This window comes from Cryptomeria japonica, chromosome 3 (genome assembly GCF_030272615.1).
Source record: "Cryptomeria japonica chromosome 3, Sugi_1.0, whole genome shotgun sequence".
Lineage (NCBI taxonomy): Eukaryota > Viridiplantae > Streptophyta > Pinopsida > Cupressales > Cupressaceae > Cryptomeria > Cryptomeria japonica.
In genome coordinates, this window is record NC_081407.1 from 22,144,816 (window position 1) to 22,216,904 (window position 72,089).

The following is a 72,089-nucleotide window of genomic DNA, read 5'->3' on the forward strand; positions in this document are numbered from 1 at the left end:
AAGGATCAAGTTTTGAACATGAATGGAAAATGAACAACTCCCTTTACCTGTCTGAGAAAGTTTTAACTTGAAATGATGAAGGACTTTGTTGAAAACCTAAAATTCACTCCTGACCCTTGCTGAGGGTCCAGGGAGAAAATTCCTATTAGAGTCATTTTTGGCCTTGTTTAGTCTAATTGAGATGTCAAAGGCATGATGAATGGTGAAGTGAGCATAATGAAGCCCCCAAACTTGTTTGAAGATGAAGAGATGAAGGAGTTTTGCCCAGGAAAGGCAATTTCGCTCCTGACCCTTGCTGAGGGTCTAGAGCGAAATTCTTTATAAGCATATTTTTTTACCTTTCTTAGGCATGAAAACCTATTCATAGCACAAAACAAGATGAAATCTTCCTTAGCAAAGAAGTTTCAAGGTGAAAAGTGAAGCATTTTGGTCTAGATGGCAAAGTTCGCTCCTAACCCTCTCTGAAGGCCCAGGGCGAAATTCTCAAAAACACATTTTTCTTGCAAGATCAAAGCAATTTTTATGGTTGGAATGGATGTGAAGAGGTATGTTTTACCCATTGAAGATAATTTGGATGGCCAATAATGAAGCAATCAAGCTAAATAGGGAAAATCGCTCCTGACCCTTGCTGAGGGTCCAGGGCGAAAATTCTAAAAGCCGACTTTTTCCTCCAAGTTTGAATGAAACTAAACCCAGGCATGAGTTTGAAATGATGTTTGAATTGCCTTGAAGTGAAGAAGGATTGTTGAGAATGAAAGTTTTGAAGGCAATTATCAAAATCGCTCCTGACCCTTGGAGAGGGTCCAGAGCGAATTTCCAAGGTTCTCTCCTTTTTTTGTAGAGTTAAGACAAAATCTTGCTATATCTTCTTTGGATAGGAGAAGGACGTGATGTGTTATGCCTTAGAGGTGATTTGAAGTCTAAAGATTGAAGGAATATTCTTAGAATTCAAAAGTCGCTCTTGACCCTTGCTGAGGGTCCAGGGCGAAATTCATAAAACCAACATGTTCCCTTCAAGATTGTGCTAAGGCAAGATTATACTAAGGTAGAAAAGGCCTTCAAAGACATGATGAATAAAGATTTGCTTCCAAAACTTGATGATCCTGGGCTAGGAAAGAAAAATCGCTCCTGACCCTTGGAGAGGGTCCAGGGCGAAAATATGAAAACCTCTTATTCTACCTTGCAGAAACAAGACAAATTTGGATGGAGTGGATAAGGAAAGACATTACCTAGTGATGAATAAAGTTTCAACGAAAAATGATGATGGATTGAGTCTACATTTGCAAGATCGCTCCTGACCCTTGCTGAGGGTCCAGGGCGAAAATTTGGAAAGAGGATTTTCTTGCTTAGTTTGGAGGCATGAACATGATCTTGCTTGGTGAAGAAGTTTTTAGATGAGGAAGTGAGGATTTTTAGTCAAAGTTGCAAAAATCGCTCCTGGCCCTTGGAGAGGGTCCAGGGCGAAAAACACCAAAATCACACTTTTTCTCCTAAGTTGGATAGAGCTAAGTCTAGAATTCAGTAAGAAGACCTATTTGAGATGCCTTCAAGAAATTTTGAGCTTTGAAAAATGTCAATCTTGAGCCAAATTATGAAAATCGCTCCTGACCCTTGGAGAGGGTCCAGGGCGAAATTCCTCTAAAAGCATTATTTCCTCCAAGATTTTTGATGAAGTAACCTGGTGGTGCAAGGAAATGGATCTTGGAAATTGCGTAGAGAGTTCAACTATTAAGTTAAGGTGGATTATAAGCCTAAAATGAGAAAATCGCTCCTAACCATTGGAGAGGGTCCAGGGCAAAATCCACATTTCCACCTAAATTCCTCGTGCAGAATACCAAAATTTGAAATGCAAGACCTTAACTGGATATGAATTTACCCTCCAAGAGATTCCAGAGTCAAGGTACGAAATATTCAAGGCTAAATTTGGAAAATCACTCCTGACCCTTGGAGAGGGTCCAGGGCGAAATCATTAGCAAAACTTCATTAAGACCTTGATCAAAAAAATTGATATTCTCCAGTTTGCACTAAATCACCAAAATTGCTAAATTTGAGGCATGTGGAAAATTAAATTTAAATTCGCATTAATTTAAAAGCATTTTTCATTTAATGAATTAATTTTAAGCCTTGAAATAATCAAAATTTTACCTTGGAGGATTAAAATTAATTTTTTTAAATTAAATGAGCGCTCAAGGGAATTATTTTGCCTTTATAGGCAAGTCGACCACCCTTTTTTTTAGAGATTTTATTTATTTTTTACCTCTTTTTGGCCAAGTCGACCTTCAAGGGAGTAGGGTAAGCGCTCTATATAATGGAGGAGTGTTGCTTCACATTTCAAATAATTCATTTATCCCTTCTTGAATGCGAAGTTGAAGTGCAAATTGGAGGAGCGAAATATAGCATGTTTGGAGCAAATTTCTACTAAGTGTGGATACTAAGGAGGGTGGAAATTATTCTTTTTGAAGCTAGAGGAGGCGCAATCCATCCAAAGGAGGACTATGATCTAGGCCTTGTCCATCAAAGTATAGTTTTCTTTCATCATTGTCAAGTCTTTTTGAGTACTCAAGAGGAGGTATGGCGAAATTATCTTAATATCCTTGGTCAAGACTTGATTTTTTAGGCTTTTTTTAGAAAAGTCCAAGTGTGATTAGTTAATTAGGAAATGATAACTCTAGATTTATCATGAAGTTTCCTAATTAATATCTTAAATCTTCCTTTTGAGTCTTATTTTCTACCCTTTAATCCTCAAGGACTAATTTTGAAATGTTGTGTAGGTATCAAGATGGCGACTCCTAAGGTTGGAGTATCTACTAGTCGTCCGGCTCTCATCAAAGAAGATCAGAAGAATGATGAATTGGAGACCAGGATCGTGTCCAAATGCAGTAATATCGGAGACACCAACTTAGGAAACTTCAATGTGAAGAAGTTTCGAGAGGTCCCCTACATTGGCAAGCCATCACCTGTTGCGAAGAAGATAATTGAAAGTGGCATCATCAAGGCGGCAGGTTTCCCTCCAGCAGTCAAGTGTCATGAGCTGATGATCGAATGTGCCCGCCACTATGATTCACAATCAAGAATGATCATATCCAAGGAAAGGAATACCTTAGCTTACCTTTTAGAGGAAGCTATAAGTGAAGCTCTTCATCTTCCAGAACATAAAGATATGATTTACAAAAGCTTAGAAGGAGCCAGGTCAATCTATGAAGATGATCCTGATACTTGCCTGAATCTCATCAATAAGAATTGGTTACTCAAAAGTTGGCCTCACCTGAACAAGATTCCCAATACTCCACATAGGATTGACTTCCAGAAGGAGTATAGAGATTTGATAACTTTTCTCAATCAAGTTACAGGGGCCCCTCAAGCCTTCTACTTCGAAAAGTGGATGTTTTTCTTCATTCAAGTGATAGTCCAAGGAAAAGGAATGCTTCATTGGGCCAGAATTATTAGCAATTGTCTGGATGTGTAGTTGAGAAGGCTAAGACCAACCAAATCGTTCCACATGAGCTCATATGTTATGTATGCCTTAATCAAGAATTTCGAGTATGTAGGGCTACCTCACAGAGGAGTGATCGGAAGAGGACCTGGAGAAATGAGAGTTTGTGACTCTTATGTTCATCTACATCATCTGCCTAGAAGTGACTATAAGTTAGTCAATGATACCTTCACGATGAACATTACTAGGATATTGCAAGGTGGGATTCATAATCGACTATCTCTGGATGCACAAGAACTTGTGAAGAAGTATGGTGCATGGTTCATCCAGTTTCCAAAATTTACATACATCAAAGTTCATGGGTGTCCTTCACCTCCCTACATGTTGCCGAGGTATTCAATAGATAGGATAGTGCTACTTGAGGTGAATAGACAGTTGGCAGCTTATGCAAAGGCATCCAGACACAAGCATGGAAATGGAATTCCCATGCCCATCATACTAGGGAATTCACTTGAAGTATGTCCTAACACTCAAGCCTCGGAAGATGTAGAGAAGGAATTATCTTTATATTCATTAACATCCTTTGCCTTGCGGGAGAATTTTGATCCTCACGGTTATATGGAGGAGACAATCGGTAAAAAGTACAAACATGAGTTTCAAGTGGAGGACTTTTGGATGAATCTCCCAAGTGATTTAGAGGTTAAAAGAAAGATGCATTCCAGGCTACCCCTAGATTTCATCAGGAAATGCAAAGTTTATAGAGTAGCTGATCAAGCCCAAGATAATGGTAGATGCCTCCAGTCGTCCTATGAGAAAGAAGACAAAGGAGTGAAGATAGATTGCAATGAGCCCGAGGTTTTAGACTTGAGAGCTTTGATGGCTCCTATTTTATCATGCACTCGCAGATGGGTAGATGTACAACATCAGAAGTTGAAGGAGCAGAATGTATCAATGACTTTTACTTTGGAGGCAAGATCAGAAGAAGGAGAAGCAAGCGTAAGTGAGAACACTTCTCATCCTAGAGGTGCAAAGAGGAAAGAAAGACCTGAGAAAAGAGAACCTTCCAAGAAGAAGCAAGAAGCCAAACATGGTCACCCATCAAGCACATCTTCTCGACATGAAAAGAGGGCAAGCCAAGGGGAAGGTCAGGGGAAGATGGTACCTAAAGTTGATGAATCTATGGAATCCATGGTGCAAAATGATAAGCCAGAGAAGGGACAGACACCTCAACATTCATCAAGTCAATCTCCCCAAGATGATGCTAGTGAGCTACATGAAGAGAAGAATGATGATGAAGTGACATCTCCCTTCTGAGAGGATGGGCCACCACTTAAAGAAATACAAGTAAGAGAAACGAGATCCGCCATTCAGGATTGGTTAAAGGAGAGACTGACAAGGGTAGTTGTGGTTGAAGAGGAAGAAGATGTATTTGATTTAGAAAGCCTTATAGGGAGTTCTCAAGAGGTAATGGAAAATAAGAAGGCCACAAAGATGTCCAAGGTAATTAGGGATGAGACAGGATCCAGGAAATTGCAAATAGCTACACCAGTAGTGGACAAGTATGAGGGTGAGATTATTGCAGATGAGTATGACTTGGAAACATTTGAGCTTGGTCCACTTACCACTGAACAAGCAATGAAAGAGGCAACCGATTCATTTGAAGCACTTAAAGACAAGCTTAAAGAATAAATGGAACAAAATAAGAAGCTTGAGAGAGAGGTCAGTGCTTGGAGAGGCTATTTTAGTCATCTCAATCAGCCCTTGAGAAGTCAGGATCCAGCAGTATCTCCTTTACAGGCACTTCCTCTTGAATCAATTGGCGAAGTAGAAAGGGTCAAGAGCTTGGTTCAGCTTATGAGCTCTTGGATTGATAAATCCCACACAGTAGCCGTTGAATTTGCAACAAGAATGATGAAGACAGTTCATCGAGCTATCCAGGTCCTTGAGGTTATCCATAATCTAATGATAACTGTAGCTGCTTTCACTCACACTAGAAATGTTATCATTCTTGTTCTACAAGTGATAAGGCAAACATCAAGATGGATCCTAGCACAAGAAAAGATAATGGATGGAGGAACTCATAACCTCCTACAGTGGTCAGCTCTGCTCCAGATGAAAGAGGTCCTTTTTGAAGACATCAACACCAAATGCAGTCAAGTTGAAGGTGTTATCCATCCAATTCAAGATAAGGTGTTTGAAGTATTGTGTACCATTCTTGGCAAGCAGATCAAGATTGAAACAGATGTGGACATCCAAGAGTTGGAGGAGAGAGTCAAGGTCATTTTCTACAAACAGGAGAACGTCATCATAGATGAGCAACGAGATCTAATGTTCACTACCATGTTCCTGATTAAGAAGATCAAAGAACTTGAACCTACATGGGAGACAGCTCTTCTCACTACTTTTGATCAAGTCCTTCACTTGGAAGAACGAATGAAGAATTTTCTTGAGATTCCCATTGCTGAGATTGAGGGAATTGTGTCTAGATTCGTTGGATATGCTAAAAAAGAGCATAGGAAAGGGAACAAAATTCTAGATGAAAAGTTGTTATAAGATGATGTGGCAGCTTAATTCCTATTGGTCTATGTTTCCTCGATTTTTGTGCCAATTAAATATTTGGCTATGCATTTAATAATGTTCATCTAAATGGGGACCTTTTCGTAACAAACCCTAATTAGGGTTTAGGTGTCAAAATCTTAGCCATTGATCTTCTTTCGATCTGGGCCATTCATTGTATTTGAGGATGCTATATATACCCACACTCATTTTTATTTTGATAATAGTTAGAAGTTAGAGAAGAGAGAGAGCTTAGAGAGAAGAAAGTTATTGTGTAGCAAGATTGAGTAGTGAAGAAAGAATTTTGAACAATTGTTGTCCATTTGGCTTTGAGATCAATAAAATATTGAAGTTATGGTGTTTTATTGCAATACTCGTGGCTATCTTCATGGTTGTTTATTTTCTTGAAACACTCTCAGATGAAGTAGTATTTAAGTTTAGGTTTGAAGGACTAAGTGTTGTGCCTGATCTTTGGTGAGATTCACGTTCCAAACCACTAGCTTCTTACTGATTGTAAGGACGCCTTGTGTGGTCAACTGGAGATATTGAGATTGCTTAAACATTCAATCATTGTTGAAATATTGATATGTGTCTTTATGATAGTATCTATATCCTTGATGATTTGAAAATCACTGAATCACCTTAGAAGATCGCATCAATTCCAGTAGAGTTGTAATTTCTTGGCAATACTGAAATTGGTAGAATCTTACCAAGTCTAGCCTACAGTGAGTCATTCTTAGGATTAGATTAGAATTCATCTCTTGAAACCCTTGTCTTTTGCTAGTTTTTGAGAATCTGTTAGCATTAGGAAAATCCTGTTCCTACAGTTAAAAGAGAGTGACACGGACAAGCTTTCTCAGAAAGTGCGTAAGACCCCTTGAAGAAACAGCATTTACAACGACCATTGGTGCTTATCCACACGTAGAGATCCTACAACGAAGAACCTTGAAGTCACCCTGATTGATCCTTTTCACGATATCTTCAGCATTCAGAGGCTTTAATCAAGAGAGGATAAGGTACCATTTGGGTATTTTATTCTGTGTTTGGCTGTGTACAAAATACACGTCAACAGACACCACGTGGCGTCTTTGTCGACATGCACCTCAGTTCAGTCACTGTGTCGGTTTAGACTTTGTCACTGACCACAACACACAACTGGTGTTTACCTACCGGTTCTCTAGCCCTGCCGGTTATACCCTAACAAGTCAACCTTCAAGCCTGCACTTTTCTTTTCCGTCGATGGAACACTTTAACCAATCACCAAACATACCAATCCACCACATGCTCATCTTCATCAGATAGGAGGCTTTCACTTCTGTGCTTTGTCAGCTTACTAGTTGACATACTTACTGGTAACCACTTTGATGACACCATGTCATCAATCTTCAACAAACTCCATCTGTCTGCATCTGCATTCTGGTTGCACTCTCTGTTTGCAGTTGCACAACCTTACCTTCTTCATCAGCCCGGACATCATCTCAACTGGTTTGTCAAAATGACAAACCCATCACTTCTTTACTCTTCCTTCTCTGTCTCGGTAACTCAAATTGCTAACTCTAGCTGATCATATGCATATTTCCGGTTTCACACACCTGAGACATCCTTGAGTTTCACCAGTTCATCTGGTGTGAGCCTTCAATCACCTGCCTTCTACTTTTTTGGCTTATCTCAGAAGGTTATGATGCATTCCATGCATATTGGGAGATAAGCTTAGTATGATCACTTACTGGTGGGAGTAGATCCTTGTCACTTGTTTTGCTTTCGGTATTGCACTAATATGACATTGTTGTCATAGGGTAGATATATCTTCAATCTAGCACATAACCTGGTAGACATCCCCTTTGTCTACCTTACTAACTTGCAGCAGTCCAAAACCTGTCGGTCATATTAGCATCCTGTGATAACCTCTTCATCTGGTGGGAAACCTGCTGATTGACATCCAATTGCATATCAGTTTTGCACTTCCTCATTAGCTCACCCTTCTTGCTCACTTCCTGGTCATATGCTTGTCGGTTGGCAACAACTCACTGCCAACATATCACTTACCGATTGTCATACCATACCGGTTTCCAATACTTATGTCTCCAACACAAGCCAACACTAACTTGTGTACCGGTGACTCCAATGACCACAATGTTGGTTGACATCCTCTTCTTACTGGTGACAAGCTATACTAGTTGACATCAATGACACCATTACTGGTTGACATCAATGACAGTTATACCAACAATCTCTCATACCGATTGCCATGCTATACTGGTTGACATCAATGACAACACAATGCCAACAATCATCAAAGAGCATCTGATAGTTAACCGATTACATGCAAGCTTCAAGCTAGATACAATCCAACCGGGACTCAAAGAATCAACCAAATCACAACACGAGAATCTCAATCCTTATTCTAAGTTCTACTTTCTCTGCCTCCACCAATGAATACATAATAACACATTTATACCCACCGAAACATATTCGGGTCGGCCTTGTAAGATTACATTCACCAATGTAGGAAAATGAAATGTGTAATTAGGTCGGCCCTAAGAATTAGATAAATCTTTCCGGAAAATAACAACCAAGTGATGTGGTTCAACAGGAAGGTCGGCCACATGCCAAAGAACATAGGACAAGACCCAAGATAGATCCACGCGCCAAGGATCACATCGATAATGAAGGAAAACCAACTGGTAAGAACAAGAACTGTCTGGGAACCTAGAAACAGTCAACCAGAAGCGATAATTGACCGGTAAAGAACCCAAACTGGAAACTTGGAATCAAGCACATGAAACCCTCTAGAAATCTAAAATAAGATCTACCATGAAGAACAAGCAACTACCGATAAGAATACAAAAAACTGCACAAAGAACTAAACAAGAACAAAACTGAAAGGAAATATTTTTGGTTGATGCAAGATTGCTCATCGACCGGGGATGCTCCATCACCAACCTAGATGAACGTCAGATGATGGCATGATGGGCGACGGAAGTGGCCCAATGCCAACTGAAGTACTGGCATGATAATCATCACCGACAGCCAAACTTTCATCCAGGACGGTTCTCAAATATAACGGCCGCAACGAACTTTGTCCTAGGAAGTTTAGAGTTCGTTGGCTAGGACCCTATAAGATCAGGGAAGTGGGGAAGAATGGAATAGTGAAGTTATCTACCCTAGATGATAACCCAATTCGTGACCCTGTCAATGACTCGAAGTTGAAATTGTATCGAGAGTGTGATAAACCAGTCCTATCAATCAACATGTTGGGATATGCCACAAAATGAGACTGGACTATTTGAAGAAGCAAGAAAATTGAGGACCTCGTGGTTGCTGCAAAACCTTATAGACACGACAAAGATTGGGCTAAGCCGCTTACATTCGTAGAAGAGCGATTGGTACCAAAGCAAGTTGAAGGCATCGCGGTTCCTAGAATTCACACGCACCTGACAAACACCTATTTTGGTGATCCGATAACATGACTAAGGATCACAGGACATTGGAGGAATAGGGCTCCCTACGAAGGTCTCCACGAAGGCTACATTGCGTACGACATTGACAAGGAGGCAAAGGCAAAACGGAAGGTGGAACTTGCTGGGAAGGAAGAGGAGTCAATCGACCTAGAGGAGTAGACTTGGAAGAGTACAGTGCAACCTTGGGACCATGCTTGAAGATGGTACTAAAAGCCGAAGATTTGTTCATGATAGCGCTGCAACCGGGCGAGCAGGAAGCCACCCATAATACACTCTACCGAGTGATCCACAACCCCGTAGGCCCATCGTAGGTGGATGGCGAAAAAGTAACATGGTACCAGCAGTATGGAGGTTGGTACATAGATGGAAGATATAAAGGGGTGGGACTGACACCATTGGTAGATAAAATATGGGACTTGGAATATGTGTGCACGTGTTGTCCCGAAGAATGTTACAGGAGACTTACTATCGCACGTATGTGCATGACTCCACAACTTGGAGATTAAAGTCCAACCTTAGGAGGATCCGACGGGGGTAAAGAGGAAAATGGAGGATTCTATTGAGAAAACTGATACTAAGGATCCAACAAAAAGATGAAGTAGACAATTGAGTAAAACCAAGTAGAAGAGCCAAACATTCAACAAGAAAAGCCAAATTGCGCAAGCTAAGGAAGACAATAAAGGCATTGGAAAAAGAGGTGGGACCCGCAAGGGTTCAGAAAAGCAAAAAAGCAAGCAGACGGGGGATCCGGTACCATGGCCACCTAAAGGTACGAGGATTAAAATTTAAAAATAGTTGCCAAGATAAAAAATTAAAAAGGTATTTTCATTATTCCACAGCCGTTGGGGACGGGGGGACGCGGGGATGAGCTTTGGGGACGGGGGGGACAAAGGGAAAAGGTTTTGGGGATGAGTTTTCGGGACTGGGGGACTTGGGCCTGGGGGGGGGGGCAGGGGAGGAACGCGTTTCTATGGAACACTGGACCGTATTTTAAAGGGGGAATGCTAAAAATAGAAAAAGTAAGGCATGACTTGGAAATTAAAAAGAAGGGGTTAGGAAAAATTAAAAAATTAAAACAAAGGACAATTATTGTAAAGTTACAAAAAGAAAAGGTGTATGAAGTGGAAAAAAGATTATTTTATAAAAAATTGACAAAATATGCGCCAACCCTAAAAATCATAAAGTTGTATAAGAATTTTACCTAGCCATTCCAAGCACATTGAGCAAGAAAGAAGCAGGAGGAGTTGGGAGGCAAGATGATTTTGGATAGACATCTTTGTACGGATCCATACAACTTGAATCCGTACGAGAGGAGCAATAGTACAGATTCCGTACGGAAGAAACAACGGCGGAAGAATACCTGTACGACAATTTCCGTACAGAATTTGGCACACGGGGACATTCGTACTGTTTCTGTATGGACTGCGTTGCAGAGGGAGAAAATCAGGACTCATACGATGATCGTACGGGGAGGACAGAAGAGGACAATTGCACGTGGAAAGAAATAAACACTTCCGTATAGCCACTGCCAAGGACGAAAGTCCGTACGATAGTGCAAGAGACAAAGATTGAGGGAATGCGTACATTTTCCGTACGGAAATTGCAGAGGAAGGATATAACTTGAACTTAAGAAATCCATACAGGTTCAGTACGGAGATAGCTGAAGTTTGTACGACCATCCAGATCAAACGTGAGTAGGCAAGGAGACATGTTGAAAAGCTTCGTACCGAACTGGGTGAAATCCGTACGTGGTTGGCCACTGGAAATCCGTACTCGCAACATCCGTATGGTTGGAGACAAGAAAAAGTTCCATATGCCAAAAACAGCTGGCAGAATTCAATTGGAAACAGTTGGACTAACGACTTTGACAGCGACAAGGTAGATTCGGCGGGAGAATTGAACAGGGAATTGCAACTTATACAAATTGATCCAAGTATGCTACGGATGAGTTTTGGAAACCTCAGCGACAAAAGCACAATCATTTTTGTAGGGAACATGGCCACGCCAGGAAGCAACAAAGGGAAGAAGGTGCAGGCGTGTGTTCAAAGGGATGAGCATGTGACTATGCAGTCTTTGACATGGGAGGGGTTGAATGGCAGTGACTGCAGGACATGGTGGGAGGATACGGATGACACCAATATTATTAAAATGAATTTGAAGAGGGCAGGGGTTGACCACATTCTGACAATGCCAGTTTTCAACATTAAGGAATTTGAGCCTGTGTTGAAGGGAATGCTAGCAGGATATGATTGACATACACACAGATCTATGGTACAGTATGGGGATGTCATCTCACCATTTCCTATTCTGCCCGTGAGTTTGCCAGAATTTTTGGGATTCCCAACCAGGGCAACCCTGTCATTAAAAGGAAGATGACATTAGAATAGAAGTAGCAATTGGTTCAACTAGTTTGCCAAGGGGACCTGACACAAGGCGAACAGGACAATATATGGAAATCTAGCAGTAGTCGTGTTGTGAAGCAGACATTTCTAGCGAATGAAGAGTGGTGATGTATCACGGACATTATCAAAAGTAGACTGGAATGGCACGATCTTCAATTGGGCGTCATTCCTTTCCAAGGGCATCCGCAAATGCTTAGGGCTGCAACACAAGGTTTTTTACATGTCGCATCTGATGAATGCTAAGAGGGGGGGTGAATTAGTATACCCAAAAACCTTACCAAACACTTAAGCAATTTTACTGCAGATCGATATAGCCCTTTCAACAACAAACTGATTAATATGCAAGCAAGCCAAATAGCAAATAAAGCATTCACCCACAATAACACAATCACCATAACACAAGATATTTTGACGTGGAAACCCAAATGGGAAAAACCACAGTGAGTAAAACTCACAAGTCTACTATCTGCAGAATAGCAACCAGACCGATTAAGGTCAGACTGGTTAAGGCCTTACAATGTTCTTCACCAGAACAGATCTTGTTAGGAATACTGATCTCTGTTAGGAGATAAGTCCTGTTAAAGATTACCCTATTAAAGGATTTCAGATCCACAACTATGAACCACCTTGTTAGAGGATTTAGAACAGGCTTAACTGAGCCTACCCGATTAAGGGTTTCTGACTTGTCGAAGAGATTAGTAATCAACAAGTGATCTATAAAGTAGCACAAAATGCTTAGTTAGATCCTTGATTGCTCTCTGTTAATGCATTGCAGCATTACTTCAGTCTTCTGTCCTTCGCACATTCAACCTCTGTCGCAAGATACTTTTTGCAAAGACCTAATCTTCTTACACAACACACTCAAAACCCTAGACATGATGTCCTCATATAGGAATCTGATTTCATGTCAGTCCAATGAGATTAGATTACAATTTCCTAGGTACAGTGCATCTTGACACAATTGCAACACGACACAGAATCACCGCATCGGTGTCGGTGGATGACAACTCATCACACTTTACAAGTTTGCCAGTTAACAAAACAAAGTATATTGATTACCTATTTACAAACAAAGACTGGTAAACTGGAACATAGTGTTCAGATCTTAAAAAGATTGGCTGTCGCTTGGGGTCCTCATACTGCTTGGCATATAATACCGGTTTGAACAATACATCACATACTACCGGTTGAGAATAACTCATACATCAAATAAGTGTGTGTCCATCAATGACAATCACAACTAAGTACAAAAATCATCAAAATGCCAACAACATCATGCCATTGTCATGTTTCTGGATGATGTTTGTACCGGAGTGCCACCTGAGAGGAGGGGTGACTTGCAACTGTTATCCAGACTAGAGCCATACAAACCCCCCATCTTTTACTGGACGCATTTGGACATCATGGCAGCCAACGGAGAACCACAGAAGAAGAGGTGACGACAAGATGTGGGGCAATCTCCCAGTGCAGGCAATGGGGATAGTGAGGAAGATGTTGTGGAGGCATCCTCGTCAGATGATGAGAGTGGAGATGATGACACCTTTCGCTCGGCTCCAACCCTTGGCTGACTACCAGGTGAGGTTGGAACAGGGGGTGGTGATAATCCAGTGGCCGAGGAGGTAATAGAAGGGGTAGGAGACAGTAGCATGGCCGTGGAAGTGATGGAGGCCGAGAACCCTCTGGATAGACCACATGTGGTTGAGCAGACGATGGATATACCAACCCAGATGATTGATGTAGTGGACGTGGAGGCATCACCGCCACCACCACCTAGGGTGACCTCTGGTCAAGAGGAGGTCGTTCCATAGTTGAGCTCCACTCGTGCTGATGACCACCAGGAGCAGATCATTGACTCTTGGTTGTTGGAGACCCTTGGGGTACGGGTGGAAAAATTGCCATAACTATCGCTGTCACCTGGTGGGGATGGAGGACTTGCTACCAGCAATATGCAGATGGGCGGTGTGGAATCTGACAAAGGGAGGGATCTCCAGACTCATAGGACTATTGGAGAGCTTACATTGCACAGGGAAGTTCGGGAAGGGAGGGGGGAATCTTCCTCTCCTCACACAGAAGAATTGATACTTCGGCTGGAAAAGTCCAACCCTGCAGACCCATTTGGCACCTTGCAGTGATGTGCGTTCCAGTTGTAGGGAATGGTGAAGTTCCTGAGTGACGTCGGCCATGTTGTGAAGGGTGTGGAAGTTGGACAAGATCCAAGGATAGCTCAGGTGGCTGAGCACCTTTTGTCCTTTGTCAAGGAGGACTACGAGGGGGAATTCTTCTGATGCTTCACAACCAAAGGATGGCCGAAGTCAAAGACCTCGGAGATGACGGATGCCTGGATGAGGAACATGATTGTTACAGAAGAGATTGGGATTTATGGTTCCATGCATGGAATGGAGACGGTCTTCCGAGACCTAGTCTTGAAGTATCGAAGGACGACAGTGGTAAGGATGGAAGCCATGAAGGCCCAACGGGATCAGGCAATGCGAGAAGCAAAGGGTGTCAGGAAAACATTGGCCCACCAAATTCAGCAAAGCCAGTCACAGTTGGCTCAGAAGCACTCCTGTATTACCGCGTTGGAGGAGACAATTGCCAAGCATGTGGAGGAGTTGGAAACGAGTGGCAAGGCCAGGGACAAGCTGACAGTGAAGGTGGCAAGTTTGGAGGTTAGATTGGACGAGAAGGAGCGGTAGCTGTAGGAGCAGGGACAAGAGCTGCAGAAAGCCTGCAACAAAATTGTTGAGGCTGCTCATATGGTGAAGTTGGCACGAGAGGGAGAATTGGCAGTTGCACAACGACTCCAGTGAGCGGGCACATCTCAATCATCTGTACTTCCAGGGACGCCCTCTTATCCCTCTCCACATTAGTTTTAGTTGCTTCCATCAGCGTCCATTTGTTTGTCGTCTAGAAGATGACTCTTTTTTGGGGGGGATTGATGTTAGGCCGTAATTAGGAATAAAACTTTTAAGCTAGTGTTATGTCATTTTGTTATGTTTTAGAGTCGGTCGTGCTTGTTCCTATGTCAGTTACGATGGTTGGAACCTCAGCCAACTGCTAGATAGTATATATTGCCATGTAAGGGAACCCCGACAATAATGTTGATGTACCGAACAATTTGGAATGCAATAGAAGAAAATATTTTTGCCATATTGTTTTGATCGCTACCTTTAATTAATGTTCTAAGCACAATCGTAGTGGCTGGTTATATGTTCTGTGCTTATTTCTGTTCATTCAAGAAGCTTAAATAACTCTCGGTAGGGAGCAAACATAGCGTTGGACACCTAGTATGTCAATTTTGGCTCTGAATTCTAAAAATTGTTCGTTCTTTGAATTCATTCTTTGCTGCAAATTAAATAAGAATTCAAAGTTTTGGTTTCAGTCAATTATTAGTTTGTACTCATTTCTATATCATTTTGCATCATCCATTGACTAGCAAAACCTCGAAAACTCAAAAAAAACATCAAAATTCACCAAAAACCCAAAAAACAAATTCACTGGTTAAAGATTTGAAATCAAACCAAGATCGTCAGTTTGGACAAGATTCCTAGTTGGCATCTTACAACCATCATCTCTGCACGACCATGCTCTGCCTATCTCCTTCCACCATACGACACACCATTGCACCTGCCTGCATCACAGCCTCGTCAACATCATTGGGGATATTAACACCTCCATCGTTGGTCCAGGAGCCACATCGCCAAGTCAAACACCCAAGCCTGCAGAAACAACAACCGCGTTCCTCATCAAGCGGGTCCGAATATTCGAAACCATAACCTCCATATAAACACGGAGTTGCAACTGTCGTTGCACTGCGGGGTCATCCCCAAATATAGGTATGCTAGTTTTAATCAACTATATAATTGTTGGATTCAAAAGAGCTTGGAATACAGTAGTGATAATATTGTTGGATTCTTCTCTTTTTTCAAACCTGTAGCTCAACACCCACTTAGTTTACTTGTCAATGTCTCTTATTTTAACCAATCTTTGTGATTTTCATTGCATGATCTATTGATTTTTAGTAAAGTTCTTTTATTACACTTTATCTTTGTAATTCTCTTTTGATGATTTATTGAAACGTGGTTAATACAGGTAGAATTAGGTCAGATCTTTTATCTTTTGATTATCTATTTGTCAATTCATCCATAACCCTTATGGATATAATACAAATTTTAAGTCTCATGTAGAATGTCATATGGTACAGGTTTTGTTATCTATATGTTGGAATTTCTAATCATTTTCTTTTCTTGCTGTCCTTTTTCATCTTTTGAAATGTAGTTATTATTAGGGATTGTACCTTTGGGTATACACTATTTCACAGAAAAAACATTACAGGGGAAGGATAGGTAAGAATTGTTTTTGATAGGTAAGGATTGTTAAATCTGTGATTGTTTTATGGTTTTGATGCTGATTTCTTTTACTACTATTTCCTAAGGTAAAGTGTGTGTACTTATAACTGCTTTTGTGTTTCTTATCACATTTTCATGTCACAACTGTTTAATCATGATGCCTATTGTCGACTAGAATGATATTTAATAATATGATTATTATTAAATAGCTGGGTAAACAATTAGAAGTTGCAGTTGCCTTTTATAAGTTTAACTTTCATAGACTTTCTCAGTAGTGACCACAGCCTTCATTAAACGTTCAGGGCCTTTGGCAAGGGTTACATATTCCGTGTATTTTTTGAAGACTTAAAGCTTCTGCATTCATTTTTCTGACTGACTGTTCTGTTCTAATTATGATGAAGTCATTGTGCGGTAAGCAGTCTGGTGTACTAATTGAAGCTTTATTATGGTAATTCCATGGTCAAATAGCAGATTTCCATCACTGTGTTTTTTTTGGATAAAATACACTTTTGTCTATCATGATAATATTTAATATGCCCAATAAAGGATATTTAGGTGGATCTATTATTATTGTAAATGTTTGTAATCCACACTAACATTTGGGATCACTTCATTACAAAAGGGCCCATTAAGTTTCCATTTGAGATCTTCTTAGTTGAATACCTCATTATTGTAGTAATTGTACTTTATTTTTGATAAATGTTAATTGATTGATTGCACATTTATGATAAACCATGCTAACCTCTTATATTTAATCTAATCAAGCCAAGCATCTAATGAAATGAAATCTTTGGCCATTTTACAACTAATCTCTGATTTTTCAGACCAGATATTTCAAAAAAACTAGATTGGAATTGGCTTCTGTTCATTTCCTTGCTCAATGCTATTGCATTTATTTGGAGGCACATTTTAAGAAGTACAAGAGTGACTAGTCAAATGGACACTAGTCTTGGTGTTTTATTTTTAGATACTAATACAAAAAGCAAGTATATAATACCAAAGTAACATTGGTTCAGAATCCGATTCGCACAAAATAAATAGTCTGATTAAAATTCAAATAACTAAATTAAGATGGAGGCAGCAAAGGGCTCCCTTCCTTGATAAGCACAAAAACACTGCTTCCATCTGCTCTAGAGATTCTTATGTCTTCATCCAAGTAGGTTGTCAACAGCCAAGATTGAGCCCTGTCAGTGCGAATGGGAAACTTGATGGGAGGTCGTTCAGATATGGTTTTAACTACTGAAGATGCAGCATCTTGTACTGAACTTAGCACCCCTTTAAAAGGAGTAAGATCAATCTTTTGTCCCAGGAAATGCACATCTTCTGGTATCTCTATAGAATCTATAAGCTGTGGGGTGCTAATTATTCCTTCTTCAAACTTTATCTGTATATAATCCACAGAAAACAAATACTTTAGTGAACTAGTTGTTGAGACTGCTGTCAATGATAATTCAGGGCCAATGAAAACTCAGAATACATAAAAGTTAAAATCGGTGAAAGAAGCAATATCAAATTTTTTTAAGTTTGGAAGCAGCCTTGAAAAATAGATATTTCTTTAAATCTTATATCCTCATTATGCAAGATTTGTGCAAGAGAAGAACTAGTTCTGCTAAGACAATAGAAAAAGCTCCTGTACTCATTTGGAATTCATACCTGTACTCTCTTGGGACTCCGAACCTCAAAAGTTGCATTTGTACTGAAGGATGTGGTGGCCAGAGGCCCTGCAAATAGGACAGAGTTCTCCACTGTCAAAGTCTCTGAGTCAAATTTTTGGGAGATCTCCTGAACCTTCACCAAAGGCAGGGTTCCTGCTGCAAGGAGTGGGTACAGCTCAGAAAAGGATGTATACCTGAAAATCAAATGAGATATCATAAGTCTATAATTCTGGACAGCCTGAAAAGGCACCAACTTAGAGAAAAGAAGTGAAGAGGGACCAACAACAAACAAGAAGATATTGCCTTCTATGCTTTGAGTTTAAATCTAGAGACCGGTAGCTGAAATCCTTTAGGGTTGTGGGGTGTATAGGTTCCAAGATGACCCTTGTGTTGAATAATCCTTTCACCTTTTCTGGCTTATTGTTCTTTTCTCCCACTACCCAACCACTTATTAGGATGCTGCACTTTTGGGGATGGTTGTAGAAAACACCCACACATTTTCATTGACCTGTGCTTATTAGATTGCCGGAAGTTCGGTTTTGAAGAATTTCTCTGGCATGGGTAGTATGGATTGGTTAAATAAGGCCGGACAATATTGTTGCTTTGGAATTATATCTAATTGCAGAGGAATCAACCTAGCTCTACAAAGAGACAAACTCTTGCTCCCCCCTGCATACCAAGCAATAAGGTTTGACCTACCCTGCTGAGAAATGACTTGAATATCAACCTCAATCCTATGAATTTCTGGCCTGGCCTATGTAAGATTTGTCATTTGTGTATTCCAACAAATAATTGTACTCTGCTGGCTTCAGGTCTCTCCCGTTCTCCCCCTTGTAAATCTAATTCACAAATTTAAATAGAATTTTAAAGATTTTGTTTTTTGGTTAAAGCTTTTGCAAGATAGACAAAGGTTAGGTATGAGTCCTAGATAGAGTAGGCAGAAAGCTAGGCCTGATACCATGTGTCAAAGTGCTGAAGTCGGATAAGTACCAAATCTTTGCTCAAAGCTTGGTTTTGAAAAATTTCTCTGCCATGGGCAGTAGGAACTGGTTAAACAAGGTCAGACAATCTTGTGACTTTGGGGTTATATCTAAATTGCCGAGGAATCAACCTAGCCCTACAAAGAGCAAGAGACCAATTCTCCTCCACTGCATACTGAGCAATAAGGTTTGCCATACGCTGTTGAGAAATGGCTCAAACCTTAACCTCAATTCTATGAATTTTTGGCCTGACGTACATGGGATGTGTTATTTGTGAACTCCAGCAAATAATTGTATACTACTGGCTTATACTAATACCTCTCTCCTCCTTGGAAGGTCCAATTCACATTTTAAGCAGAATTTTGAAGATTTTGTTTGCTGGTAAAGGCTTTTCCGAAATGGGCAAGGTCGGGAATGAGTCCTAGATATAGTTGGTGGAAAGCTAGACCCGATATCATGTGTAAAACGGATGAAGTTAGGTAGGTACCAAATCTTGGTTGAATGCTAGGCCTGACATCATGTGTAGAAATGATGAGGCTGAATGCAAGTCCTTGGTGGAATTGTAGACACAAGATGTTAAAGAAGGATAAGGTTAATGCATGTCTTGAGTGGATTTTGGCAAAATGATAGCTACCCCTCAGACCTTGGCATCTAAAGTCCGAAGGGGCTTGTTTCTGTAACAGTTTAACAACATTTTATTTTGAGAATAGATGCATGGAACAGGACGCTCCGAAAAATTGCTCAAATACAAATTGTTGAAAAAGGCGAGAACACTTATTATATTGGAATCTGTTGACGAATTCTAGCTCTCCAACTATTTTTTAAAAAAAGAAAACAAACACGGATTAATAAAAGAGTCTACTGAAATGCAAGGAAATGAATGAGATTTGGATTGAGGAATCACGCCAAGATCCATTTTCCATTGAGAAGACTGAGAGCTTCTGTGGGTGCAGGAGTAGGATTTTTGGCCTCCAATTGGGTGATCAATTCCACAATTTCAGCTCTTGTTTCACTGCTAGCCCTCAATCCTCTGTCTGTACCATAGAATGAATCCACCAGAGCACGCTTTAAATTTTTTATCTCACTCGGTTCTTCTTTCTCGAGAGTTGCAGTAGCAGTAGCAGTGACAGTTGCATTTATACTCACCCCCTCATCACTCTTTTCCTCACCATATTCATCACCTATATCGCCTGCAGATACTGTGAGATTTTTTAACCTCCTTGGACTCCTGGCAATGAAGGTGGTTAAAGATTGAGAGTGACGCGAAAATGAGTGAGGGAATCTGGTGGCAGAGGCTGAAGAAGCTAAAGGCTTCGCAAGGGAATGTGATTGAACTTTAATGGCAGGTATGTTACAGTGAAGTGCAGAAATGGCCGCCATGAGTGTGGAGCTTATCCTCAAAGACTCGTGATGTTTAATCTACCCTGCAAAATGAAATACAAAACTTGTTATTTATGAAAAAATATACAAATTGTAAATCATATCCAAGACTGTCCAAATTTGCAAATTTGCATGAGATTTTATTTTCGACATTTGCAACAAACTAAATTATATATTAGCGATTCTTACTAAATTCCCATTTCCATAATATTCTCAAATTTCTTCTAGTTGATTTAAACTTATTGCGCGTTGATTTGATTTCAACTTTTAATTGTACTAATCAAGTTTTATCAACGATTAACTATCTTAAATTGGACCTGCTTTTGACATAATTGATTCAAAATCAGATAAAATTTCACCTCAACAAAATCAAGTTTGCATTTAATGGCATTTACTCAAAATCTCTTCTCATTTCTCCATATTTTATACAAAAATCTAAAGTAAAATCTATAAGAAAACATTTGATGTATAATATCACTAAGCTTAGTTAGAGCCATGATAGCTCAAACTAAAGTGTAAAGTCCGAAAACCCTGAATAAGTATGGGGTAAATCTAGAACACGTGCAAATTGACACAATTCCTCCAACCTCTGACATTCCTAGAGGAAAAACCAAAAAAAATGTTTAAGCAAGCTTTCAGGCTTCGAGTTTGCCCTACATTAACTTAACAAGCAACCTATATCAACTCAGACTAAACGCATAGTAGTACAAAATTTCCGATAATATTTATCTTAAATGAAGAACAAAGTTTAAACAGACAAAAAGTAATATCACTTCATCTTTAAAAAGGGGGACAAATTAAATGAATATTTGAGCTCTTGTTTGTATTCATAGCTCTTATTTCAAGACAACGAACAGCAAGTTTTATAAACTAAAAGGTGCTTAGAATTTAGAACTACAAATCTCACACATTTTTTTAAAATAAGTCAATTAGATTTATATACACAAAATATGTGCAACAGATTTTTGAGTTTATATTCAAAGAAATATGTGCAACAGATTTTTTAGTTTATATTTAAAGTGGAGCATGATTAACCATATTTCTAGTTCAAGGGGTTGAGCTTAACTGGTTAAAACATTGGGTTCTTATTGTGGAAACCCAAGTTCAATCTTTCATAGGGGCATCCTAAAGTGAAATTCTAAGTTGTGATTCTTAGTCTTTCATAGGAAGTAGTTTGTAAGTAGTGTCTTTGGATCTTTCATAAGTGATTTCCAATGAGTTGTGTTTGCATATAAAGAAGCTTGTATTGGTGTTAATGCTCTCAATATTCAATTAAAAAAAACTATGCTTCTGGATAAAGCTTATTCATACTTAGAGTACTGAGATTTCCACAGTTGAACATTTGTTTATGAATATATCTGAATGTAACATAGTTTTTTGCATGTTTATACTATTTGCTTTTCCAGTGCTTCGAATCTCCTTCAGGAACCCTCTTCAGGAAAACAATGGACTAAATTTTCAGACAGCGATATTTCTAAACAACACTATTGAACTCAAAAGATGATAGGTCGGTTTAAAAAATCTTTGTTTTCACCACACCTTTACTCACAGTCCGCTAAAAGGCTATAGATATAACTTAAGTTTTTTTTTTGGCTCTTAAAAGACAAAGCATTAAATCTTCATTACTTAACATTTTTTTGAATAACCTGATCTAATTTCCTTGCTTGAACTCATTTATAGAGCTAAAGAGCAAGATCTCGAAGGAATCAATACATTTAAGCTTCACACTTACAACTTCTTCACTCAGCATAGTCCAAGCTAAAGCTTTGATTAACTATCCTAAGCTTAAATAGATTTCTGCAAAAATTGTGTAGAAATAAATCAAAGGTTTTCGCACATCTTTAAAAACTAAAGAAGAGAATAATAAAACTATTCCATACGATAGAAAATAGCAGGCCGACCATTGGTTTTCCACACTTTAATACTTAAATTAATGAAATGAAAAAGGTCAATTTCTCTTTTCCGCAGCATTCAAAAGCAAAAAGTTCTAGAAAATAAAATCTTCTGTGCACTAAATCAGGAGCTTGAATTTACTTACCTTGAAGCGTAAAAAGTTAACGGCTGAATCGACTGTTCTCAATTTATTCCTGTCTTAGAGCGGAGGATGAGAGCTTATTACCAAGGGTTTCAGAAGTGCCTAAAGTTTTGTTTGGACAAATTCTCCATTGACTGTTAAACTATACATTGAATGTAGTGCTCACAGAAATCTTTGTCATTATTAGCTGTTTCCTTTTTCTATTGGCCATTGACAGAATATTACGGTGCACGTGGCAAAACAGTCTCTCCGATAAGGATTATCCTAGCAAATCGATTACTTAAGGAGTAAGCATTGTTAGATATTTGTTACGTTTCAATTTTTATACCAGTTTTTTAAAATATATTTGTAGTTTATAAAAACATGACGTATTTTTTTTTAATTGATTAAAATTTGATCTGTAAATGTAGGAGCATCAGTGGAACAACGAAAGTTTAACTAACATATAAAATTTAGGTAAAAGAGAAAGATATATGGAACCAGTTATTTTATTTGTCTATTATTTGACTTAAAAAAATATTTTATTATTATATTACAATTAGTATTAAATCATTATTGTTAGATCATTATATTATTATATTTAATGTAGTTTTTTTATATTTTTATCTTTCAACTAAATTTTTTACAAAAGAAAAGAAAAGAAAATATTAAGACTAAATTATTATTTTATTAATATATCAATATATTTTTATTTTGTTTTATATTCATTCTTATCTTTATCCTTGAGAAAAAGGTAGATTTTATGTAGGAACATTTTACTCATGTTACAATAAGAGAAATAATGTTAACAAAATAATAAAGCTTATAATAAGAAATTTTATTTTGGAGATGTTTTATTTTATTTTCTTTATAAATATGGTAAAAATGATACTCGTTTTATTGAATTTAATGGTTGATTATAAAACAAGATGTTTTAGCATTTATTAGTATTAAAAATTATTAAATGATATCGAAATAAGTGCTTTAAGTATGCATATATTTTTTGAGTGATTTTCAATATAAATGTATCTTATTGTGGCATACATATTTTTCCAAGATCTACATATAGGAGAGATGTTTTGATGTTTATTTTTTCTACTTCAAAATCAAAAGCAAGGAACAACAAACATGAAAAGAAAACAAGAACAAGTGAAGTTCCATTGGGTTGTGAGAAATATGAATGCCACTTTGATTATCACACTAATTAGCTTGGTAGGACTATTAGCAAGAAATCCAAACTCAATGATCAACAATTAAAGCCAAACACCTTTAGGTTGGCTAAAGCTACACCTTGATACCCTACCTCTTTAGATAATGCAATAGAATATTGTTTCTTGGAAGACCATACAATTGGGCTACAACCAAGGAAAAAGACAAAATCACTTTTCCATGTATTTTTTTTTCTTTTGGAGGGGTTTTTTCTTTCAATTTTTTCTCCTTTATTCCGTTTGTGAGAATTTTGTTTGTATATGAATATTTTGCATGACATTTTTGGCAAGGCCCATCATTACAAGTTTGCAAGTTTAATCATTCTCCCTAAGTTTCACTTTAGGACCTATTCACATCTAGTTATTTAAGCTTATTTAGGTCATTACTTTGGGACTTACTCACACCTAGTTAATTAAGCAAGCTTAGATAATTTATTTTTGTGTCTTATATCATTGGATAAACACACTTTTCATATTCTTAGTTTGTCATAAATTTTTATCCTTGTTTATATAGCAAGACCATCTTATTATTTTATTATCGTTTCGTATTCATTATTTTTTAGCAATATAACAATTCTTTAATTTCTTGTTGGTTAAATTCCTAGTATGAGTTTTTTCATTTTTCCAACACTTAAAGACAACTTACAATACAACACACAAGGCACCATTACTTGGCCAAAATGTCAACTCAAATTCCCACACCCCATTTTCATTAAGACTAATTAAATACAATATAATATAATAATATATGGAAAAAATGCTAAACATTTAATAAATAAAAGAAAGAATTTTTTAAGGTTGAGACACCTTAATTCTCGATAGATCTTTGTTTTCTTGCCCTCTAAAATTGTTAAGACTTCATTTGAACCTATTGTACTTATAATTTGTAGCTTACTATATATCTCAAATTACATGAATCAATAAAAAGATGTAAAATTTATTATTTGATTATGTATTTATATAAAAATGCTTGATTCGATAATCCTCAATTAGATTCTTAAACTTTGCCTTGCTTTAAGAGATTTAGAACTTAGCAAGACTTAATTAATTTCTAACTTGAGGAAAAGATCCCTATCATCAATGCTTCTAGATCATTATTCTCCTCCATAATAGGTTTATTAGTTTTTGCCTTATCTATGGCCCAAATAATGCTTTAGAATATCAACCTTGGACTAAAGCTAGGGTGAAACTCTTTATACATGGAGTGGTCAAGCTCACTATTATAATCTTATTTTCATAATGGGTTGGCTATCCATGATCCTCTTTATTGTATATACAACAATGTGGGGAAAAAATGGTTTGTTTGGTATAATTAATTTCTAACTTCAAGAAAAGATCCCTTTCATTGATGCATCTAGATCATCATTCTCCTCCATAATAGGCTTATTAGTTTTTGCCTTATCCATGCCCCAAATAATGCTTTAGAATATTGCCCTTTGGACTAAAGCTAGGGGTGAAAACTATTTATAAATGGTGTGGTCAACCTCACTATTATAATCTTATTGTCATAATGGGTTGGATATCCATGACCATCTATCTTGTGTCCTATATAATTTCTATTAACATGGGCAAGCCTAAATTTCAACTTTGTCAAAAAATGATCTCCAATAGTCGGCCTCAAAAGCCAAATGGTAGGTTTCAATGCCTATGGCCATATATATGTACAACAATGGGGGCAAAAAAAGGTTTGTTTGGTATAATTATAGAGCAAGACTACAATGAAAGTAAAGAAAAATTGGTGTGCTCTTGAAAGAGAGGTCACAAGTTCAAATCCCATAAGGGGTAAGGTATGTATGCCTCATTTGTAGCATAGTTAGGTGCCTCCAAGGAGTACGTGGTAGTCCCATATTTCTATAAGTCATCTATACACCCATATACAGATTGCTTGACATCGTGGACTAACAAAGAATCTCTCTTTATTTCTTTATTTTCATCAATAAAGAGCTTCCCATCATTCAAATTACACAGGGCATGATAGTTGTCAAGTACTTGACTACTACTCTCTTGAAATGATCACTTCCTGTTGCTATTTAAATCTATTTAGTCACTAAAAAAAAGACATGTCTAAACTTCCATATAAACTTAACCTTTTCTATCTTATCACGACCATAGGCACAATCAAACTACACAAATACTTTTTGATCTATATGACTCTCTAAACAACTAAATAAATTGTGGGAGGTAATTGGATTGATTAGTGGGCGAGGTCTCTCTCTAGATGCAATTCCATTTTAAAAGTTTATAATAGAATGATATCAAATGTAAGGCATGAGAAGGAAATTCTCTTTTAAGGCATATAACTCAAAGATGTCACAAAAGTTATTACAAAAAATCCCTTCAAACAAACTTCTTCACAAAGTAGTGGTTGTAACTAAACAAAAGCCAAACAATTTTCAAAGTCTACAAAGGAAAGGGGCTCAAACTGCATTGTCACTTTTTCATATGAGATTTAATGATAAATAATAACAAAAATAAAAATATATTATAACTAAAATTTAATTAAGTTTGATGAATGATTAAAAGATATGAAATGAAAAGTTGTGACTCCTTCAAACATGAGATATAAAAAAGAGATTATTTCATTTGAGGACATCCATGGATCACCAACATTGAATCAATCGACAATTATAAATAAAGGAAGGAATCAATCAATTTGAAAATAAATGATTATTCTCAAAAAACAATGATGAAGGGCCTCATTACTTGTGAAGGGTTGTGACTTCTTCAAGAAATGGATATTTAAAGGGAAAATCATTTCATTGAGAGAATCATTCAATAAATAATCAATTTATAAAAGAAGTGCAAAAAATCAATCAATTGGAAATAGAATATTATGTGGCCTTGCAAGTAAATAAAATTATGTTTTCAAGAGTAGTTATGGTGCAAGAAAGGGTGTCTCCTTCATAAAGAAGAGAGATATATGGTGATCATTCAAGCATCAACTCATTAAAACATTATATCATTCAAGCATCAAATCATTGAAACTTCATTTAAGCAATTGTTAATCATCAATCCATCAATAAATCAACCAAGCAATCAACCAACAAAGATCATGCAAATAGTCATAAAATCCACATTAATCATCAATTCATCTTGGGATCAAGCAAACAAACAATTCAACAATCAAGCATATCATTCAATCATTCAAACAACAATCAACTCACCATCCATTGAGCATATCAATTCTAATTATCGATTTAAAACAAGTAAAAAATACAATCAACAATAAATATAATCAAGTGTCTATCTACTAAAAATGGCTCTCTCGTCGATGCCAATGGCTCTCCCTGTCCCCAACGACTCTCCCAATTTGAATGTGCCTGTTGCGGGGAATGGCGGTGGCTCTGCACTTCCCTCAACGTGGAATGGTGACTCCTCTGCCCCGACTGTATCCCCTCCAAGGGTCGTTGCTACTACAGTTGCCAATGGCACTGCGCAACCTTCTAACTTTGTTGTGGGCATCAGATTTGGGGATTTCGTTGTTGCTAAGGGAAAGGTGCTCGGTTTTGTTGCTGTGGATGTTGCTCCTCCCAAACCTCTTACTGGTGGGCGAAGCTTTGCTCGCGTGGCCAGATTTGTTGCTCACCCTTCCAAGGGAATTCATCCCCTCCCCTGTGCTAAGACCTCCCCTATTGTGGTTTGTGGTCAAGAGGTTGTAGAAAATGTTGATTTCTTCCAACACCTCACTTTGGTCTATAGATTTAATGGGTTTTGGCCTTCTCTTCTAGACCTTCATCACTAGGTGAGTAGTTCCTGGAAGCCTTTAGTTGCTCACAACATTGAGCTTTTTCCTTGTGCCAAAGGTTTTTTCATTGCTTCCTTCACTTCTACTCTTGATCATGATTTGGTTTTGGGTAAGTTGTGGGCTTGGGGTGACCACTCTCTCTCTATTAAGCCCTGGACATCTTCTTTCAACCCCCTTACTGAATCCCTTAATGTTCGTTCGATTTGGGTCCGCCTTCGTAATCTGTCCATCCATTTCTAGAAGCTTTCTTGTTATGAGGCTATTGGTAACTCCATTGACAACTTTTTGAAAGTAGATGCCACAACTTCCATGGGTCATTTTACCTTCGCCCAACTGTTAATCGATATTGGCATATTGTTGCTCCTCCCCAGGGATGTGGTTCTTATGGTTGGGGATAGGCCACAGACTCAACTGTTGGATTATGAGGGCCTCCCCTTTCAATCTCGGAGATGCTTCTCAATGGGTCACTTAGCTTCAGATCATTCTCTCTCTCACCGTAGAGGTGTTGCCACTTGGTGGAAGGATGCTACTAATGATCACTCGGCAATCAATGCTGCTGAAATTGATTCTATTAAGTCCTCTTTGTTAGGGTTTCAAGTAGATCCGAAGCAAATATGAACTAACAATTATATGCAGATTTAAATACAAAAGATAAAGAAATAAAACAGGACACAGATAACACAGAGATTTAACGTGGTTCACCCAGAATGGGTTACGTCCACCATACACAGCCGTCCAATCTTTCTTATTATCCAACAAAAACAGTACATCAACCTTACAATGCCTTAAGCATCCCAGCCGCTTATAACATGCGTTTTTAGGGCAAAAACAAAGTCGGCCTTTTTAGGGTTTTATTACAATGTCAGTTTTCATTAAAAAAAATACCCAAAAAAATTTTCCCCGGACCCCGGCTAGGATACGTGCTGAGTGTACAGTACTTTGTTGATCAGTCGCCACATTTCAACAATCTCCCACTTGGAGACTGATCAGGCTCCACACCGAACAATCTCCCACTTGGAGACTGATACTACACGACACCACTATACATGCAGCATCTGCTAGATAAAACATTAGGACTCGACTGGTATAAATTCCACAATTATCAATCAAGAAGACCAACAGAAACTGATGAAGAAATTAGTTTCTCCTGTGGAACTGCCTTCGTGAACATATCGGCAGGATTCTCACTTGTGTGAATCTTCTCAAGCCGTAACTGACCCTCCTCCAAAACAGTCCGGATGAAGTGGTACCTGAGCTGAATGTGCTTGGTTCTTGAATGAAAAGCAAAGTTCTTCACAAGATGAATGGCACTCTAGCTATCAGTATACAATGGGCTATCCTCTTGTGTTTGACCCAATTCCTCCAGAAAACATTGCAACCAAATCATCTCCTTGTTGGCTTTTGTAGCAACAACATACTTCGCTTCAGTGGTTGAAAATGCAACAACCTTTTGCAGCCTAGAAATCCAACTGATTGCAATTCCCCTATTGTAAAAACATACCTTGTAGTACTCCTCCGTGAATCAATATCACCCGCCAGATTAGAGTCAACAAATCCACTCAGAGCAGCATTAGATCCTTTGAAACATAATGTCTTCGTAGTAGTTCCTTTCAAATACCGAAGAATCCATTTCACAGCATTCCAATGTTTAATACCCGGATTACTCATAAACCTGCTCACAACTCCCACTGCATGTGCAATATCTGGCCTTGTGCATACCATTGCATACATCAGACTGCCAACAGCTGATGAATACGGGATGTTAGACATTTTATTAACCTCTTCCTGTGCCTTTGGGCACATCTCCTTAGTCAATTTGAAATGACTAGCCAAAGGTGTATAAAATGCTTTTGCATCCTGCATGTTAAATCTTTTCAACACCTTCTTTATATACTCACTTTGGGACAAATTCAAGGTTCTATTTTTCCTGTCCCGTGTAATCCTCATATCGAGAATTTTCTTAGCTACACCCAAATCCTTCATAGCAAATGACCTGGCTAATTTTTGTTTAAGATCATTTATATGTTGCATGTTAGACCCAGCAACAAGCATGTCATCAACATAAAGCAACAGGATAATGTAACTGCCATTATCAAATCTCTTAAAATATACACAATTATCAAAATGACATCTATGATAACGGTGTTCAGCCATGAAATTATCAAATTTTAAATACCATTGTCGGGGTGCTTTCTTTAGGCCATACAAACTTTTCTTCAACTTGCACACCAAGTTCTTCTTACCTTTGACCTCATATCCCTGTGGTTGCAACATGTAAATTTCTTCCTCCAAATCTCCATGGAGAAAAGTTGTTTTGACATCTAATTGTTTAAGATGTAAGTCATCTGCAGCCACAAGACTAAGTACAGTTCTAATTGAAGTCATTTTTACAACTAGAGAAAATATTTCATCATAATCTATACTCTTTTTCTATGCAAAACCTTTTACCACAAGTCTGGTCTTATATCTTTTCTGACCTCCTTCCTCCTCCTTCAGCCGGTAAACCCATTTGTTAGGCAAGGCTCTTTTTTCTGCAGGTAAAGGGACTAAGTCCCAAGTCTTATTTTTCATCAAGGAGTCTGTCTCCTCTTTCATGCCTAGCTCCCACTATTGTTTGGCATCTACCTGCATTGCTTCTTCATATTCTTTTGGTTCACCAAAATTCGTTAATAAAATGGAATACAAAGAAGGAGAAAATCTTTCAAGGGGTCTACTTGTCCTCGTAGAACGTCTAACACTTGCAAGAGTTTGTGGGACAATCTGTTGTTGCTGAGCATCAAGTACCTGCGGCATTTCATTTTCAGGAATCTCATCCAACACCACATATTCTTGTTTGTCCTGTTCATGCTTCTTTTCTTGCATTTGTTCTTTATACATAACCTTCTCATTGAATATAACATCTCTACTTCTAATTATTTTCTTATTTCAAAATCTCATAACCGATAGCCATATACATCTATCCCATATTCAATGAAGGTACATTTATGAGATTTAGCATCAAGCTTGGTTTTGTTTTCTTTATCAACATGGACAAAAGCTTCACAACCAAAAGTTTTTAGAAAAGAATAATTTACCTTTTCACCAGTCCATGCCTCCTCTAGAATACCACCATCCAAAAAGGTTGAAGGTCCTCTATTTATCAAATAGATAGCAGTATGTACAACATCTGCCCAAAAATGTAAGAGCAATCCAGCATGCAATCTCATGCTCCTCGCACGTTCCATGATAGTCCTATTCATTCTCTCTTATTCACCATTTTCCTGTGGAGTTCCTGGAACTGACTTCTGCTTTCGAATCCCATTTAAGGAACAGTAATCTTCAAATGCTTTGCTGCAATACTCACCTCCATTATCCGATCTGAGACACTTCAACTTTTTTCCTGTCTCATTCTCAACCAAAGCTTTCCATTTCTTAAAAGTTTCAAAAACATCTGATTTTTGTTTTAAGAAATATACCCATGTTTTTCTGGTTGAGTCATCAATAAAAATAACATAATAACAAGAGCCACCAAGAGATGATACCTGAGCCGGTCCCCATACATCTGAATGTACAAGCTCTAACTTCTCACTCTTCTTCTCTTTCCCAACCTTGAGAAATCTGACTCTTTTTTGTTTACCATAAACACAGTTTTCACATAACTCTAAATCAATCTTCTTTAGTCCTGGCAATAGATTTTTGGAGTGAAGGGTTTTCATCCCTTTCTCACTCATGTGCCCAAACCTATGGTGCCACATTATCGAATCTATTCTTGCAACATTTATTGTTGTTGTCCCTGCAGTAACTTTATCTGTAGCAGCTAGGGTAGAGTAAGTGTTACCTGTACACAAATATAATGTGCCTACCTTCGCACCTTTAGCTATTACTAATGATCCTTTAGCGACCTTCCACATACTGTCTGAGAGGGTAACTATGCAACCTTCACTACCTAGTTGCCCTGCAGAAATTAAATTTCTTCTTAAATTAGAAACATGTCTTACCTCCTGTAGAAACCAGTCATTTTCATTCTGCAACTTGATCTTTGTCTTTCCTTTTCCAACAATTTGACAGGGCTCATCATCACCCAAATATACATGTCCAAAATCACCTTAAACATAATCTAGAAAACATTTTCTATGGAGTGTAGCATGAAATGAAGCCCCAGAATTTATTACCTAGGAATCATTAACATTATCCAAACATAAGATTAAAACATCTTGTAAAGTATTACTTGCAATATTAGCTTCTTTACTGTCATTTTCATTTTTGTCTCCTTCTTTGTTTTTCCGAGACCAACAGTCTTTCTTTAGATGACCAGGCTTTCCACAGTACCAGCAATCTTTCTTTCCTCTAGATTGAGAGCGTCATTTCTTTGACTTCCCTCGTGACTTCTCATTCCCAGGGCCTTTTCCTCTTTCCTTTGATCTTCCTCTGTTCTCCACATTCAAAACACTACCCGATGATGTTGAAGTCTCACCTGTGCTTTTCCTTTGCATTTCCTCGCTTAGGATAACACCAACAATATCATCAAATACCAAAGTATTTTTACCAGAAACAAAGTTACTTACAGCCATAACCAAGCTATTCCAGCTTTCTGGCAAAGAACATAAAATTAAGAGAGCCCTAACCTCTTCTGCAAAAGTAATTTTTATCGAAGACAATTGATTGGTAATTGTATTAAATTCATTTAAGTGCTCCGCTACAGATCCTCCCTCACTCATTTTCAAATTAAACAGACACTTCACAAGAAATACTTTATTCGAAGCCGAGGGTTTCTCATACAACTTAGCCAATGTTGCCATCAAATCTACAGTCGTTTTTGCTTCTGTTATATTGAATGCTACAGACGGTGCAAGGCACAATCGAAAGGATCCCAGTGCCTTTCTATCTAAAATGTCCCACTCTTCATCTGACATTGTGGTCACTTTCTTTGTCTTTCCTTCCAATGGCCGCCACAAATCCTTTTGATACAGGTAATCCTCCATCTGCATTTTCCATAACTGATAATTCTGACCGTTAAACTTTTCGACCTTGAATTTGGAATCCTCCATTGCTCCCACACAAATCTGAAAGTCTTGCCAATTTACAGAAAACCTCGCTATGATACCAATTGTTAGGGTTTCAAGCAGATCCGAAACAAATATGAACTAACAATTATATGCAGATTTAAATACAAAAGATAAAGAAATAAAACAGGACACAGATAACACAGAGATTTAACGTGGTTCACCCAGAATGGGTTACGTCCACCATACACAGTTGTCCAATCTTTCTTATTATCCAGCAAAAACAGTACATCAAGCTTACAATGCCTTAAGCATCCCAACCGCTTATAACATGCATTTTTAGGGCAAAAGCAAAGTCGGCCTTTTTAGGGTTTTATTACAATGTCCGTTTTCATCAAAAAAAAATTCTCGGGGGCTCCCACCCGCGAACCCCCGCTTTTCTCGGGGACTACCGCCCCCGAACCCCTGCCCGGGGCCCAGCCTGGCCCTGAACCCTGGCGAGGATACGTGCTAAGTGTACAATACTTTGCTGATCAGTTGCCACATTTCAACACTCTCAAGAGGATGATGCCTACTCCCGGGATGAGGTGCCTGTTACTAGTGATGATTCTATTGCTCCTACTTCACAACCTACTCTTGTTGTTTCTACTCTTGAGGTTGTTGTTTTGCTGCAACCTATTGTTGATCTACAATAGCTCGTTGCTACCGCTACTGATTGTAACCCCGAGAGACCCCTTCTGAAACCGAATGATCTTTCTCTTGATGGTTGTAATGATAGTATCGTCTTGACTGTGGTTTGTTGCAAGCAAAAGGGGAAATCTTCTATCCTCCCCAAAAATCCTCCTTATCAAGTCTTGGGTGCCTCTATCCCTCCTTGAGTTGGGTTTGGGTTGCTGGCTTGACATGTTTTTTTCTTTTTTGCCTATCAGCTTTGTTAGTTTGTTGTGGAAGTGTCGTTTTGGCTAGTTCTGATTTTCGTAGTTTGCGATTAATGTGCTACTACTGGTAATTTGATTGACTTTACGCCCTCTAGGCTATTGCATTTAAGGGACATCACCCTTGTTTTGCTGGTTTAATTTCAAAAACAATAAATTTAATCAAATCAAGCAACAATCTTTTAAAAATCTTTGAAGTATATTATTTAAAGATTGAATTGCCAATTCATCAAGAAATATTAATCAACAATAGTCTAGGAAATATACCAAGTTCTCAATATAGAATTCTACGTTGTATTTGCAAATCAGATGGGGTCCAAGCTTATTGGGTGGGCTAAAGGTTGGAAGGATAGGGTCTTTTCATGCCCTTGAAAAGATAGGAATGAGGTCCTTGGTATTGTCGCTATTGAGTTAGAGACAAGATCCTTTAATTCAATGGCTTTGCAAAGTATTTCTAGAGAATTCACGATTTAATCAAATTTGGGTATTGTGCTACATGATATTGACCTAAATAATATTATACGTTCCTAAACTTGAAAGGTGAATAAGAAGAACCGACACACTTAAGGCCTACATATCATCATAAGTGAATTTTAAGTATTTCTAACTAAAAATAAATTTTGGTCAAACATATGAGCTACTTAGATTCATTTAAACTAAGTTAGATATATCTTGTAACACCATATTGAGATCAATTTACCAAAAAATGAAATTATTCAAAAAAAATACCTACTCATGTTAATAATATTTTTTTTTAAATATAAAAATACACTTCTATAGATCTACAAGTGTAATTTTCCAAAATATTTATTTTTATTAGTTTAATTATTTTATATTTTGTTTTGACTAAAAGTAGGTTATCAACACTAAAATATAAGATTTGTTATCATGTAAAGTAAAATTACTTAAAATTTATTAATTTTTTTTAAAACATATGATACATTAGATAAAAGATTCCATGTCAAGATGGTATAGTATTTATTATATTTTAGATAAATTGTTAAGTCAAAAGGTGACATAGAATGGAAACAATTCATTTCTTAATACACACATTTTAATATTTATTTTAAAAAATTATTTATCAAAATTGTAAAAAGTAAAAGCCCAAAAATAATAAGATTTACTATATAAAGAGCAACATTCCATGCAACTTCATTTTTCATCATTTTATCAACAACTGAATTATAGTGTCAATTTCATTAAAAACTATATTATAATTTTTTTTCCAATAAAATTCAAACATAAAATATACTAAAAAATACACATTTTACTAGTTTACATCATTTTAAAATTCAATACATATATGTCATTTTTTATTGATTCATGTTAAAAAGTTGGATCACTATTGGTCATTTCTTTTATAAAAGTGTGACACAACTTTGTACTTCTAACCCTTGATAAAGCTATTGGCATATTTTTTAGTAAGTATTATTGTTTGAAGGCAATAATAAGGAATATTCCAAAAGGGGACATTACAATTGGTATCAGGGCATTGATCCTACTATAGCGTCCTAAAATTGCGACACTTGCAATTTCGATTGCATTTGGGTCTTCACGATGGCGGCGCAATGTTGAACCTGAATGGAGACCCCGAAACCTGCTTACAACACCAAAAACTGCATTTTTCTGCACCCTGGCCTGATCCCTCCTTGCACCCTGCTGTCCCGGGAGGTGGGACCATGGCGCCCAGCGCCCTGGTCCTTCTGGACTAGGGCGCCCAGCGCCCTGGTCCCTGGCCCTATTTTGGGCCCGGTCTCTTTTGAGCATCAGGTCTTTAAGTTTGCAAATTGGAAAATAATGTTCCTTGGTCAGCCTAAGGTCGGAAAAATCAGTCTATCAGCCCTAATTGACAAGTATATAAACTACATTTCCCCTCCCATTTGAGGGGGAAAAAGAAAAAAAGGAAGGAAATAAGCAAGAACAAGACGCGGAAGCGATATTCAAACATTCAAACATTCAAGCATTCAAGCATTCCTTCAAGCAATTGAGCATTCTAAGTCTCCATTCAAGGCTAAGTGTTGCATTCAAGACAAGGATTCAACCATTGAAGAGGAGATCACATACAACATACAACATACTACATACATTACACCTTCGCATGTAAGAATACAAACATTCTTACAACAAGGTATCAGTACTTATTTACATTACAAACATTTACATTTACAGCATTCTCATTTCTTGGTTAATTCCAAAACCGGGGTTTGACCTAAAGGCAAACCCCTCATCCATAACCCCCCAATCGTCCTCTTTTTTCTGTGTGTAGGTTGCAGGTACGCGGCTGTAATTGAAGATCTGGAATCCTTGTGCAGAGATGAACAGATCCCCCTTCGTTTCGCGGATTTTTCGGAGGACTGTGTGCACGTCGGGCGCCATCGTTCCGTCAACTTTCGCTCAAATTTGCAGAACAGCACCGTCTCGACATTTTACTGCTAATTCCAGGTCCGCAGCTTCATCCCATATCCCTATCTCTGTTTATAAATGAATCTTTCTTGCTTCTACATGCATTCCTAGTTCAATCTTTCTATCTACATTCTTTACAAAAGAGGGTATCCTTGATGTCTTAACCCTTGAAACTTATTTAGAATCCAATCTTGCATTGCGTGGGATTGGATCTTGTGGGTTTCAACCCCTCTTTTGAATGTAAAGTCTCTCCTAAGTGAAAACCATCAACCCTAGTGACTCTCCCTTCTCTTTCCTTGGAGTTGGGGAGGGGAGAACGACTAGGGTTCAATTTTTCCGCTTTACACCTACCATCCTATAAGGTATGGATAAATTGATGGTTGTTGTCTAATCAAATAGATTTGAAGGTCTAAAAAAGGAATATGACATTTTTCAAGAGTTATTGTACAAATCAATTGTCCAATTGAATAACCATCAACCACTAAACCAATTAGAGCTTAAAGTGGAACCAAAATTACATATTTTTAATGCAAATGATGAAATACTTTATTCATTCTTAAAAAAAATGATTATATCAAATATTTTGGCAAATTTATATCACAACCAAACCCACTGTCAAAGTCACCATTGCAAGTCAACTACAAGTAGTAGGTTCTTAACTCTAACTACAACATATCATGTAACAATTTAGGCATATTCACAATACTGCATAATGAATCATTAAAATCGGATCAAATTCAAAATTGGAATACATGGATGAATGCAAACCTTCATCAACTATGGCTACAACATGTTGGTTCTCATGGGTATTGCAACTCAACATCATTTCTGACTATATGCTAGACCCACATAAAGGATTATAGTTCAAGCACATCAGCATCATGAAGCACGACCTTCATAAAAAAGAAGAGCTTCATAATCTCAAGTGCTCACATCAAGCTCTTGGACAATAGGCAACGAACATACTGTTGGCATATGTGCAGAGTATGTTGACATAATGATATTGTGTTGTCATTGATGTCAATATGCTGAAGAGTGAACCGGTAATATGTTGAAGAGTGAACAGGTTTCTTGAAGATAAGCAACTAGCAAAGTGAACCAGTACAATGTTGTGAACCGGTATATGTGCAAAAGGTGAAGCAGTACGTTTGTTCAAAGTGAACCGGTATATGGAATGTTTTCTATCAAGGTTTAATTTGGTATGACTACTGGTTGGTAGTCCCAACCTCAGGGTTTCCAGTTGAAGTTTTCCGAGCCTGTGTGATTCAACTGATGGCATTGTGTGATGAGTTAGCATTGTAATGGAGATCAGATTGTGTTACCATGTCAGCCTCGTGCGCGTGAAGGATCTTGCATGAAGGAGATTGATCCTATCTACCTCGGGAATGTGCGAAGTCCCTAATACGGTGAAGAACGCGTGATGGGTTATCACCTCCAAGAAGCGGTGAAGAACGAACAATGGAGAATGTCTTGAGATTTGTTCAAGACCGTTGTATTCAAATGTAAAGTGTTCAATGGTCAGGATTGAACCGACTGATTTGCTCAACCTAAATGTTTAGGGTTTAGGGTTTATGCTACCGACCTATCTGTTTCCTATAAGGTCGATGTTGTGTTTCATGTTGAAGTTGTTGGCAAATGTTGTGTGTGTATCTAAGTGTTGTGATACGTGATTCTTGCCAAACCAAATAAAAGAATTGATACCTGCAAAGTGTGTGTGCAGAAGGAAGGAACTAAAGCGGATCTGCATTGGCATTGAGTGCTATTACAAGATCATTGTAATACCTATTGATCTCTAATCACTTCAACAGTTGGAAAATCCCTTAACAGGGTAGCTTTAACCAGCTTGCTGTAAATCCTTTAACAGGGTGACTCAAAGCCATTGAGTTCATAAAATCCTCTAACAAGGTAACCTTTAACATGGTTTAACCCTTAACCGGGTATTCTAGCCATCCCTTAACTGGGTGATCCCTAACAGGATCGGTTCCTAACAGAACCTGTTGTAACAATCTTTAACCGAACTAGGCTCCTAACAGAGCAGACTTCTAAAGAGTTCAAAAATAGCTTGTGGGTACTCATCCCCACCGTGGTTTTTCCCAGTTGGGTTTCCACGTGAAAAATATGTGTCATGTGTGATGCCTCTTTCATGTGATATTTTGTTATTTCCTGTTTAGTGGTGAATCGTGTTGATCTAGTAAATGATTGTATCTCTAATGATAGATTATCTGTTTATGCATAAGGATGAAGTGGAAATGAGGGAGTAGATTGTATGGAAAGCTAAGTGTTGCCGATTTATGTCTTTCACAGTCTCATTGTATTTAACCGGTAGTAATCTGGTTTAGACCAGTATTAGTGTTTGTCTGTCAAGTGCACTATTTGCAGTCAAACCGGTTCAGGGAAAGTTTTTGTGTCTATACTGATTCACCCCCCCTCTCAGTATCGGTTTGGTACTCACTGTTCATCATTGAGTTATCAATTGGTATCAGAACTTCCTCCAGGTCCTCTGTGTTGTAAGCTTAACCACTTGAGGGAAAGATCCTATTGTAATGATGAAGAGGGAAGGTCCAAAGTTCAACAAATATAACTTTAAAATATGGAAGGACAGAATGAAGATATACATCAGAAGCATGGGTGCTCAACATTGGAGCTATGTTGAGAATGCTTATGTTATCCCTACTGATACTCTCACCGATGACCAAAAAAAAGAGATTCGGGAGAATGGGCAAGTCATGGAAGCCCTAATTAGTAGTTTAGCTGACATTGAGTTTATTGATGTTCAAGACAAAGACAATCCCAAAGAAGTATGGGATGCCCTTGAGAATATCTATGGCGGTGATGAGCATGTGAAACAAGCTAAAGAAGAAAGCCTTAGGGGAAAGTTTGAAGACATGTAGATGGTTGAAGGAGAGACCATTCGACCATATGGAATAAGAATCAACACTGTTGTTGGAGATATCAAGAGTGTAGCGGTAAAATGGAAGATTCCACTGTTGTTAGCAAAGTTTTGAGATCCTTATTACCGGTCTATGCAATAAGTAAGGTATCCCTAGACTCCATCATTGCAAAGTTGACAGCCTATGAGCTAAATAGTTTTGATGGCAGTGTTCAAAAGACTGAATCAGCCTTTAGAGCATCTGTTGCTCCATTTAGAAAAGGCAAAGAAGCTAGTACCAGTGGTGAACCAAGACAGAGCAAAGAAATGGATGATGAGGAGATCCTGATGGAATTTGAAGCTCTTCTTGCCAAGAGACTTCCTAAGGGAACCGGCAAATACAAGGTAAGCTCCCTTTCAAATGCTTTTCTTGTAACCAGATAGGACACATTGTTGTAAACTATCCTAATGGTGATAGCAAGGACAAACCAGAAAAGTTCTAGAAGTTCAAAGGAGGAAACCGGAGAAACTATTTTGTAGCAGCTGATGAAGGTGTCACTGATGAGGAATCAAAAGATGAAGAAAATGAAGATATTGTGTTTATAGCAGTCAAGGAAGATGTGTCAGACAAGAAGGCTCTTGTCTCTCGCTTTAATAATTCTAGATTATTGACAGTGGCTGCTCTCACCATATGATTGGTGACCCGAGTAAGTTTCTATCTCTAGAAGAGTATGATGGTGGTGTGGTTCGTTTTGGTAATGATGCACCATGTATGGTAAAAGGCAGAGTGTCCATCTCTCTAAATGGAAGAAGCAGTGCTGACAATGTGTATTGGGTAGAAGGTCTAAGGCACAACCTTTTAAGTGTTGCTCAATTGAATAATAATGGACTCACTCTGGAATTCAAAAATGGAGTGTGCAAAATCAAAGGAAAGAGTGGTGAACTGATGGCTACCGTTATGCAGACTAAAGGTAACCTATTTCAGCTAAATGCAAATGTTAGTACATGTCTTATGGCCAAGTTTGATGATAGCTGGATATGGCATAGGAGACTCTACCATGTCAACTTTGATATCATTATGAAGGCCAGTAAGATCAAGGCAGTTAAAGGATTGTCGGTGTTGAGCAAACCGAAAAATCCTTTGTGTAGAGAGTGTCAACAAGGGAAAATGTCTTCCTCAACTTTCAAAGGTAAATCTTTCACTGCAGACAATTTACTTGATCTTGTGCATATTGATTTGTGTTGTCCTATGAAAACCAGGAGTGTGCAAGGAGATAGGTATTTTATGATTCTTACAGATGATTGCTCAAGAATGATGTGGGTCACATTCTTGAAGGACAAGTCTGAAGCCTTTGGAAAGTTCAAAGCTTTCAGAGCACTGGTAGAAAAGGAAAGCAGTAGAAGAATCAAATGCCTAAGAACTGATCAAGGAGGGGAATTCACTTCTAGTGAATTCAACAAATATTGTGAAGAGAATGGCATCAAGAGGCAACTGTCTACCCCCCAGACTCCACAGCAAAATGGCCTAGCAGAAAGAAACAACCGGACTGTGGCTGAAGCGGCTAGAACTATGTTGATCCAAGGAAAGGTTGCTCACACCTTTTGAAGAGAAGCGGTGAGCACTGCAGTCTACACAATGAACCGGGTATTCATCAAGAAAGGAAAGGATAAGACTCCTTATGAGTACTGGACCGGTAAGACACCGGTAGTAAGCTACTTCAGAGTGTTTGGTAGCAAATGTTATATCAAGAGGAGTGAACATCAGAGCAAATTCGATGCAAAATGTGATGAGGGAATATTATTAGGATATTCCACCAAGAGTAAAGCTCTCAAATGTTTCAACAATAGGACTCGGAGAATTGTTGAAAGCATCAATGTTAGGGTTGATGAAAACTCTGAGAAACCTAAGGAAACTGATAGAGAGCATGTAGGAGATGAACCGGTAGTAACCTTCTGGGAACCAGTTGCAAATCAACCCAGTACCAGTAATTGTGCTCCTACACCGGTGGATGTTGATGCTGATAAAGATGAGGATGAAGAAGAAAAGCAAGAGGAATCTGTTAAGAATATACCTAGGTATGTAAAACTCAATCATGATCCAAAGCAGATCATAGGAGACAAAGATGCAGGAATTCTTACAAGAAAAAAGGTCAGAGAAAACTCATGTATGATCTCTGAATTTGAGCCTAAATCATTCAAAGAGGCACATAAAGATGAAGACTGGATCAAGACAATGGAAGAGGAACTTGATCAGATAGAAAAGAATGGTACATGGTCTTTGGTACCCAGACCGGAGCATAAAAACGTCATTGGAACCAAATGGGTCTTCAGAAATAAACTGAATGAGGATGGCACAATGGTAAGGAACAAAGTCAGACTAGTATGTAAAGGATATGCCCAAGAAGAAGGAGAAGACTATGGAGAAACCTTTGCTCCAGTAGCAAGATTGGAAGGAGTTTGTATGCTTCTTGCATATGCAGCCTTTAAAGGATTCAAGGTATACCAAATGGATGTAAAATCTGCATTTCTAAATGGAATACTTGAAGATGAAGTGTATATAGAGCAACCAGATGGGTTTGCCCTATCAGAAGACAGTGACATGGTGTGTAGGCTACATAAAGCCTTGTATGGACTGAAGCAAGCACCTAGAGCATGGTATGAATGCTTGCACTCCCATCTTGTGAAGATTGGATTTGAAAGAACAAGTGAAGATAGCAATATCTACTTGAAATCAGAAGGAGATCAGATCCTGATCTGTGTAAAGTATTTGTTGATGACATAATCTTTGGTGGAGATGACAAGATGAGTCATGACTTTGCAGATGAGATGAAGAAGGAATTTGAGATGTCACTCATAGGGGAGATTAAGTTCTTCATTGGACTGCAGATTCAGCAAATGAAAGATGGAATCTTTATTACTCAGTCCAAGTATGTCAAAGAGGTGTTGAAGACCTTTGGCATGGAAGACAGCAAACCGGTTGGTACACTAATGGTGCTCGGTTGTAAACTATCAAAAGAGGATGACTTAGCATTGGTAAATGAGAAGGAATACCGATCAATGATTGGTAAGTTGCATTATGTAGTGCATAGCAGACCAGACATTGCACATACAGTGGGTATTACCGCTCGGTTTCAGAAAAGTCCAAGAGAATCTCACCTGATAGCAATCAAGCGGATTCTTAGATATCTGAAGGGAACTACTGACTATGGATTATGGTATCCATACAATGATGATTTCAATCTGAAAGTGTTCACAGATGCTGATTGAGCTGGTAATGTGGATGACTGGAAGAGCACAACCGGTGGTGCATTCTTTCTCGGTGGTAGACTGGTCTCATGGATGAGTAAAAAGCAGAGTTGTATCTCTCAGTCTACAGCAGAAGCGGAGTATGTTGCAACTTTTATGAATTGCACCTAGACTATTTGGATGAAGTATGTATTGAATGGCTTCAAAGTTCCTATATCGGAACCGGTAAGTATATTTTGTGACAATACAAGTGCAATTAACATTTCCAAGAATCCGGTTTTACATGCTAGAACCAAGCACTTCGAACTCAAATATCATTTCTTGAGGGAAAAGGTTCAAAACAAAGAGGTGGTATTGGAACATGTTTCCAGTAAGGAGCAATTAGCAGACATATTCACCAAGCCTCTATCGAAAGCTACTTTTACCTATTTGAGAGGTGAATAAGAGGTGCTGCCCCTTCAAGAGGTAAACTAAAGGTTTGTGCTCCACATCAGTCAGATCTTACTTTGCTATATATTTTCAGGATTGATGTGTTGAAAGATGCTACTCCTCAGGGGGAGCAGCATAGTGGAACAAGGAAGCTCGTGCCTCCACTTTGGCATTGTTGTCAAAGGGGGAGAAGATGTGAAGCGGAGAAGATATCTGTAGTATTAAGGAGAAGATGTGATGCAGAAAGAGAGATATCTTTGTATATTGCCAGGACAAGATATCTGCAGTATTAAGGAGAAGATGTGATGCAGAAAGAGAGATATCTTTGTATATTGCCATCAATGCCAAAGGGGGAGATTGTTGGCATATGTATAGAGTATGTTGACATAATGATATTGTGTTGTCATTGATGTCAATATGCTGAAGAGTGAACCGGTAATATGCTAAAGAGTGAACCGGTAATATGTTGAAGAGTGAACAGGTTTCTTGAAGTTAAGCAACTGGCAAAGTGAACCGGTACAATGTTGTGAACCGGTATATGTGCAAAAGGTGAAGCGGTACGTTTGTTCAAAGTGAATCGGTATGATGAAATGTGAACCGGTATATGGAATGTTTTCTATCAAGGTTTAATTTGGTATGACTACCGGTTGGTAGTCCCAGCCTCAGGGTTTCTAGTTGAAGTGTTTCGAGCCTGTGTGATTCAACCGATGGCATTGTGTGATGAGTTAGCATTGTAATGGAGATCAAATCGTGTTGTCACATCCACCTCGTGAAGGTGAAGGATCTTGCATGGAGGGGATTGATCCTATCTACCTCGGGAATGTGTGAAGTCCCTGCAAACGGTGAAGAACGCGTGATGGGTTATCGCCTCCAAGAAGCGGTGAAGAATGAACGATGGAGAATATCTTGAGATCTATTCAAAACCGTTGTATTCAAATGCAAAGTGTTAAATGGTCAGGATTGAACCGACTGATTTGCTCAACCTAAATGTTTAGGATTTAGGGTTTATGCTACCAACCTATCTGTTTCCTATAAGGTTGATGTTGTGTTTCATGTTGAAGTTGTTGGCAAATGTTGTGTGTGTATCTAACTGCAGAGATACGTGATTCTTGCCAGACCAAATAAGAGAATTGATACCTGTAAAGTGTGTGTGCAGAAGGAAGGAACTAAAGCGGATCTGCATTGGCATTGAGTGCTATTACCAGATCATTGTAATACCTGTTGATCTCTAATCACTTCAACAGTTGGAAAATCCCTTAACATGGTAGCTTTAACTAGCTTGTTGTAAATCCTTTAACAGGGTGACTCAAAGCCATTGAGTTCATAAAATCCTTTAACAAGGTAATCTTTAACAGGGTTTAACCCCTAACCAGGTATTTTAGCCATCCCTTAACTAGGTGAGCCCTAACAAGATCGGTTCCTAACAAAACCCGTTGTAACAATCTTTAATCAGACTAGGCTCCTAACAGAGCAAACTTCTAAAGAGTTCAAAAACAGCTTGTGGGTACTCATCCCCACCGTGGTTTTTCCCAGTTGGGTTTCCACGTGAAAAATATGTGTGTCATGTGTGATGCCTCTTTCATGTGATGTTTTGTTATTTCCTATTTAGTGGTGAATCATGTTGATCTAGTAAGTGATTGTATCTCTGATGATAGATTATCTGTTTATGCATAAGGATAAGTGGAAATGAGAGAGCAGATTGTATGGAAAGCTAAGTGTTGTCAGTTTATGTCTTTCACAGTCTCATTGTGTTTAATCGGTAGTAATCTGGTTTAGACCGGTATTAGTGTTTGTCTGTCAAGTGCACTGTTTGCAGTCAAACCGATTCAGGAAAATTTTTTGTGTCTATATTGATTCACCCCCCTCTCAGTACCGGTTTGGTACTCACTGTTCATCATTGAGTTATCACATATATCATCATAATTATAGGGTTAGAGAATGCTTTACCTCCCTACTCCCATCTTTAGTTTGTGGATGACACAGGTTCGATGGGCAGGGCCAAAATCAATGAGGCAGTGAATTTTAGGAGAGCTTTGGATATCTATTGTAAAGCCTCGAGTCAGAAAATTAATGAAGATAAATCATCCATATATTTCTTTAATACCCGTCGGCTTATTTAGAATAGGATTGTTAGGATCCTCAGATTTCAGATGGGGTCTCTTCCTTTGTTGTACCATGGGATTTCTTTAGATTTGGGGGTTCAGCGCGGAGATTTTTGGCAAGGAATTTTGGATAAATTTCGTTGTAAGGTTAATCATTGGACCTACAAGTGGTTAGAGTGATTCTTCTGAAGACTATGGTGCAAGCACTTCCCATTTATAAGTGTTTTGTGCAGGCTCCCCCCTCCAGATTTGTGAGAGAGTTTGATGCTCTTTCTCGTCAATTTCTTTGGTCCGGTAGTTTTCTTTCTTCTAAGTGGAGTTTAGTTAAATGGGACTCTGTTTGTAGACCGAGACATGCTGGGGGTCTTGGCCTCAGATCTATTGCTTTAGCAAGGCCTTGACGGCTAAGTTGTATTAGAGGTGGTGTAACAGTCAGGATCAGGACTGGGCCAAGATTTTAACCCACAAGTATCTCCCTAGTGCTAATGATCATGAGGTGCCTCGTCTTAGTTTAGTGGGCAGGGGCTCTTGTATCTGGGATACTCTTAAAAAAGGTGCCCAGCTTATTAAAGATGCCATTTTCTAGATTTGTAATAGAGGCTTTGAAGCTCTTTTTTGGCAAGACTCTTGGGATGGTCACCCTCCTATTTTGTCTAGTTATCCATAGCTTCAGCCTCTTTCCGACATTTTCACTGATGCTGAATGGGGTAAGGTGGAGAATTTTAAAACAGTTAGGCACATTGGACAGGTTGAGGTGACTTGTTGGAAGGATCCTCTTGAATGGCCCTTGGGTGGTTCAGATGAAGATCGTGTGGTGTTGGTTAATATCTTGGAGGGTAGGTTATGTAGTTCCCTCAAGGAGAGAGATATTCTAACATAGGGTCCTAATCCAAAAGGCAAGTTTTCTGTTGCTGAAGGTTATGCTCAGCTTGATAGGCAATTGCATGGCCTGACGGATGTTCCCTGGTGGAAGAAGGTTTGGAATAGCTTTTCTTGGCCGAAATGTAATTTCTTTGTATGGCTGGTTGCTCAGAGGAAATGCCTCACGTGGGAAAATTTTCATAAGAGAGGCTTCTAGGGACCATCTATCTGTTATCTTTGTATGCATAATGAGGAAGACTACTCCCACTTGTTTTTTCTATGCCCTTTCTCTAGAGATATTTGGCACAAGTGGTGGGAGGCTTGGCAACATGTTTGTTTTCATGCTACCTCCTTAATTGAATTTTGGGATAGCTTGGGCAGACCCCCAGCAAAGACCTCTTTTCTTCAAGTGGCCTGGGCTATTGGGCCAGCTCTTATTATTTGGAATTTATGGCTGGAAAGGAATCGAAGGGTCTTTTGTGATTCACATATAGGGAGCTCTCAGCTATGGCAGAAGATAATTAATAGGCTTCAAGAGACAATCTCGGCTAAATGCAATTTGTCTGAAAATGTTGATCCGAGTGATTATGCTACTGTAAGGAATCTGCAATTGGAAAACATTAAAATGGACTGTGCTGCCGGAAATAGATCTCGTCATGCAAAGCAGCGGATAAGTAGAGATGGAAGGTGGATTCCCCCTCCTGTGGGAATCTTAAAAATTAACACTGATGGCTCTTCCCGTGGGAATCCTGGACATGCAGGTATTGGAGGTATAGGTAGAGGTGATGATGGTTGTGCAGTTTTTTTCTTCTCTATTTATACTGGGAAGCACTCCAACAATCTTATAGCTATTAAGATTATTGTTGAGCAAGGTTTGTTCTTTAGGATGAAAGAAGATTATTTGTGAGTCAGACTCTCATATTGTTGTGGACATGTTGAACAAACAAAATTTGAATGATGTGAGTTGGCAATTAGCTTTTGTGGTCAAACAAATTTTACAAATGTGTAACACATTAGAATTTGTCTTCTTTTGTCATATTCCCAAGGAGTGGAATAGAGTGGCTAATTGTTTGGCCAAGTGGGCTTCAGAGCATGTTGATGGTTGGTATTTCAGTGGAAGGGATGGTATACCTCATGATTATTTTGAAACTTTAGACAGGTTAATGCTTGAAGATGGGATGATGCAAGAGCACCCAATGGTGTAGGATCATTTCCCCTTTTGTGTTTGTTTCATTTTCATTTTCATTGTCATTTTTGAGGCCCTTCGAGGCTCCAGATGAGCCTGGTTTTTTGTGTAAGAACATCATCTTTCTGAGGGCTTTCCGAAAAGGTATTATCATTGGAAATCCGATGGTTGGATCTATTGCTATGGTCACTGGACTTTGTAGTGGTGGTGCTGGTGGTTCCTTTAGGATTCTTTGAAAAAAAAAAAATAAATAAAAGAAATAATAATAATAATAATAATAATAATTATAGGGTTAGATTTCGAGTTAGTGGTTGCTCCTATGGTCTTTCACATTATCTTCTCATTTTTTGGTTGTTAGAAGGAGGGTACTTTGAGTGTTCTATTATGCCCCCTAGGGGTGTGGATCCTATAGAAGAATTGAAAGGTGAAAATGGTGTTCAAGAAAACTAAATAGTGGTGCAACAGAAAAAAGAAAAGAAAAGCAAGACCCCATTCAATATGCTTCAGGTTATTCTAGCCCCCTACTATTCTAAAAGGGCTAGTGAGCTGATTAATTGACAAATTATTAAGGTGTAGTGGGTGTTGCTTGAATGGATTGGTATGAGAGACGACTAACTCCACAACTTCTTATTGTCTTAGGAAAAGGTGTACCTATCTCTTGACTCTCGCCCTACCATTCATGAGGGGGTGGGGGAAGCAATCCCAACATGTCCTCCAAAGCTCTCATGCTATATGCAGAGCAAAATCTTAGTATTGTTGTTTGTAATGTAGTTATGAACCTTGTTTATGGGGTCTCTCTGTAGTTGTATGGTGCATAAATTTGAAAAGAGAAAGTTTTTTTGCTTTGTGATACAAAGGATGGTATTTTGTAAGTTGGCTTTTAGTCAAGGCCTCTTTATAGGCTCTAGTGACTTTCAACCATGATGTAAACTCCATTTATTTTAATACAATCGGGTATAGCCCATTTGCTGCTATTTACCTACCAAAAAAATCAAAATTAATTAAGTTTAATGAATGATCAAAAGACATGAAATTAAGAGTTTTGACTCTCAAATATGAAATATACAAGGGAGATCATTTCATTTGAGAAGGATATGCATAGAGCATCATCATTGAATCAATTATCAATTGGGAATGAAGCAAGCAACCAATCAATTTGTAAATAAATGATTATTCTCAAAAGACAATGATGAAGAGTGGTGATTTGTTACTTGTGAAGAGTGGTGTCTCCTTCAGGAAATGGATATAAAGGGAAAATCATTTCATTGAGAGAATCATTCAATAAATAATCAATTCATAAAAGAAATTCAAGGAACCAATCAATTGGGAATAGAGCAATATGTGACTTTGCAAGTAAATCAAATTATGTTTCAAGAGTAGTGATGGTGTGACTCTTCCACACACACACACACACACATATATATATATGAAAATCATTCAAACATCAACTATTCAAGCATCAAATCATTCAAACATCATTCAAGAAATCACCCATCATCAATGTAACTATTGTTGTTACTTTTGGATTAGATAACGTGAATTTTTTGCATCAATGTTTCGGATCACACTCTAATCCATCATCAAGATCTTAGAGAGCATAAGGAGATTGATGATGAATCACAAAGTGTGATCCAAAACATTGATGCAAAAAAATACACACAATCTAATCCAAAAGCAGCAACAATAATTAAATTTAATAGATTGAGGAAATCTACTAACATTAATCACCATTCTCTCAAGAAATCAAGCAAACAATTAATTAGCAAAGATCAAGCAAACAATTAATCAACAAAGATCAAGCAAACAATCATCAAATCTGCATTAATCATCAATTCAACAATTGTCAAATCTACTTGAACAATTCAACAATAAAAAAAATCAGTCAAATCATTCAAACAACAATCAGCTCACTGTCCATTTAGTGTATCAATTCAGATCATCGATTTAGAATAGCACGCTAGAACAATCAAGAATAAATATAATCAATTGAAGCATCAATCTTTAATAAATCTTTCAAGTATTATTTAAAGATTGAATTGCCAATCCATCAAGAAAAATTAGTTACCAATAGTCTAGCAAGTATACAAAGTTATCAATTTTGAATTCTAGGCAGTATTTGCAAATCAGATAGGGTCTAGGCTCAAATGATGGGGCCAAAGGTTGGAAGGAGAGGTTCTTGGTATTGCCATTGTTAAGTTAGAGATGAGGTCCTTTAATTCAACAATTATGCAAAGAATTTCCGACAAATTTACAATTTGATCAACTTTAATATTATGCTATGATTTATTGACCTGAATATTATCATAAACTCCTAATCTTGATAAAGTTATTATCATATTTTTTAACGTATTATTGTTTTAGGAAAAGATAAAAGAATATATTCCAAAAGAGGACATTACACAGATCTGCTCTGATTTCAGTTGGAACATTAATCTTTTAATTCCTCAAACACAAGCCACAAGAAAGAAATGAGCTTAACGAGGTATTCGTAGGCCGATGTCTTGATTGTCTTCTCTCTTCCGAAAAACGAAAGAAATGGCATTTCATTCATCACGACTTCTAGCAAGTCTGAGATCGAAGAAAGCGCTTACTTGGACCATTCAATATGCTGTAAACTTATTCCAAAGGGTAGCTAGAGAGAATGTCGTTTGGGATGGGACCGGTTACATTACGTGAAACTTATTATAAGATCAGTGCAAATATTTCAACACATTGCACCGAACACATTGCTCAAGGGAAGGGAAAATTTCCTTTGACAATTCGAATTTAGCATGGGAAACATTTAAACGGGCAACGCAAACTAGCCAATATGACATCAGTGTCAAATTAGGAACTTGAAAAAGCGTAGGACGAAATTAAAATACTTGGCTAGTTCGTATTTGGCATCGAAATGCTCTTTCACATGCTTCATCACCGTTAATTGTGTGTGGGTTCTTCGTGCCTCTGTATTTATTAATTAATTAAAAATAAAAATATTATATTCTGATTTTTTAATAATTAATAAATATTATAAAATGTTCATTCTGATGTTTAGATACAAACCCCTTTTCCGCGTCTTAAACACAAATGCTCGACTTTCTAGTGGACAATTTTAGATAGATTATATCAAAGTTATAGGGGAAAGGATCCAGTAGTTGAGCATGTACCAATTGTTGTGAGGGTTGATACCTTTTGTTCCAAAAATTGAACGAATAAAACCTATTGTTTGAAACAAAAAATATCAATTTTTGTTCGGAAATGTACCAAGAGTTGTTAGGAAATGTACCAATAGTTGTTAAGAAATGTACTAATATTGTAAAAAGTAACCAATCAGGTGATGCCATATCAGCTGCACAACTATTGGGGTCTCTTTTGCACGCCTATTGGTCTCACTTTTTGGGGGGGCTGTTTTGGACACCTTGGCAAAAAGCATGCTGATGTGGCATCATATTTGATGATGTGGCCCTGAAACCTTAGTTATAAGCAGGTGACTTGCCAAGTAAGCTGCTGTAAAAAAATTGGAGTGATTAGAAATTTCCAAGTAAGATTTTAAGAAGCGCAAAGTTAGGGTGCACAACTACTGGATCCTTTCCCCTAGATCTCCCTCATCAGTCCTTTAAGGATGAATAAAGAGAAAGTGAATAATGTGTCAAATACTTAAATGTCTGTTCCCTAGCCTCTGGTTCTAAAATTTCCATGTACAAAACCAAATTCATCTTGGTTTGAGACCGTGACTATCCTCCTCCCTGTTGGATTCATCTACTGTGGGAGCAACTTATGCATGGTAAGTATTTTGACATTCCCTTTGAGTGCAGAAGTCACCATGAATGACGTGTGATTGGTTTCTATTCCCATTTTAGAAGCTTGATATGTCAGGATTTTAATTACTTTAATTTGGCTGGTAACTCCAGACTGTTTCAAGATTTTCATGCCACCGCCATTTATTTTTTCTTCATGTTAGATGCTAGCCAAGACAAATAGCTATGTTCACCCACCGGATTTGCCAATTCCTTTGGGCTGAGTCACGAAAACAGGGGAAAGGCTGGTTCTCACGGTTGCATTTCATTCAAGCCCAAAAGGGACGGCCTAAGCATCATTGACCCTTTGACACTAAGTACTTGTTTGGCTGTTCAATAGATAATCAAAGTTCTTTACAGGGATGAACTGTGGAAATTTCTTTGTCAAAGAAGTATCACTGCCATTGCTAGTAAATGATAGGTTGCAAAAGCATAAAAATATGAATTTTATGTAAAGCCAGTCTAACTTGACCTAAATTTCACAGGCATAAATCCCGACTTAATAAGTTTCCGCCATGATTCAAAGAAACAAAATCTTTAAGCAAGCGTCAGGCCTAAAATCACGGCTCGTTCATAAAATAGGACAAACAAAACAGTTCAGTTTTATAAATAATGCAGAAACTACAAATAACAACATTAAGTAAACATTCACGCTTTTAAATTTGCTGCAGTCACTCAAAATCACACTCACTAAAGTTTAAAAAGGTTCATATTCTGAGTATTTTAAAGGCAATTCAAGATTTTTTTTCCCGATTCACACAGATGAAAATAGAATCAAAATGCTGAAACATAAGGGGGAAAAATGCAGAATGATAAAACAACTCTATTAAAGCATCGATTTTATACACCTCGAATACGAAACTAATTTAAGGAAAATGTTATTTTCATCTGATAAATGATGGATTGCAAAAGCATAAAAAATTGAATTTAGTAGGAAACGAGACTCACTTGACCTAAATTTCACAGGCATGAATATTGACTTAATATGATTCCGCCATTATTCAAAGAAGCAAAATCTTTAAGCAAGCGTAAAGCCTAAAATCACGGTTCGTTCATAAAATAGCACAAACAAAACAGTCCAGTTTTATCTTATTCCCAATATAATAATGTAAGTCGAGATGCGTGATATAAATAATGCAAGAACTGCAAATAACTACATGAAGGAAACATTCACGCTTTGAAATTCGCTACAGTCACTCAAAATCACTAAAACTAAAACTTAAAAAGGTTCATATTCTGAATATTATAAAGGCAATTTTTTCTGGATTCTCACAGACCGAAATGGAGTTAAAATGCTCAAACATAAGGTTAAAAAATGCAGAATGATAGAACAACTCTATAAAACGTCGATTTTATACACCTCAAATACAAAATTAATCTACAGAAAATATTATTTTCATCTACATCCCCTTCTTAAAGAAAAAAAGAACACGGGTGAATAAACAAAGGAAAAAACAAATCTCTACTATAAATCGCAGGTGCCGAGATAGAATTCGAGTACCTTCAAGCCTGCAATCTTAAGGCTCAAACGACTTTATTCGCAACTTTCTGCCTTCCGGGGGGTCTCAGAATGTTCTAGTTAGGGGTTTCAGGGGAAAATAAAGAGTTCTTTTTCCCGACAAACAGCCAGTCGTCTGCCTGTATGCACCACTATTAATTGGCTCGTTTTCAGAGAATCCTCGGCTATCGAGGTTGTGAGGGTGACGAGTGGCGAAATCTCAGCCGTCAATTCAACGAGGATCTTTTTGCATAAGACAAGGTTTGGACTCCTTGCGAGATTTTCATGTTTGCTGTTGGAGCGGCATGACCTCGGTGGAAGCAGGGCAGCCATTCGATTGGAAATTGCAAAAGGTAATTCAGCTGCTTTAATGGCAGTAATAGTCTTGCAGATTTGAAAGATTTTGTTTCATTCTACTTCACCAAAACCTTGTGGGCCGTGCACCGTCAGTCAGTCCACCTTTTGTTTTCCATACAGATTATAAAGCTTATCCAAAATTCCAATTAGCTTAGCTTAGAAATGGACACCAAAAATCAATTACAATTATAGAATCAACGTGTTGGAGTATTATGATTCTTCATGTCTTTTTCATTGATTCTTTTTAGGGTAGAAATGGATTTTTATTAGGCAAGACAAAAGTTTTTAATGGTTAGAAATGGATTATCTTTGGGCAAGACAAATCTTTGTATGTTGATTTCACAATTAACATTAAATCTTTGTCTTTTATTTTTCAACTATCTTTTCAATCATTAGATGATATTTATACTTTTCGAATTAGATTGTTACAAGTGTAAATGTGAATTCAAATACTTACATTCAAGTTGTTAGGTGTACATATACAAATTCTAAAGATAGACATGTTAGGTGTACACAAACAAATTCTAAAGATAGACATGTACATGTTTCTTGCATGACAATACATTTTAACATACACATCAAATCAAATGATTATGAATTTATCAACAAAATATCTATGAAATAAAATTTTAAATATATGAATTCCAAGAAATATCAAAAAAATAATATTTGTTTGAATGTTCTTATCTCATTTATTATACATTTCTTGAAATATGACAATCATAAAAAAGTTTACGAATTTCCATACCATTCTATATTTTGATATCATCTAGTAACTCAAAATAACCAAATAAAATATGTTATTTATGTGTATATGTTGTAGATTAAGCAAGATTAAATATAATTTTTATTTCTATCTAATTTTTTGAATTTTAATATAGAAATAAATGTAAACTCAAGATCTTTTATGTTTCTATTATTTGTGATTGTGTAAGTAAAAATATCTTGAAAAATGTGATCAAGAGATATCTTTTTAACGTACCATTTATGACTAATTAAATCATATCAAATAAAAAATAATAATTAATTCGGATCAAGAGCTTTTTATTTCCTTTGATTTATGAAGTTAGTTACATTATATTGTTTAAAAAAATGAACGGTCAAGATCTTTTTGATGGTAGCCCTTTTAATCTAAACCATTGATCTACGCATTTTCTCAATTTCTTTGCACTAAGTGAATACAATTTTTTAGCTTAAGCAATGTTATTTAACATGGTCGTAGAAGTTTTAACAAAATGTTGAATTCTTGTTATCTAAACAACGTCTTTAAAGTGGATTATACTTTTTAATATTGTAAAAGATATTTTTGTTGACTATCAATTTTTATTGGTAGGAATGCAAGCATGTAAGCTTTTTTGCACGTGTCATGTAATCATGTATTTATTATACTTTTATAGGCAAAATTTGTTTGAATTTTTGCACAAGCCATAATCATGTATTTATTATATTTTTTATAGTCAAGATTTGTTTGATTATAATACATTAATATCCACCATCAATCTATGTACCTATAATGCTCCTCACTAAGGGAATACTTATTGACATAATTACTTTAGTAACATGATTCGACTATGACATATTATACCATCTTAAACTATCACTTAACATGATATGTGTCCACTAAGATTTTCACATCTTTTGTCACCTCAACAATATCACATTTTTCAATTTATTAAATAGAGATGTACATGTTTATGTCTTGTATGTGAACATTTCAAACACACACATCAAATCAAATGATTATGAACTCACCCAGCAAAATATCTGTATACACATAAAATTGGCTATGAGCAATTTAATAATTATTCTTCTATTACATAGTTAATTTGAAAAGATTAATTTATTTAATTCATTTCATGTCCTTTTATTAATTAATTTGTTATATCCTTTTCTTCTAATCAATTAATTAAATATCTAATATTTAATTATTCCTCTATCTACTATCCTATAGTCTCATTAATTAAATAATATCTTAATTATTTAATCCCTTTTTCAACTCACATTTCCATCTCCACTTCATTTTTCCTTTGCCAACTCATCCATCATGTGGCTAAATTAATTTAACAAAATAAGATAAAATAAAATCATTTATTAGCCAGTTATCTCCAACTTCCAAAATAAATGAAATATTGTGTAGGTACACATATTTCCTAACTTTCTTCTATATTATCTCCAACATCCCTATATCTTAGGAGGACTTAAGTCCACTTGTCCTCTCATTCCTACATCTTCTCCAACTATCCTATATCATCTCAAGTCTTCAACTCAGTCAAGGTGAGATGAGTGACACTTGTCTTCTCCTTCCCCCTTTCTCTCAACCTTCAACTTCTTGCTCATAGTCAAGGTGAGATGAGTGACACTTGTCTTCTCCTTCCCCCTTTCTCTCAACCTTCAACTTCTTGCTCATAGCCATCCTGTTAGTCCCAACCGGTGCTGAGAGGGGAGGGGTGAATCAACACTTGATCAATTTTTCACAATTAAAACTTTTAACTCTAATATGCATTTATTTAATATTCATCAATATACTTAATCACTGAAGTAGAATATGCATGCATGAAAAGTTGACAGTGACACCGAGATTTATCACGTGGAAACCCAAGTGGGAGAAAACCACGTTGTGAGTAGGAACTCACAAAATTTGTACTCTTCTGGAGTACGCCTTGTAAGGAGCCATCCCTGTTAGGAGATTACAAAGACATTGTTAGGTGCCACCCGATTAAGGGATTTTGTTTAAGGCTGGTTAGTGCTTTTACCCCGTTAAAGGTAGCCTAATTAAAGGACTTAAGAACATCAATTAAGATGTCACCCAGTTAAGGGATTTTACAAAAGGGACTTGTTAAAGTCCACCCGGTTAAGGGATTTAAGTTACAATGGTTTGAAAGCAACAAATGGACGATCTGTTGAATTAGCTACTGATAGCTTGATCAGATCACAATGAGAATCACACTCTATCCACACCGATTTTATTCTTACACCTTCGGCTTTGCACTCAGCCGATCCTCTGTCCCTTGGCTCTGCACTCTCTCAGTCCTTTGACCTTCGGCTCTGCACTTTGTCGGTCCTCTGACCTTTGACTTTGCACTCAGCCGGTCCTCTGACCTTCATCTCTGCACTCAGACCTTCGGCTCTGCACTCAGCCGGTCTACCTCAAACACCCTATGATTTGCTAAATCCTTTTAGCACTTCCTCTCACTCTGCTCTTCACTTTGGATCGCCTTCTACAAGATCTGCTTTTTGCAATTTTTTGCAAATTTTACGATCAAAAATTTCTGAATGAACTCAAGAATACTTTATACATTTTTTGTCGTCACCTTCAGGTGTTCCCTCAATCAAAGTAATCACAGATTTCAGAAGATTTCAAATTCAAAATCTCCCACTCTTTCTCTGCGCACCCTACAACAATTCTACCAAGTGTTCAACGAATTTCTACCACCACATCTCACAAAAATAGTAACTTCTGGGTCGAGTTTAGTCATTTAAGTGCGAACCAGAAAATCCGCAAGTAATCATGGCTTGACTACATGATAACTGAAGCTAACCTTACCAACTTGTGATTTGGCGTAGACACAAGCTCACCAAATCACCTTTTGCCACCGCAACTGAATAACCAATCACCACTCTGAGATTTATGGTGATCACCTATCTTCCAAGTCTGGCATACCGGTGTACCAGTATACCACTACACTTCTATATTACTAGTTCATCATTTGATTGATGATTTGTTGTGCTACTGCTAGCATCAAGTCTCTTTCCCTATTTGCCAATGAAGTATCGGTTTGCATACAACCTCAAGTCTTCTTGCCCGAGTCATCTTTTGTGACTTCATCATCATCAGAATGACCGATCTTCTTGGATGACAGACTGGTTGGCTTAGTCTATCTTCCCTTAAGCTGATTGAAATTTTGGTCATCTGTTTCCAATTTTGTTTCCATGTGTTTGCAATTAATCACCTTTTGCTTACTGAAATACACCACTCTACTAATACCACTTCACCGGTTAGTGTTAGACATCAATGACAAATCTTAGCTCATTTACCGGTTCTCTGGATTGACCGGTTTTGTCAATGCCAACACATCCAATTTGCAAGATTCAATCATGACCATTTATCTCTGCCACCTAAGATCATGCACTCAAAAATCTATAAAAAGAGGTCTCTTGAGCCATTTTGAAACTAATAGCTAATCTTATAGTCATTCTAGGATTTTTTATCTTGCATCTATGAGTTTGAGTTTGAAGCAATTAGAAATTTTAGATTTTTTTATCATAGCTTAATATCATGTTAGCTTAAATCATTTGCATATGCATATTATAGTATTAGTTAACTATTAGTCCATTCTTCATATGCCATCTTGGAAGCTATCAGTGCTTGTCTAAGAGCAAATTATCTGCAACCAGGAACAGTGGAGTTAGGACACAATGAGGTGTAAATCATGAAAGGTATAATCTTGTTTATTTCATTTACTTCATGTTACTTCATTGGTTGAAGTTAAGTTTCCTGTAGCTTTCCTTTTTATATTTTATGATGGACTAACAAGTTTCAGGATATTTCTTTGGAGTTCAACTTTAGCCTCAACATTTTTGGATCCCATTGTGGGGCTAAGGGCTCACACATATCCTTCTAATATCCTGTCTAATTCTTATAAAAACCAATTTAATACATTTGTAATCCATTTTCACTCCTGTGTGAAATTTGGTAGCACAATCATCTAATAGTTTAGTGCTTTTGTAACATAGGTTAGCGCTTTTGAAATGTAGGTTAGCGCTTTTGAAACAGAGGTTAGCGGTTTTGTAACAGAGGTTAGAGCTTTTGAAACACAGGTTAAAGCACTTTTGTAAATGCAGGTTAGCGCTTTTGTAATGCAGGTTAGTGCTTTTGTAGCATAGGTTAGTGCTTTTGTTTTCAAGGTAGGGCTTTTATTATTCATTCAGGCATATGCTCTACCCTGTCGAACATATGCTCTACCCTATCAAACATATGCTCTATCAAACATATAATCTGCAAAGGTAAATTTTCACAATTTGTTACCTAACATACTTTTGTAGGTTCGTCCGTCCAAGACCAAATTTTTGAAAAATTACTGACTTATATTCATGCAAGGTTGATTTGAGCAAAATTCATGCATTTCCTCACTTAGCTAAATTAAGGGGTCTTTTCAAGTAAAAGATAATTCTTGTTTCATCTAGTTTAACTAGGAGGATAATGAACAACATGCAACTTGCATTTGAGTGTCTTCCTTAAAGTAGTTGCACATAGATTCTTAGAAGGCTTAAAATAAGCCTTTATCTTTCGTTCTTGTTGAAGTAGTAGGCGAGTATGCTCTCACCCTCATACGGTGATCAGAAAACCGGACCTATTTCCTTCATGTGTAACCTTTAGAGGGCCTGACTTCCTAAGCTGCCTTAAGGGGGCCAATGAGAGGGGAATGACCCAAGTGGAAACGGGCTAATACCGAGTCCTTCCGATCCACTCTAAATAAATCATGTATGTGACAAAAGTCATAGACAACATGTGCTGATTAGTTCATACTGACACTATGTTTCCCCATAAACCCTATGTAGTGTAACCTCTATAGGCTGGGAACCTTCTGTAGCGTCCTAAAATTGTGACACTTGCAATTTCGACTGCATTTTGATCTTCACGATGGCGACGCAACACGAAACCTGAATGGAGACCCCAAAACCTGATTATGACACCAAAAACTGCATTTTCTTGCACCCTGGCCTGAACCTCCTTTGCACCCTGCTGTCCCGGGAGGTGGGACCAGAGTGCCCAGCGAACTGGTCCTTCAGGACCAGGGCGCCCAGCGTCCTAGTCCCCCAGGACCATGGCGCCCAGGGCCTTGGTCCCTGGGTCCTATTTTGGGCCCGGTCTCTTTTGGACTTCGGGTCTTTATGTTTGCAAATTGGAAAATTATCTTTCCTGGTCGGCCTAAGGTCGGGAAAATCAGTTTATCAGCCCTAATTGACAAGTATATAAACTACATTTTCCTCTTTCATTCGATATGATGATGAGGGAAAAAGCGTGGAAACTATACTCAAGCATTCAAGCATTCAAGCATTCTTTCAAGCAATTGATCATTCTAAGTCTCCATTCAAGGCTAAGTGTTGCATTCAAGACAAGGATTCAACCATTGAAGAGGAGATCACATACTACATGCTACATACAACATACAACAATACAACAAACAACAACATCTATACCTTTGCACATAAGGATACAAACATCCTTACAACAAGGTATTAGTACTTGTTTTACATTACATTTACAACATTTCTCATTTCTTGGTTAATTCCAAAACCGGGGTTTGACCTAAGGGCAAACCCCTAATCCCTAACCCCCCAATCGTCTTCGCTTTTCTGTGTGTAGGTTGCAGGTACACGGCTGAAATTGAAGATCTGGAATCCTTGTGCAGAGACGAACAGATCCCCCTTCGTTTCGCGGATTTTTCGGAGGACCGTGTGCACGCCGGGCGCCATCGTCCCGACAACTTTTGCTCAAATTTGCAGGACAGCGTCGTATCGACATTTTACTGCTAATTCCAGGTCCGCAGCTTCATCCTATATCCCTATCTCAGTTTATAAGCGAATCTTTGTCACTTTCTATGCATTCCTAGCTTAATTCTTCTATCAACATTCTTTACAAAAGAGGGTAGCCTTGCTTTCTTAACCCTTGAAACACATTTAGCATCCAATCTTGCATTGTGTGGGATTGGATCTTGTGGGTTTCAACCCCTCTTTTGAATGTAAAGTCCCTCCTAAGTGAAAACCATCAACCCTAGAGTGACTCTCCCTTCTCTCTCCTTGGAGTTGGAAGAGGGGAGAGCAACTAGGGTTCGATCGCAATTTTCCGCTTTACACCTTCTATATTTACAGAATGTAAAGTGTCCCATGTATGATCGCATAATTGGAAGCCCTTACTAAAAACCATTTGTATCTAGTTGCCAAAATCCTTCTAGTTGTTGGTGCAGGAGGTCGAACCTCTGAAGTGGCTCACACACATATAGCTCTTAGTAGAGATATGAAGTTTGTAATGGGGAGTTTTCATGGAAACTAGCACTTGGCTACCTCAGAGAAGTGAGTGTCGAGGGTGGAGTCAGTGGGGTCAAGCACCTAAATATCCGCTTTGAATAGCATAGCCTCAGGGGAAACCCCATGCGAGATTCAACAATTATTGTCTCGACCTACCATAAGATTCGTGTTTGCTTGTGCATTTTGTTTTTCAAAACATTGTGTCTTTTGTGTCTACAAAAACATTCTAAAAAATGGTCAAAAACTTGAAAAATCATCAGTTCGAATTGAGCAAAAAACTATCACAGGTCTTCAAACTAGTCAAATAATCAGGTTACCAATCCAACAGACTATTTCCAAAGGTTTTCATATGTATAAAACATTCAAAAAGTTAGTGATTCAACCATCTCAGGTGCAAAAATCAACATCATTATCAGTTTCTCATCAGGATATCTCAAATCCTTTATCACGAAACTTGATCATATCAACCTTTGTTCATTATCTTGGATATATTGTTCCTATTTGAACCTAGGTTATATCAAAATAAAGATTGCACTCACATTGGAATCAAATAAAATTGTAAACCATCATATGCTTATAAGACTTTTAAATATCGCCTTAAGAAAAGAAAACTCAGTTATAAGGCTACTCTGAAGAGGATAAGATTCTTGTATATCAATCGCAAGATCTTGTTAAAACATAGGATATTCCTACACCATTTTCGTCACTATTTACGTGGTTACAGGACAAAATTTGACGGAGAACTTTTGCAAGCACGTGCCTTTTAACAACAAGACTCTTTATCACAATGCACCAACAGTGGTAAGATCAACAAAACTTATCTTCCTAAACCAATAATCATTTATAGAGTTGTATTTAGAAGGTCAAAACTTGAGAAGTTTTCGAATCAATCACATACCAGTTTAGACTAGAGCTCAATACGAGCAATTTAGAAAACAACAAAAATAAATGGAAGAAGAAAATTCAATGTTTCAAACTTTTGGATACACGGATGTTGATGAAGAAGTGGCCAATAACATCATTAGAGACCTTGAACAAGATTTTAAATTTGACAAACTAATAGAAAAGTTATTGGAGAAACAAAAGGAAAAATACCTTCTAACGCTGGTAAAATCCGGAGCTAAATTGCCACAAGACTTTAACATAGAAAGTTTGAAACAAGATGCAGAGACGAGTAACAATCAAAACATTGATGATCTAAATAAAGAGGATGTAAATTGAGTAAATCATGAGGAAACAAGAGGATAAAACAAGAAAAGACCATGATGATACAAGAAGAGAGCTTGGCGACAGAAGAACTTATGAAAATACAAGGAGAAACTGTATTGATAATCCTTTGTTAACTCTCACTCAAAAAATGCAAACCTTACAACAACAAATGCAGGATATGCAGAATGGAACGAGTTCCAAGAAATATTCTTTAGAGTATATTTTCCCATATCCTTTTGACAAAAGGTTAAACATGATACCATTCCCACAACATTGTGAAATCCCTAAATATGATAAATACGATGGGAAATCTGATCCTCAAGATCACATTAGGGAATTTTGCATTATGAGTATGAAATTTACACACAATGAAACTTACCTGATGCGTCTATTCCCTAGAAGCTTAAGTGGACAATAAATGGAATGGTTCTCAAGACTATCATCTGGAATTAAATCTTTTGAAGAACTTGTGAACAAATTTATCTCACAATACTCCTACAGTGTAAGAAATGAGATAACAATGCTAGATTTATGTAATGTCAAGCAAAAGAATGGTGAACCTTTCATGGTCTTTTTACAACGATGAAAATGAATGTTCAATAGATATCCAAGAGATGTACCCGATCAAGAGAAAATGGAGATATTCATTGACAACCTTATCAGTGAAATGAATTACCATCTTAAAATGCAATGTCCTCCTTCTTTTGCTAAAATGATTGAAAATGGTCTAAAGATAGAAGATGCAATGGTAAAGAAAGGAGAGTTAAAATTTTACAACAATTCCTACAACAACAAAATCACAACAGCAACAACAATAATAATGACAAGCCTAAATTTTGGTCAAAGAATATGAATGTTATCAATGGAGGAAATGACGACAACAATGCTACCAAATAACAACCAATCTTCAACTTATCAAGTTAAGTACCAAACAACAACACTCAAAAGAACAATAATTCCAAGTCTTTCTTCTCCAATCCTCGCTGGAAATTCACAAACATTGGGGAACCCTTGGAATCAGCTTTGAAAACTCTTCTTGCAAATAAATTGATTACTTTACCAGAAGCAAGAAATTATGAACCTCAAGTCAAACCTAATTGGTGGAATGACAATCATTTTTGCAATTATCATCGAAACAAAGGACACTGAACCAATGATTGTCAAAGATTGAAGCACCTTATTCAAGATATAATCAATAATGGAACTATTACAGTAGATAGTCATAAGACGAATGAATTGCACCTAGCATTCAAAAATCCACTTCCAAACTATTAAAAGGGTGAACAATCTAAATCAAAAGATGACAAAGGCAAAGATAAAGTAAACTACACTTACACATATGATGATGTGGTAAATGTCATCATTGTTAAAGATAATGTACCTTCAGAACCAATCAATGTTAGTACAAGAAGAAAAGCGAAGGTTACATTTCTGGGTATAACAAATGAATCAACATCCACTTCAAGACAATACAAATTAGTGGAGCAATTGCAAAAGATACCTGCTCAAATATCAATTTTGGAGCTCCTAAAAGTTTCACCTATGTATAAGGAAATATTGGAGAAATCTCTAATGAAAATAATAGTTTCGAAAGACCTAGATGTGGATCAATTCCAAAATATGGTGGGACACCTCATAGCCACTCATTTCTTATCCTTTTCTGAAAATGATGAGGCATCCTTGCAACACCCTCACAATGCTCCCTTACATGTTGAAGTCACCATTCATAAAACCTGTGTCAAATGTGTACTCATAGATGGTGGAGCTGACCTAAACATTTGTGCATTAAGTTTAATAAAGGCTTTGGGATATTCAAAAAATGTAGTGGATCCAAAGAAGAAAATAACTATTAAGGCATATGATGAGGAAGAATGTTCTTCTAAAGGGACTATGGTGTTACCAATCAAAATAGGACCTGTGAAAAGAGATACATTGTGCCAAGTTCTGATCTTGAATTTATCTTATAATATTCTTCTGGGAAGACCATGGATTCATGACATGCAAGCGATTCCTTCTACATACCATCAGTGTGTTAAGTTTCCTCATAATGGACAAGAAATCACTATAGTCGCATACTGCAGTCAATATTGCAATAATCTAAAACCAACACAAGATGCAAGAGTTCCACATAATAGAGAATTAGTCCATCCCACCAAAGAAATTCAAAAAAAATTATGAGAAACCTTTGAGAAAAAACTCAAACTAAATGATGAAGGAATGCGAAAGTATTCTTTGTATAGCTTACCACTTTCACCTAAATCATATGGAAAGCCTACAAATGTTCAACCATGGATCTAAGAGAAATCGGTTGAAATGTTTGATGGAGCTTTTGTTAGAGCTAGAACACTTGCAAAAGAAACTGAAGACAAAGACATTCTTAGTTGGTTGTACAGAGATGAAAATGAAACTATAGCAACATCTGCAGAAGTTAATATTCTCATAAAACAATATGGCAATGGTTATAAGATCATGCAAAAAATGGGATATGAAGGAAAAGGACTAATTGGTAAGCGACAAGAAGGTATTTCAGAACCTATTTGTCCTCATACACAATCTAAAGAAGATAAATCAGGACTTGGGTATCCTAAATCAAAGAAAAAGCAACATAATTATCAACATCCAAGGTGGAGAAATAAAGCAGTTCCTAAAGAAGAACCATGGCAAGAAAGGCTACACCAAGAAGCAGAAATAGTAGCTAACAAACATAAACGAGAAGAATATGAGAAACGATAGGAAGAACTTGCAATCAAAAGAGAAGAAGAATCTTGCAAACAAGTTCAAGGAATACAAACAAGCATGGAACCCGATCAAGATATTCCAGAAACGGTAATAACAGATGGCCAAAATCAGAGAACTCTTCTCACCATATAAAATTCTTATTAGATATAGTGGTGTGATTCTAGACAATGGTTCAAAAACAGATTCAAATGAATATGAATGGGGTCCAGATCTATCATCTGACATATCAAGTGAAGAAAAGGATGTAGAACAAGTAGCTATTATAAATAAAGACTCATCTTTCACAAAACAAAGAATAGAGTTGGAAAGAAGACAAAGAGAGATCAAAATTCAGAGGAAAGAGGCATATGGAAGACAACAAAAGAAAGAGGATGAAAAAGAACAAGAAGTAACACCATAAGAAATACAAGCAATTATTGATCAATCATCAAAAGATCAACAAAATATTAGATCTACATCAAATATTGAGCCAACAATATTAAGGTATCGAAGATCCATGGAAGAATTAATAGATAGTCAAGAAGGATTGACTATTAGTCCAGAAGAAGGTGAGTTCGAGGGAAGACAAAAGATAGCAAAAGAATCCTCTATGTCACATGCACAAGTATGCCAAATGCAAGATAGAAATGAATTTATTGAAATTGATCAAGATGGAACCTGTAGTATCAAATATGTATGTGTTGATATAATCCATTCATTTGAGGGACAAACGTCAGATGACAAGTCACTTGATTGTGAATCACAAAATACCAATCCTGATTTCATTAGAATTGATTGGAGAGCACTTGGGAGAGACTATCATCAAGAGACTTCTATCTATGATATTACCTACTCTATACCAAAATATGACTGTTACGTCATGAACATTGAAACACCCAACAATGACAATGACTATGATTTACCACTGCTTCATCCAGAACTGATTGGTTGGGATAACTTATAAAAACCTCAATTGGATGTCTTTTCCAATGATCATGATTTAGTTGTATATCTTAATGTTGTAGAACCAATGACACCTAAGATATCTTCCACCACATAATCAAGTAATGCTTCTTTTAGTCAAGAGAGTGCCAAACTTTCCAGTCACAAAATTGAAATAAAACAAGGAAAAAGACCTAGTGCTGAAAACCATTTCATGGCAACACTAGATCAATCAAGAAGAAAAATAAAGGACGTATCTGATGGTGAAAACCTCCTTGAGGCGCCAGAAGATGGAAATTTTGATACCATCCCTGCATATTTTCAGGAGAGATCTGCTATTTTAATAGAGCCAATAGAAGAAATAAATATTGGTACATCAAAGGACCCCAAAGTCCTCCATCCTGCTGCATCATTATTAGATGAAGACATGAAAGAATACATAGAATTCTTCAAACAAAGATAGATAAATTTTCCTTGGTCCTATGTAGACATGCCAGGACTTGATCCAGATCTTATAATGCATCATCTCAATGTGGATCCAAAAGCAAAATTGGTTAAACAAAAGCTAAGGAAGATGCATCCACACATTGTTCTCCTTGTAAAAGAAGAGCTAAAGAAACTATTGGATGTGGGTTTCATAAGACCTGTTGCCTATCCAAAATGGGTCTCAAGCATTGTGCCAGTGTCAAAGCCAGATAAAAGCATAAGATTCTGCACTGATTTTAGAGATTTGAACAAGGCATGTCCTAAAGATGATTTCCCATTGCCCAACATTGATATAATTATAGACTTATCAAGAGGACATGAGATGTTTTCATTCATGGATGGATTCTCGGGATACAATCAAATAAAAATTGCCCCTAAAGATCAATAAAAGACAACATTCACCTGTGCATGGGGTACTTACTACTATAATGTTATGCCATTTGGGCTTAAGAATGCAGAAGAAACTTATCAGAGAGCCATGACAACAATTTTCCATGATATGATGCATACATTTATGGAAGATTATGTAGATGACATACTTGCAAAATATCATATAAGGAAATAACATTTGAACATCTTGGGCAAGATCTTTGATGGGCTTGAACAATATCAGTTAAGATTGAATCCAAAGAAATGTGCATTTGGAGTAACCTCTGGAAAATTTCTTGGGTACATTATATCAGCTTGTGGAATTGAAGTAGATCCATAAAAGGTCAAAGCTATCATGGAAATGGAGTCACCCAGGAACACAAGTCAATTGCATTTTGTATAAGGGAGATTGTAATCAATAAGAAGATTTGTCTCTCAATTAGTAGATAGATGTCATCCATTCACTCATCTTTTACACAAGAATGTTCCATTCAAATGGGATCAAAAGTGTGAAGAAGCTTTTATGAAAATCAAAGAACATTTGATGAATCCTCCAGTACTTGTATCACCAATAAAAGGGAAACCATTGTTACTTTACATCTCAGCAACAAATGTATCACTAGGAGCTCTCTTAGCACAACATGATGAAGAAGGGAAATAAAGAGAAGTGTATTACATTAGTAGAACACTTTTAGGTTATGAATTGAACTATACATCAATTGAGAAGACATGCCTAGCAGTTGTATTTGCAACTTAGAAATTGTGACATTATATGCTCACTCATTTTGTGAAATTGATAGAAAAAATAGATCCACTAAAGTATTTGTTGAGCAAGTCAACTTTGATAGGTAGGTTGGCAAAATGGGTTACGGTACTAAGTGAGTTTGATATAGAACATGTTGATCAAAAAGCTATCAAAGAACAGGTCATTGTTGATCAATTGGTTGAAGCACCCTTACAAGATGACACACCGTTGCACATCAAATTTCCTGATGCAAACATTCAGACAATAAGCACAAAATTTTGGGAGTTGTACTTTGATGGATCCTATACACAATATGGATCGGGTGCTGGAATCTTGTTCATCACACCTCAGAGACACACAATTCCAAAATCATATAGACTATAGTTTCCATGTACAAACAATACTGTAGAATGTGAAGCATTGGCTATTGGGATCTGTGAGATTTTGCCAAGATCAAGGGCACAATAAAAAGCACACAAAAGAGAGACAATAGTTTGACAAGAACAAACTATATTCTCATCAATATGCAAAGTGATCAACTAGATTAACCAATACAATGAATATGGACCTGCTTATATAGGCAAGGCCAAATGGATATGTGAGAACACAATCATGACATGTGGCTCAATAAGAAACAAGGGTAGGTAAGAAAAAGTAGGGGTAGGTAGGAGAAATAATATAATATCCCACAAGAGGTGGATCACCCACCGAATGTGGAATATAACAACAAGATAAGACCACAAAAGGTGGAATTTCTCCTACAAGCATAATCCCTATGTGCACACTTCCCTAAGTGTCTCATATCCAAACTAAGATGAGATGCATTATCCTAAGTTAACTTAAGTAAAGTGTAATTATATCCTATAAGAATAAATAATTACACCAACACCCCCCTTAAGTGCAACTTAGGGGAATGAAGACTCAAGTCAACAATGCAAGATGGGTCCCGACAACTAGGCCATGATAGGTACCCATGTACAATATGCAAATGAAAGCAAACCTATGCAATGCAATCTCTCACAAACAAAGAAAGGGAGAAAACCTAGAGGGAAAAAACTCCCCCTCAAAAGAGAGATAAATGTACAAAAGACTCTCAAAGAAGAAGGACAAAACCTCAAAGATGAAAAAGTCCCCCGCATAAGAGAGGAAGGAGAAGTCAACTAACCCCCCCTAATGAAACATCCCGCACCCCCAAGAGAGCTCACAACTGCTGGAACTTACTCTCAGTGAAGGGTTTGGTGAATATGTCTACAACCTGCTTCGCTATAGGACAATACTGCAAATCAATGACCTGCTCCTGAATCAACTTTCGAATGTAGTGTATATGAATCTCGATGTGTATGGTCCACTGATGTTGAGCCAGGTTCTTTGAGATTGCAATAACACTCTGAATATCACAATGCAAAACTGTCGATCGTGGAGTGGAGATCCCAAACTCTGTGAGAATATGCTGAAGCCAAATAGTCTCAGTCACTACGTTAACAACCCCTCGATACTCAACCTCATTCAAAGAGAGAGAAATAACATGCTGCTTCTTGCTCTGCCAACAAATGGGGCCCGAACCAAGGTGGAAGATGTAATTAGAAGTAGACTTACGATCATCAAGATTGCCAACCCAATCAGAGTCTGTGTATCCAACCAAGCGAAGTCTTGTGCCTGCTCCATAGTGAATCCCATAATGATGTGTACCTTGGATGTAGTGTAGGATGCGTTTGGTGGCTTTCCAGTGAAGCTCATGTGGTTCCTACATAAAGAGGGAAACCATGCCAACCACAAATGAAATGTCAGGGCGTTTGTGATTCAAGTAGATGAGACTAACCACAAGCTGATGATATAAGGTGGCATCAACTGGTGGAGAAGAGCATTGAGCCTCAAGCTTGACTCCTGAAAGAAAGGGAGTCGATGCAGGCTTACAATTAGCCATATGAAAGCGTGCAAGTAGATCAAGAGCATACTTGGGTTGCGAAAGTGTAATCCCAGAAGGTGACTGTGAAATCTTTATCCTGAGAAATTAGTGCAAAAGACCCAAGTCAATCATACTAAATCTATCATGCAAAGCAGATTTGACATTGCTAATGATGGATGAGGTGCTCCCTATAATGATCAAATCATCAACATAGAGCACAAGTATCAAGTGTGAGTCATCTTGTCGCAAAATGTAGACATTCAGATCAGAATGACACCTGGTGAACCCTGCTGAGAGAAGAAAGGAATCCATCTTAGCATACCAAGCCCTAGGGGCCTGCTTAAGGCCATATAGAGATTTCCTCAATTGACAAACCAATGAAGAATTCTGGATGAAACCTTGTGGCTGCTCCATATATATCTCCTCATCAAGATCCCCATGAAGAAAAGCACTCTTCACATCCATCTGATGGACAACCCAACCATGAGTTGCAACAATAGTAAGTGTCAAGCGAATGGAGTTCATCTTGGCTACGGGTGTAAAGGTCTCAGTATAGTCAACACCTAGAACCTGAGAGAAACCTTTCGCAACAAGTCGAGCCTTATACTTATCCACACTACCATTCGCTACAAACTTGGTCTGATATATCCACTTACATCGAACCATCTTTCTCCCCTTAGGGAGAGGGACTAACTCCCAAGTGTTGTTCCCCATCAAGGAACTATACTCTTCCTCCATAGCTTGGTCCCACTCAGGAACCCCTAATGCTTCCTGAAATGTTTGTGGATCGAAAGCAGTAGCAATGTATGCATGTGGAAGGTCCTGATGTTGTGATCGAGTCCTCTATGTATCTGAAGGATCCCCAACAAGAGAACCTACTGACTCAAGTGTTTGTCGAGCCCAACGAGGTCTAGGTGGAGATGGAGGACAAAGCTCCTCAACTGCTAATGGACCCTACAAAGGTGTAACCTTGCGAGTTGGAGTTGAAGGAGTCTCATCATCTGAATCACTCACATCACTATCCACAATGGAAGAAGGTAGAGGAGGAAGTGAGGCTAAGCTAGGAGACCTTTCCTCAAAATACACACTCCTCTCAATAAACACCTCATGTGTCTCCGGATCCATCATTCGATATGCCTAAACACCCTCAGAATATCCAATAGAAATACAAGGCCTACTTTGAGGTTCCAATGCCTTGCATTTCTGTGGAGGAATGCTAGCCCATGCAGGACACCCAAAGACTCTAAAATATCTCACAATCAGTTTCCTACCAGCCCAAGCCTCAAAAGGAGTAATACCCGTCAAAGCTTTATGAGGAACTTGATTTTGGATGTGTGTATGATAGGGAGGATAGTGCTAGGTGGTTGTTAAGTGGCTAGTATGTTTTCTAAGTGTTAGATACTTACTATTTTGAGGGGTATTCCCCAAGGAAAGAGTGCAAATAGCTCAAAGGTAGTCTGACAACTCACCTCGCTCCACCTCCCTATGTCAAACTCTTCTTGGCTACTCAAAGGCTCCAACTCCCTAATTGTTGACATCCTTTCAAGTGCTCCAAAACCAACTTAAGAAGCCAAACTCACCAAATAGGTTGAATTCATGTTAGGTTAACCTATTTCAACTTGCTTTGTTGGATTTCATGCTTTGCAACCTTCACTTGCATACCCAATTTGACAAAAACTTGGTTTTAGGCCTAAAACGAGCTACTAGGCATTAGCCCTCCATTTGGGGTTTTGTGCTCACCCTGCTTAAGCGTTGGACTTCCAGACTAAAAGCTTCACATTTATGGATACCCTTTTGGGAAAAATTGAATATTTTCAAAGTCTCAGGGTCTCTCAGGCCTTCTCCATGACTATCCCAAAAATGGGTGAAAAAGGAGGGTTTGGAAGGGTTTTGGAGGCAAGAATCAATTTGCAAAGTGTAAATCTTCAAAGGGAACCACGAAACCTCATTACTACCATGTATCATTCTATTTAGACCAAAATTAAGTAGTTTTGCACCCTCAAAGGGTTGGAGAACAAGAATTTACAAAAATGCTCATAAAGAGTGAGCAACATTGACAACTTTTAAATCTTGCTTTTTACAAACACAACTTTTGCATGAGAACCAATTGCAATACAAAAAATGTGAACATGGATATAATTTAATGACAAGAAAGGGATCATGTTAGCCCTACACAAAAGGCATTAAGCAAATTACAAAGCATTGGAGTATTCGTTGTCAACTAACTGTCACTGCATTTTTGCCTTTCACTATTTTTTTGTTCACTGTGACCTACACTTTCACTGTTAGAACTCTTCACAAAAGTTTGTTTTTGTGCTCCTTAACAAGGCTCAGTCTTCAATGGCTTATTGACCTTCATACCTATCAGTTGAAGGAGAAGATTGCATATATAATTTCAAAAGAAAATGTAAAACTCAGTCCTAGTTGATTGTGACAGCAAATTGGCATTACAACCTTGCCTCAAAGATCATTGATTGATCTTGGCAACTTCAAACCCATAGATAACATCAAAATCACTCCTTGTTATTGTTTGAAAGCAATTAGAAGGAGGTACAACAACCTTACAAGCTCCAATGCATGATGGGGAGTAGGCTAATGAAAGGAAATTGACTCTAAAACAGTGACTCGCTGTCTTTTACATTATTTTCACAAACTAAACATGAAATCATTCTCCTTATGGCTTAGAAAGCCTCTTTTCCTTGTCTTACAAGCTTAATCATCAAGGCAAGTCTGTTCAACTATTAAATGCACTTGCTATAGAAGAGCAAAGCATCAAATTTCTTCAAGACCCTAGCCAAATGGCACACTTGCCTAGCGCTCAATGGCCACAAAACTCCTTACACCTACACTCTTGAAGACAAAACATGTATTTACATAATTTACAAGTTGAACAACTAGTTCTTTGGAATCCATGAACATTTTAGGACTCCAAGAAGCCAAGTTGGTCAAGCATCCTTGCCAATTCCTAGACAAGGCAGTGAAACTGTCAAATCAAACTAATTTTCCTACAAACTCAAAAATTGATAAAATCAGATGCCACCAAAGGGAAAAGCTTAAGAAAACATATTAGAATTTGAAAATGCAAGAACAGTATGGCCAAGTACAGCTAATGTACGGACTGTTGTTCACATGGAGCCAAAACTAGAGAAAAACCAAGTAAAACTAGTGCAAGTTTGCAAAATGCTTCATAACTTCGAATGATCAACCCTTACAATAGTTAAAAAAGGAGATTAAATACCTCTCCAAGTTTGTTAGCCTCCTATATGGACAGGTACATGTCCAAGGGCACTTAATTTTGACATTTTGATGCCTAAATGACAACTTTTGGTGCCTAGAAAATGCAAGATTGGCCTCCAAGACTAACCATCACCTAAAAACACTTCTCACACCTAAAACCCAAGCATAAAACATGTGTAAAACCTTTTCAAAACAAAAACCACAAAAAAAACTCATTTTTCCATCATTTTGCCAAGCAACACCAAATTGGCAACTTAAACCAAAACCACACAATGAGTTCAAAACTCATCCAAACAACCTAGAACAACTTCAAAAACATCCTAAACAACTTTCCAACTTAAAGCTAACAAAAATCAAACCTGTGATGAAAATGAAGCTAAGAATGAAGCTAGGTGCTCTTGCACCAGTGTAGCACAAATGATAGCCTCTTCCCAAAAGGCAGGATAAAGAGAACGTGCATGTATCATACAACTAGCCATTTCCTTGAGAGTTCTATTCTTGCATTATGCAACTCCATTCTGTTGTGGAGTGTAGGAAACTGAATGTTGAAGATCAATCCCCTTAAGTGTACAAAAATAGACAATTCTTTTGTTCACATATTCCCTTCCATTATCTGTGCGAAGAATCTTGACCACTTTCCCTTATTGCTTCTCCACATGAGCCTTGAAGTCTAGAAATATGTCAAACACTTCACTCTTATGAACAAGAAAATAGACCCAAGTGAAGCGGAAGTAGTCATCAATGAAGGTGAGGACATAGTGGGCCCTACTAAATGAAGGTGATAGAAATGGACATGCTACATCGTTGTGAACAAGTTGAAGAATTTCCAAAGCTCTCCAAGATTTTGATGGTACAATGAAAGATTAAGTATCCGGTAGAATATTGAGAGGGGGGGTGAATCAATATATTGAAAAACTGATAGAAAGTTCCCAAACTTAAATTCAATCACACAAAGTAAACATATCTCAGTTAAGATCAATATTTATAAGGATACTTGACATCAACTGATTTAACTGTTATGACAACTTAACTGTAAACAACTTCAATCTTATAAACATCAACAATGCTTAATCATAACTCAACATATTCATCTTTCAATGCTTCTACTTATCATGCCTTATCAAAAATTAACCAAATCAATAAATAAGATCATAACCACAAAAGCATTCACCACTTGACACAAATGTTTATATGTGGAAAACCCAAATAGGTAAAAACCATGGTGAGATGAGACTCACAAGGATAGCTATCTGAACTCTTTTGAAGTTCGCCCTGTTAGGAGCCAAGCCTGTTAAAACTTTATAATAAGTCTTGTTAAGAGCTAATTCCGGTTAGGAATCACCTGGTTAAGGGATTTACAAATATGCCTTGATGAAAAGCACAATACCCTATTAGGAGTAACCTCGCAGGAGGATTTAAGAATCCAAGCTAATGGACCACCTTGTTAGAGGATTTAATGAGTAACCAAGAGTGTTAGAGCTTACCCAGTTAAGGGATTTCACTTCTGCTATAATTGTTAGAAAACAACAGGTTTTCTTGATCTATCTGAGTAGCACTACATTTGCTTGATCAGATCCTTCTAAGCTTCAATTTGCCTTCACTCAAAGTGTAGATCCATTCA

At 37.5% G+C, this 72,089-nt stretch overlaps 1 protein-coding gene across 4 annotated transcripts; it reads right to left on the bottom strand.

Annotated features, from left to right (window-relative positions):
• Positions 1–17,045: 17,045 nt before the first annotated feature.
• Positions 17,046–51,699, bottom strand: LOC131068611 (plastid-lipid-associated protein, chloroplastic). Of its 4 annotated transcripts, none has more exons than XM_058003840.2 (4): positions 51,474–51,699; positions 19,741–20,260; positions 17,855–18,050; positions 17,046–17,585 (listed from the first exon to the last, which is right to left on the bottom strand). In XM_058003840.2, the coding sequence occupies exons 2-4, from the start codon at positions 20,214–20,216 to the stop codon at positions 17,268–17,270; spliced, it is 990 nt and encodes a 329-aa protein (XP_057859823.2). In that variant the 5' UTR covers positions 20,217–20,260; positions 51,474–51,699; the 3' UTR covers positions 17,046–17,267. The 4 variants fall into 4 exon arrangements, with proteins under 4 accessions (XP_057859823.2, XP_057859821.2, XP_057859822.2 ...); XM_058003838.2 differs by having other exon boundaries at positions 19,741–20,267; positions 51,474–51,629; XM_058003839.2 differs by lacking the exon at positions 51,474–51,699 and adding an exon at positions 22,255–22,411 and having other exon boundaries at positions 19,741–20,267.
• Between the last annotated feature and the right edge of the window lie 20,390 nt (positions 51,700–72,089).

Coding starts and splice junctions, on each gene's coding strand:
- LOC131068611 (XM_058003840.2), bottom strand. CDS start 20,216: ATGGCGGCCATTTCTGCACTTCACTGTAACATACCTGCCATTAAAGTT. Junction 18,051..19,740: donor AATGGAAAATGGATCTTGGC/GTGATTCCTCAA, acceptor TTTGATTTTCAG/GTATACATCCTTTTCTGAGC. Junction 17,586..17,854: donor GGAGTCCCAAGAGAGTACAG/GTATGAATTCCA, acceptor GATTATATACAG/ATAAAGTTTGAAGAAGGAAT.